Source organism: Mauremys mutica, unplaced genomic scaffold, assembly GCF_020497125.1.
Source record: "Mauremys mutica isolate MM-2020 ecotype Southern unplaced genomic scaffold, ASM2049712v1 001096F_np12_obj, whole genome shotgun sequence".
NCBI lineage: Eukaryota > Metazoa > Chordata > Testudines > Geoemydidae > Mauremys > Mauremys mutica.
The window spans coordinates 16,517-85,344 of NW_025423115.1; the positions used below are offsets into that span (position 1 = coordinate 16,517).

A 68,828-nucleotide genomic window follows, 5' to 3' on the forward strand; every position below is an offset into this window, starting at 1 on the left:
AGACTAGATGATCATAATGGTCCCTTCTGACCTTAAGTCTATGAATCGATGAATCTATTCCCAAATTTGGAAAATTGTGCAGCTCAGAATGTGAATAGTGACCCCATCTCCTTCCTGCACCTGCTCTACATTGCTCCACAGCAGCTTCTCCACCTGCAGTCACCCCAGCACTGCAGTGCAGCTGCCCAGGGTTCAGCAGGAGCCCCTGGCAAGGACCGTGGGTGCAGCTAACAGCCCGGTGTGCCTGGCAGTGAGGCAGCTGTAAAAAAGCAACACCCCCCCCCAGAAGTACAAAGACTGAATTCCCCAACTTTAACATCATGACCCTGTGTAGAAAGCCACACGTGTCAGTTGTATTTTCACAGGGAGATGCAAAAATCAAGTGACACCAATTTTTAAGTTGAGTAAATAAAGTTGAGGCGATAGTTATTAACCTCCCAAAAATATACTAAAGATCCCTCAACATAACACCTGAAGGTGAAATATGAACAGAGACAAACCTTGTCAGCAAAGGCTCATTTCCCAAACTATCCTCAAAATGTTACTAATTCCCACCCCTCCTCCGCAGGAGCTCTGTGCAGTGTAACTGTTCTGCAGGCAGCTTCCCATTTAATGCTGTTGTGGGACATTCCCAGGCCTGGAAATGTACCAACGACAGAATTTGAAGAACAAACCTGGCTCCCCGCACCAGGCGGGATTTGAGTGTTTTGTCTTTGTCACTTAGTCTTTGTCAATAGTACAGACGCCATGGGCAGGACTCCAGGCTCTGCTTGAGGGATCCTGGCACAGGGCTGAGGGAGGAGAAAGGATGGTAGATTCTCACCTGCCCTCTGGAGAGGAGGTAATAATTGAAGGGGGCATTTCCCACTCCTCCCCTCCTCAGTGTCCCGGGGCTGGAATTCTACATTCCACAGGGCCAAATGAGGGGGTGATGCCATGTGGTTAATGAAAACCAGTGCTCCAGGTGAGATTTGAACTCACAACCTCAGCATAGCTTCTCTTAGCACTGCCCTATAAGTACTGTGCACTAACCAATTGTACCACTGGAGCACCTGCTGGATAGTATTTTCTGAAACCCCCCTAGGCTGATAAAGCCAAGGCGTGACCCCCAAAACATTCTCAGTGGGGCTGGGAGCAGGTAGCGACAAGTGTTGTACTTGGTGGGGTGGATTCTTCTTAAGGGTCCCAGGCCCCATTTCACCCTTTTGTTCTTCCCTGTGTAATAACCGAGCTGGTTAAGACTCAATGGAGAGTCTTGCTGCAGCCCAACAGATCTGAAATCACTGATAACCAGCTCTAAGCATTAGTCCTGCTTTGGGACAGTGTCTCTCCTGCAAGAAACTGCCAAGTCTGCGCTAGCAGTGAGGCTCCCTCACTAACAGCTGAAATCAGGGAGAGCTGTGTGAAGTGCAGGCCCCCCAGGGGTGCCTGAACAGGGGGGAACAACACCCCAGGGCTTTTAAAAATGGGAGGGCTCTGCCTTGCCACTTTCTAATGACCATAAGGGCGAGTGAGGGTGGGGAGGGGACGGAGAGCAGTGAGCGGGAGGAGGGGTCTTGGGGGATGAGGCAGCGTAGGAGCCTCTTGTGGGAAATATCTCCTGCCCCACTGCCAAAAGGAGCCCCTTGAGTGGGAACGGTCAGAGGCCCCACTCGGGGGCTGGCCCTGCTTTCCTACCTGCTTTTCAACTGCTGCAAAAACATCCCGAGCAGAGAAGCAACAGGCCAAAATACTTTTAAGCAGCTGCCAAAGTAGCTCAGTTGGGAGAGTGTTAGACTGAAGATCTAAAGGTCCCTGGCTTAACCTCAGCCTTTGGCAGCTTGTTCTCTGGAAGCACAGCGGTGCCTGCACCCAAGGTGAGCAGGGCTGGCCTAGGGCAAAGCAATTTTGGGGGCCCTTTCCATTAAAAAAGTTGCAATACTGTATTCTCATGGGGCCCCTGAGAGATGAGAGCTGTCTTTCCGAACATGGTGGCCCTCAGGAATGGTGCCAGAGGGCTGCTGGGAAGTGGCAGGCAGGCATTGGGGATGAAAACTCCTCTGCGCAGTTGAGCAAGGGCAGTGCCCTGGAAGGGGCACCTGTGAAAGTGGCCATGTGGAAGGTGGCAGGGATTTGGGGGCCCAGGAGGAGGTGCTTGCTGTTCAGTGCCTTGGAGCAGCTGGACTTGGCCATGGTGGGTGTTCAGGAAATGCACATTAACAACTCTAGGGTAGCTCAATAGGCAGAGGTTGATTGGAGGAAGGGCCTCCTGGCCAGGGAAGAATGATGGGGCTGGAGTCTTGTTCTTCACATTCACGGTGCGAGTACAGAAGGTGGTGGAGCTCCGACCAGGGAGGGCATTACTGGTGGGCTTTGTGCTCTGTGGCACTGGTTACTGCTATATTAGTGTGTATGGTCCCCAGTTAAGGCATGAGAGGGAAGATCAAAGACTCCCTTCCTCTGGACTGCATGATGTTTGTTGTTGGGGGGGTTAATTGTGTCAGCCGGCCTGAGGACCGCTGGTTCCGTTTTCCCAACCATCAGAGGAAACATTTTTACAATGAGCATTACCTGGTGCACGTCTGTAGTGAGGTCGGCTTAGAGGAGCTCACTCCAGCCACAGAGGGGGTTCACCTTTCTGCGGGGACAGACCAGGACTCGCATTGACCGGATTTATGCTCAGCTTTTGTGTCTTTAGCATGTTGCTTCTCAGATTCTTTCTTGGCCTGACTTCTTACACTTTGACACTTAACAGGCCAGAGTTTATGCACCTTCCTATTATCCTCACTAGGATCTGATTTCCAAATTATGAGGAATGACTTTTTGCCTCTAACAGCCTCCATTACTCGGCCATTTACCCAGAGTGGCTTTCTGCTGGTCGTCCTATTGTCGATTCTGATTTAGGGCAAACGTTTCATCTGAGCCTCTAATTGCAGTGTTTTTAAATGGTCTGCATGCTGCTTGCAGGCACCTAACACTTGTGACAGCAGCTCCTTTTAATTCCCACCTAACCATCTGTACTTATGCCGATAGGTCGACTTTAGGTCTTTAACTTTGAGCGGTAGCTGAGAAGATGGTAAATTGGGCAGAAACCCATTCGACAAACCTCTTCATTTCCTTTTTATTTCCTGACTTCTTCATTCATCCCCTTTTCCTTATTTCCTGGCTGAGGCGGCGGCCTGCCAGGGAGCTCCCCGGCACCTCTGGCTGCCTGGGCTGAAGGCAAGAGACAGGCCTGGGCGTGGCGAGGGCCTCCTGTCCCGGCCTGAGGCTGCACTGCTTCCTGGTCCCCTTTTCCCACCCACACCGGCAGGCGACTGCTGCGGGAGAACACGAGGGAGGCTCTTGGGATGCTAGGCAGCGCTGTGTGGCTGTCAGGGGAAAGAGCCTTCTTCTCTAAAGATGGCTGGCAGAAAGGTGGTGCTCAGCTCTGTAAGTGACCTGCCCAGTAGCCTCGCTGCCAGGGGATGCAGACATTTCTGTAAGGTGCAGAAAGAGGGTGTTTGGCTTCCAAGTTAATATGAGAAATATGCATTTAGGAGATGGAATTTCCCTTCTTTCACAGGGCCCCAGTGGCCTAATGGACAAGGCAATGGCTTTCTAAGTCAGAGATTGTGGGTTCAAGTCCCGTCTGGGGTGAAAAACTCCCTCTACATTGCAAGGAAACCTTGGCCTTATTTTCACCAAGGAAGCTGGGAGATGTTTGAACACAAAATACTGGATCTTGGGAAAAATCCCCCAGAAATGGCATCTTGACAAATGCTTTCTAAACCCATCAGTAGCAAACAGTTAATACTAGTGTTTGTCTGAGACTAGGAAGGGGAGTGTTTACTCTGACACCTCAGTGAGTGAAACAGACGGAAAGAGCAAGGCCGTCCTGAAAGAGAATGGATCTGTCTGGAGACAAAGCAGCCCCTGAGAATGAGCAACAGTGTGAAAAGAAGAGGTTGAAATGTGTGTTAGATGTTAGTTAGTGTTAGAGGGTTTATCCCTTCACCCTCCCATTACTGTGTCCTTCTCGCGTACACACAGAGCAGCAATACCCAAAGTCCGAAGGTGCAAACAATTAGATGTTTATTGGATTGAACTTCCAGCAAGCAATGATTCCAGTTTCCTTCCTCGGTGTCCCCATCCCAGCCCTGACACCACAGAGCCTTGCCTGTGGCCCTGTTCCCATTCTCCCCCTTAGCAAAACATAGGACATATGGTGACACATTTCCTGATCGGGCCAGGCATCAAGGTGGAAGGTGTTGATATTCCATTTGTCTCACTGCCCCGTGCGTAGTACAGTGCCCTGCACCTTCTCTCGTACGGGGCTGCCACACCTGTTCCAATTAGTGTTCCTGACTTCCCACTATAGTTGGGTCCAGGTTGTCTAGTACAGGGGGGAGGGGCTTACTCCATTACTTCTTGGTTATTTCCATAGGCAATGTAACACAAGTATACTTAGCAATACACCAGCTGCTGTAATAATCCACAGCAACACCGAGAGACCTGAGCACTGCAGCATGGTCCAACATCCTGGCCACCACCGAAACACCTCCTCTCCTCCTTCGACGGGGTCAAGCTCTTAACGTGTCCAGTTGCTGGCAGTTGCAATACGCTGCCGCTGCAGGTTTTCGTGCTTTTGTCCATATCATTAGTCCATTGAATGTCCACAAGGAAATGGGTTATTGTCCAAACCAACTTAACCACGTGGTGTGGAATCAGGCTGTATGCGCTGGTTCGATTATTCACAGCAGTAAGATTCACAGATCTATCTGTGTGCCAAAGCCCAGAGAGCACTGTGTAGTGTGGAATTTGGTTAGGGGCTGGTGTAATTGTGCCCCCAGTAATATGTACATTTCCAGCAAAACACCTCGTACACAGTACACCCAATTGTCCACCCCTTGCCACGGGCCATTGGGTGTGCTCCTCTGCGGCCATCAGGGAGGGGCACATTCAAACATCTTCTCTGGATTTACACCATTTTACACACCCATCCATTGATTCCCAGCGAGCAAATCCCCTTCTCATTATTCCCATACAGCTTGTGAGGCCCACCTTAGCTGCCGATTCACTTCCAGATACCACGGTAGCTATTACACAGGTGCTGGCCTCCTAGTCGAGCATTTTGAATTTCCATACACATCTTCCCCCAGGTCAGCCTTTTGAAGCCATCCTCACCCATGTCATGAGGTTTTCTGTTCATTGAAACACAACAATGCTAACAACAAGACAAACACCACAGACAAACAACACAAAACATAGATTCATGGTATTCTGGGTTAGTCTTTTGCTGGCACCAGCTTGTTTGTAGAGTGTCTTAGAAACAAAAGAAACAATTTCCACACACACACCCCCGGTGGGGACAGATAAGTGCTTAATAATAATAATACCACTTCCTTTTACAAATTTCCTTGCTGATTGCAGGAAAAACAGAAGAATTACCTCCAGGCTGTCCTTATTTAGTTCTATAGTCAGATAGTGAATTACCCCACTCGCTGGTCATTTATGAAATTCATGAGGTGGTGTGCCTCAGTTTCCCCTCTTGTACAACAGACCCAATTTGCAATAGTTTCTCTGCTGTACCAAGCTTTAAGTTTATCCTCAGGTAATAGCTGAGAGACAGCTTTAGATTTAGCTTTAGCACTGTACATACACACACACACTCCTTAGGGTTAACCTGTCCCCCTTATTTTCAGGCTTGACTTGTTTTTTCACCTCCCTTTCCTGGAGGGCCACAGTCTGAGTCTTCCAGTAGCTTGTTTGCTGACCAGATGTATTTATTATTTGCAACTCCTTTGTGCTGCCACTGATGGCCAGTTCTCTCCTTCCCCCATCAGCTAGGTCATTTGCATTCACCCCGGCTTTCGGGGTTGCTTTTGGATCCAAAGCCATCAGCAGCTCAGAGACACAATCAACTTCCACCGGAGTTCTGATTACTTTCCACTTTCATCTTCTGCTTCATAACACACAGATCTGAAAAAAAACCCACAACCTATTGTGGCTCCCTTTGGAGCCCTAATAGGGTTTGAATTAAGTACCATGTTTTGTTTGCATTTCTTTTACCCCTTCTTCAATATACACTGCACACGTCCTGGGAAAACGCACATTCCTTCCATAGTTTAATCTTCATAACATTATGTTACAAACCATAAGTCTCACTTTAGGTTTTTAAAACCTTACACAATTACACACAACATTTTGTTTTGTCTAACATCCCTTGCACTGCAATAATTTTTTTTTACACAACTGTACCCCGATTACACGTCCATTTTGTACAACCAGAGACAGCCAGGGGCAGGCAAGTTAAGTGCCAATAGAAACCGAAGACATTCCTTTAGTGATTTTGCTTACATTACCCAGGAGTCAAATCATTTTGATGAGATTATCTCTCCGCCTGCTGCCTGCAGCCGTCCCCTATAGACCATTTCTGTGGGCAAAGGGCCCATTTCCCCTCAGAATGTCTATAAATGCTTCTTGGGACAAAACACAGTGGTGGTAGCAGCCACTTTACCTGACCCTCTTGTATAATTTAATTACTAAGCTTCCATCCAACATGAGTGCACAGAGCTGCACATACAGTTACATTTATATAACTGGGTTTTATTATTAAACCAAAAACTGCCCTTCTTGTAACACCACAACTGTTGCCTTTTGCTATTTCCACAACTCAAAAATGTTTACTTTCCTCCAAACTCTGTATTATTAATTTTTGCAAAACCCTGGGTGGCTGCACTGCAGTGCTGGGGTGACTCTGCAGGGGGAGAAGCTGCTGTGGAGCAATGTAGAGCAGGTGCAGGAAGGAGCCGGGGTCACTATTCACATTGTGAACTGCACAATTTTCCAAATTTGGGAATGTCCGAGAACAATTCTAAGGGGAAGGTGAATGCAGAGCAGTGACACTGGAGGTGCCCAGACCTCCAATGGGGGTGGTGTGGCAATTAATAATGGGAAGGTCATTTGCGAAATTAGTCATCACTGACAAGATTTGTCTCTTCTTATTTCATGTTATGGTGTTATTTAGCGGAATCAGGACATATTTTTACTATGTTAATTAAATTCTTAATTTTATTTAACTGAGCCAAAAACTTAGTGTCACTTATTTTTTCTCTGTCCTAGCAAGAACTAAATGAATTTTGTGACTTTCTGGAAAGTGCAGCGAGATTAAATGTGGGAAATTCAGTCTCTGTGTTTGTGAGCTGATGTTTTCCTCTCACAGGTCAGTGCCTGCATTGAAATACCAAGAGGGATCTAAGGGCTGGTGTATGCTGGGCACAGGGGTGTTTGCAGAAGGGGCGGGGCCTCAGGTGGAAGGGGCGGGGCAGGGTGTTAGGCTCCCCCAGCTGGTGGTTCACGCCCTGCCCATGGTGTTGCAATGACAGAGGCTGCCCAGGCTGCACTTGTAGCGAGGTTCCCCCACTAGGTGGCAGCGCAGAGGCTGCAGGAGACAGGCAGGTGACAGCAGAGGAAGTGGCGACCAGGGGCGGCTCTAGTAATCCGGCCGCCCCAAGCAGGGCGGCATGCCGCAGGGGGTGCGCTGCCGGGTGCCGGTCCCGCGGCTCTGGGGGGACGTGCCTGCAGAGGGTGCGCTGGTCCCGCGGCTCCAGTGGAGCTTCCGCAGGCAAGCCTGCCGGAGGTCCGCCGGACCCTCCTGCCACCCTCCTCGGAAAATGCCGCCCCACGGTCCTCTTTTTGTTACTTTTTCTCTGCAGGATTTTCCCTTTCCTCAGAAGGCCCTTTTTGGGGGGGGGGGTTTGAAGGGGCAACTTCCTGACAGCCCCTCTGTCCTTGCAGCCTGGAGGAATAAAGGCCTCTGGGCATAGAGCATGTTCCTTCCCTGCACACACACACACACACATACAAACACATAGAATATCCCTAAGGAATTAGAATCACCTGCTGCCTTCCCCTGTCCTGCTGGATCCCCAAATGAAGATGCTCTTCAGCCCAAACCCATGTCCCCTCTTTTCCCAGTGCCCCTCAGACCCAACCCTCAGTCCCTCCTATGCTCACTGCTCCTCACTGCCAATCAGAGCCTGCTCCTCTTCACCCTTCTCCTCTGTCCCAACCCACAGCCCCCTCCTATTCCCAGTGCCCCTCAATCCCAACCCACAGGCCCCTTCTCCTCACGCTGCCCCTCAATCCCAGCCCACAGCCCCCTCCTATTCCCAGTGCCCCTCAATCCCAACCCACAGGTCCTCCCTCCTCATGCTGCTCCTCAATCCCAACCCACAGCTCCCTCCTTCCCTCCAGCAGCAGGTGCTTCAGGCCCCCTCAGGAACATTTTCTTGCAAGGTTTCGTGTATGAGTCTGCATGTGCATTTTACAGTATGTTGGAAATAGGTTGGGTTGCTTGCCGAAATGATCACTTTTGTCTGGTGTTGGATTCCCAGTCTCCATGTTACAGGGGCAGGAGAAATAAAGGGTTGTTATCCTTGTTGTGTGAATCGAGGGCAGCACTACTGTGCTTGGCAGACCCCGATTGAGGGACTCACCCTCAATTCAATAGCACTTGCTAGGCAGGGGACAGAGGTTCCAAAGTCAAATGGGCTGGGGTTTGGGTTTCAACACTAAAATTTAGCAAAAAGAACAGGAGTACTTGTGGCACCTTAAAGACTAACAAATTTATTTTAGCATAAGCTTTCGTGAGCTACAGCTCACTTCTTTGGATGCATAGAATGGAACATACAGACAGGAGATATTTATACATACAGAGAACATGAAAAGGTGGAAGTATGCATACCAACAGGAAAAGTCTAATCAATTGAGATGAGCTATCATCAGCAGGAGGAAAAAAAACTTTTTGAAGTGATAATAAGATGGCCCATAGAAGGTGTGAGGAGAACTTAACATAGGGAAATAGATTCAATTAGTGTAATGACCCAACCATTCCCAGTCTCTGTTTAGGCCAGTGTTAATTGTTTCTAATTTGCATATTAATTCAAGTTCAGCAGTTTCTCTTTGGAGTCTGTTTTTGAAGTTTTTTTGTTGCAAAACCGCCACCTTTAAGTCTGTCACTGAGTGGTTAGAGAGGTTGAAGTGTTCTCCCACTGGTTTTTGAATGTTATGATTCCTGATGTCAGATTTGTGTCCATTTATTCTTTTGTGTAGAGACTGTCCGGTTTGGCCAATGTACATGGCAGAGGGGCATTGCTGGCACATGATGGCATATATCACGTTGGTAGATGTGCAGGTGTACGAGCCCCTGATGGCGTGGCTGATGTGATTAGGTCCTATGAGAAACACCCACTGAAGGTCACCAGCATGCAGGGCGGCTGCTGATGCTCTGTGGCCAACATCACAAGATGGTAGGAAAGCAGGGCCAGCCCCATGGTGGGGCCTCTGACTGGTCCCACTCACGGTGCTCACTTTGGCAGTGGGGCAGGAGATTTAACCCCAAGAGGCTTTTCCGAGCTGGCGAGAAGCAGAGAAACACCCAGGCTCTGAAGACGCTATGTAGCAAGTACCCTCCAGCACAGGGACAGGCGCACATGCTAGCCCGGGCAGCCGCCCATTTTCTTTGGCAAGTCAGGAAGGGCAAAGGCGAGACTGGAAGCACCTGGGGCTTATGCCCCAGCCTTTGTGATGCCCAACCCCCAACTCCTTCCCAGGGCTCTAGCTAAAGCCAGAGCATTGGCCTGAGCGGCCAAGAAGAGGCTCCAGCCCTGAAGGGAGCAGGACGTTCAGCACAACAGTGAAACTGCAGAAACACAACCACCAAGGGACTCGAAACCTCAGTCTTCCGATCCACACTCAGACACCTTATCCATTAGGCCACATGGTAACATGAGAAAAACCCCTCCAAGCCCTTCTTTGGAAAAGATGGACATTGTGTATCTCAGGTCATCTGCTGAGGGGGGCTGAGACTCTCTGGGCACAAGAAGTCAAGTTCCCAGTGAGATGTGAGACTTAATTCTCTGGAGCCAGGTGCAGGGTTTTGGCAGGGAGGCTCAGGCATGGGGAATTGGGGTGCAGCGGATGGACCGGCTGTCTAGGTGTGGAGATTTAGTCGCACTGAGGCACAGGAGGGAGGAGGAGGAGGAATCCTGCTGACAGGCAGTGGCTGTGTAGAAAAAGAGGAGGGGTTCTGGGGACTTTTTTTGCCTCTCATTTGCCGGCCTGCTCGCTCATGTGCTGAACAGTGAAGATGTTCTCAAGAAGCCCAGGTAGCTCAGTTGGTAGAGCATCAGGCTCTTAATCTGAGGGTCCAGGGTTCAAGCCCCTGTCTGGGCGCTCAGCTTTTAAGTTGCCTTGTGTGCCAGGAGCCAAATGATTCCTGGTGCTGTCCACCAGCCACATGCGGATTCCCAGAAGCTGTGGCCATTTCCTGGAAAGGTTCCTTTCCTCAGGAAGCAGGAGAGAGGCCACATCCACAGGAGCAGGCCTAGGACACACAGTCTCTGGCTGGCAGGAAGCGCTGTGGGGCCAGGTGCTGAGAAAGCCCAGAGGGGGAGCAGCAGAGATGAGGGGAAGAGAGACAGAGAAGCAATGAGGACAGAGCACAAGTGTACAGGGGGTTCAGGTCCGGCTATTGTGGGGAACTTTCCTGGTTTATACACAACCCTGGTGCAAGTGGCTGGCGGAAGGATCTGAGTCCCCACCCCCTTACCCAGAGGCTGCCTGATCCGAAGGATGCTCTTTCTACTCTCCTGTGTGGCAGAGACCTCGTGACCCCAACAAGGCTGGGCCCAGGAATCCTGGGGGGTTTGATGACCCCCAATCTTGTCATGATCACTTGAACGGGGGCTACAGCAGGGGTCTCAAACTCAAATGACCCCGAGGGCCGCATGAGGACTAGTGCATTGGCCCGAGGGCCGCATCACTGACACGCCCCCTTGCTGCCCCTGGCCCCACCCCCAATCCACCCCTTCCATGAGGCCCCGCCCCTGCCCTGTCTCTTCTCCACCTCCTCCCCTAAGCGCGCGCAGTTTTAATAAATATATACACTCAGTAATGCACCTCACTCAAAGGACAAAACACGCACTTAGATTTACTGCCTAAGGCTCTGGGAGGGAGTTTGGGTGGGGGAGGGGGTCTGGATGCAGGCTCTGTGCTCGATGCAGGCTCCAGGCTGCGGCAGGGGGTGGGGGTGCAGGCTTTGGGACGGAGTTTGGGGATAGGAGGGAGTGCAGGGGTGAGGGCTGTGGGGCTGAGGGCGAGGGGTACATGATGCAGGAGGGGGCTCAGGGCTAGGGAAGAGGGTTGGGCTGTGGGGTGAGGGCTGTGGATGAGGGGTTCATGATGCGAGGGGGCTCAGGGCTAGGGAAGAGGGTTGGGCTGTGGGGTGAGGGCTGTGGATGAGGGGTTCATGATGCGAGGGGGCTCAGGGCTAGGGAAGAGGGTTGGGCTGTGGGGTGAGGGCTGTGGATGAGGGGTTCATGATGTGAGGGGGCTCAGGGCTAGGGAAGAGGGTTGGGCTGTGGGTGAGGGCTGTGGATGAGGGGTTCATGATGTGGGGGCGCTCAGGGCTGGGGCAGAGGATTAGGGTGCGGGGGGATGAGGGGTTCATGATGTGGGGGCGCTCAGGGCTGGGGCAGAGGATTAGGGTGTGGGGGGATGAGGGCTCTGGCTGGGGCTGAGGATTAGGGTGCGGGGGGATGAGGGCTCTGGCTGGGGCTGAGGATTAGGGTGCGGGGGGATGAGGGGTTCATGATGTGGGGGCGCTCAGGGCTGGGGCAGAGGATTAGGGTGGGGGCGGGATGAGGGCTCTGGCTGGGGCTGAGGATTAGGGTGCAGGGGGATGAGGGGTTCATGATGTGGGGGGGCTCAGGGCTGGGGCTGAGGATTAGGGTGCGGGGGGAATGAGGGCTCTGGCTGGGGCTGAGGGTTTGGGGTTGGAGAGGCTCAGGGTAAGGGAAGCCTGCCTTGCCAGTACTGGCGGAGGGCAGGCACTAGGACCCTGCACCCTAATCCTCAGCCCCAGCCAGAGCCCTCATCCCCCCACACCCTAATCCTCTGCCCCAGCCCTGAGCGCTTCCCTTCCCCCCCCCCAGCCCGGCCCCGGCGGGTCCCGCTTCCCTTCCCCCTTACCCGAGCGCGTCTCCGGCGGTCCCGCTCAGAGCCGCGTGGTGAGGGGGCGGGGCTGGGAGGTCCACGCCGAGCGCAGCGCTCAGCCCAGAGCTCCCAGCCCCGCCCCCTCCCCACGCGGCTCGGAGCGGGCGGGGCTCAGGCGCTCGGACGGAGACTCGGCGCTCTATGCGCCGAGGCTCCAGGAGAGGGGCGGAGGCGGGAGCCTCCGCTTTTCTCTTGGGGGGCCCTGCGGAGCTCCCCTGGGGAGCTCCGCGGGCCGCAGGGAAGAGCTCCGCGGGCCGCATGCGGCCCGCGGGCCGCATGTTTGAGACCCCTGGGCTACAGTGTCTCCACACTGGGCACTTCCCTGACCCACTCCTCATTGCATGTGATACAAGCAAACACCATTTATTACCCAGCAATCAATGTAAAACACAAGGAAAGATGGGAAAGGAAAACACGTCACCCTGTTCTGTGGCGCAGGGAGATCACAACCAGCGTCTCTGGAGGGTCAGGGCAGGTCACAGTCTCTCCCTCACATGTCCCAGGCTCCTTCCCAGGCCCTGGCTGTGCTGCAGGGACACCACGGGCTGGACACTTGCTCTGGCAGTGGCCACATGCTCTAGGTGACAGGCCCCTTGTTCCCAGTGTCAGCCCCCATGTAGGGGATATGATCCCCCCACCCCCAAAAGTCTGGCCTGCAAGATCTCTTGACGGGTGGCATCTCCTTCTGCTGGGCCTTCTGCCCAGGGTCCCTCCCACGCTACTCACTGCACCCACCTCCAGCCCCAGTGCTGCTGCGGCTCTGCCTCCAGCTCCCTGGGCTGCTCCTCTGGCTCTGCTTGCTGCAGCTCTTCTCCCAGCACAGACCTGCTCCCTGGGCAGCTTCTATGGCTCGTGCTGCTGCGGCTCGGCTCCCAGCACAGATCTGCTCTGGTTCTCCCCGGCTGGTGCAGCTCTGCTCCCCGGCTCTTCTCGGGCTCCTGCTCTCTCCTTAGCTCTGCCCCACTCTGGCCCAGGCAGTTCCAGCTCCCACGGAGGATGGGACCCCCTGGCCTGGTGACTCCCTCATTACACTGCCTGGCCTGTCAGTGTGGCTAACTTGGAGCTTTGGCCTCTCCCCATTGCCCCTGGGGGCTGTCAGTCTCAGGGTCCTGATTTCCCATTGGCCCTTCCCCCTTCTATTGGTGCTGGGAACTAGCCAACCAAAACCCACACTAAGTTTTAGTAAGGGGCCAACAGTCCCTTACTCAAGCTGGCCCGTGAGGGTCACCGATGCACAGAGACAGCAGCATGAGCTGGTCCCATGGTGTAATGTTCCATGGGCATCCTACTAGATTGCCAGCTGCCTTTCAACTGCAGTGTGGAGACTGTTTGTGTGTGCGGAGAGACAGTGTGTGTGTTAGGGAAGTGTGTGTGTGTTTAGGTAGGTAGGAGCGGCTCATTATCCTCCCTCTTTCAAGGAGGGAGAAGCTAAGGCTGAGAAAGGAGAATTGACTTGTCTTAGATCACACAGCCAGTCAGTGGCAGAGTTGGGAATAGGACCCAAGAGCCCTGATTTTCAAACTAACCATCAGATCTTGAATTTCAGACACTGAATGACCTGAATAAAGTGCTCTCAGATGAGCTCCAGACCAACAACAGTGCACAGTAATTATTCAGCAAGTATTTTAGGAGAACTGCAATGTTAGAGAGAATCATGAACTGCTCAGAGACAATTAATGCAGAGAAGCAGCAAAATTTATCAAACATATGACTGGTTATGACTTATTTCCTTGGTCTTAAAAGAGAACAACAAGGGCCCGAGTCTCCTCCCTGTCAATAACCCCCTGCTCAGCAAGGGCTGGCTCCAGACCCCAGCGCGCCAAGCGCGCACTTGGGGTAGCATTTTGCCGGCAGGGCGGCAGGCGGCTCCGGTGGACCTTTCACAGTCATGCCTGCGGGAGGTCCACCGGAGCCCCGGGACCGGCGACTGGCAGCACGCCCCCCTGCGGCGCGCCGGCCTGCTTGGGGCGGTCAAAATCCTAGAGCCGTCCCTGTGCTCAGCCAATCAGGGTAGAGACTGAGGACGGGAGGCTGAGGGTTCTCACCAGAGAGCCCAAAGGATGGCCCAGGTCACCGGTGGGGCTCACTGCCCGAGCACTATTTCAGCCCCACATTTTTGGGTGGACCTCCCAGAGTGGGAGCTGCAGAGCACTCCCCCGCAACACACACACACACACACACACCGCTCCTGCTGTTGGGAGGGGAACAGGAGAAAGGACAAAAGAAGCAAGAGACAAAGAGAAAGGAGGAAGGGATGGATGGAGGAAAAGGTGAAACAAAAAGGACAAACCCTAATGTCCCCAGTGATTGTAAGGGACAAAATCCCAGGTGCGGAATAAAATTCGGCCTCCTTAAGACCGTGTTTTCCATGCCTAGAATTCAACTGTCACCAGATGGATCAGACTGAACAGGTTTCAAACCTCAAGGAGGCTCTTACCTTCTAAACAGGGATGGCTGTTTTCTAGTAAAATCAGGAAAAGGGAGGGAGAAAATTCGAAAGAGGTTCTTCCTGGCGCTCACGTCCGTGAACCCGAATACTCTCTCAGTCCTCAAAGAGAGACCTGGAGAAGGAGACTTGCTGAAGCAAAGCCACAGGGGTCTCTGAGGTTTCCCTGGCCCCTCGCCGCTGTCCTGCCTGGCTGATGTCAGCATCTCTCTGTGAGGTCACCACCTCCCCACCACCTTTGACCAATAGTCTGAGGTCCTGCAAAAGGCCTTTGTGATGTCACTGCCACACCCCTCCCTTGCTGTGCTAATGTCCTGCCCCTGGCCAGGCACTTTGGAGGTTTGAGCTACTCCCTGTGGATCACCCCACTCAAGGAGCGTTTGTTCTAGGCAGCAAGCCGGTAGTTTTGGATCATCGGCACATTTTGTCAGCTCACTGTTTAGCAGGTCGTTTATTGAATATGTTGACTTGTCCTGGTCCCAATACAGACACCACTAATTACCTGTTTCCATCCTGAAAACTGACCATTTATTCCTACACTTTGTTTCCTATCTTTTAACGAGTTATTGATCCACGTGAGGACCTTCCAGAGGTGAAAGTAAGCCGGTATGTTCCGGTATGGGGTACCGGCAAGAGCCGGTACGCTGTGCCAGCCCCGCCCGGCTTCCCCAGGCTGGTGATTTAAAGGGCTCAGGGCTCCCTGCAGCGGCCAGAGCCCCGGGCCCTTTAAATCACCTCCCGAGCCCCCCTGCCGGAGCCCCGGGGAGCAAATCACTGCCGTGGATGCTGCTCTCTCCCGCTCTGCCAACACAGAGCAGGGGCAGCAGAAGCTTCCTTACAGTGGGGGGGGGCACCATTGTCCGAACTGTGGCACCCCCATGACACCCCTTCCCTAAGGACCCCCACTCATAGCACCTCTCCCCCCGAGGCCACACCCACAGACACCTCTTCCCCAAGACTGCACCCTCCCCCCCGTCCATCATTTGTCCTAACAGCCAGTAAAGAGCGGGGGGGGCATTGCCCTCTAATCCCCCTGTTCCAGCACCCCTGACACAGAGCTAAGCAGGCAGCAGTGTGTGTGTGCGTGTCAGAGAGTGCTGTGCTGAGCTGAGCCAGTGAGAGAAGGGGGCTGATGTCGGGGCTGTCCCCTGCCTCAGGACTGGTTGCTTCCAGCAGCTGTCTGAACTTAGAGACAGTGTGCGACACACTCACTCTTCCGCAACGCACACACTGTCTGTCCCCCCCACACACACAGGCTCTCTACCCCACCACACACACTGCAGTTGGAAAGCAGCTGGCAATCTAGTAGGATGCCCATGGACCAATGGGATAGAAACCTGCATCATGTGATGCTGTACCAGCCCGTGAGGCATTGCAAACCCTTCCCAAAGCACCCTGCAGCCAGTTGCACAGTGGGATAGCTACCCACAGTGCACTGCTCTCTGTGGTGATCCAAGAGATGCTAGCATGGATGTGCTTTGGTGACACAGGGTGGACATGCAACAGCTGTTCAATTAAAACACTTTAACTTAAGCCGCATTATTCTTTCATGTAGACATAACTGAAGAGTGAGACAAGACCCAGCTCCATTGAAACTAAAGAGCTACAACTTCCTGCGTAGTTGGCAGGATTTGAACCTGCGCAGGGAGACCCCAATGGATTTCTAGTCCATCGTCTTAACCACTCAGCCACAACTACTTGCTTGGTATGTGGCTTTCACTGCACTCTAGTTCTGTTCTCACTGAGTGATCAATTCCAGTTGTTTCCTCAGACCAGCTTCCACAACACAACACACACACTGCTGTGCCCTTGTGTAAGTGTGTCCATGGCTGAACTGCAAGAATTCCTGCTCCTTTCCCTTCTGGCTGGAGCACGAGGAGAGTGTGTTTGTGGTTAATGATGTTGCTGTAGATTTTTGTCCATTTCCTGCCTCGATCAGTCCCTTTCCCGTCATATCCCCAGTACATCAGTGACTGCGATAGCAGGGGGCAGGTTTTCTCTGGGGCACTGAGCTTTGCCAGGGGGTTGATGGCTCCTTTCTTTCCTCACCCTGGAGTAAACTCGCTTTTTATTCCATCCTTGATGTTTCAAGGAATAACAAGAGATGATCAAAGAAAGAGGTGGACAGGGTAGGTCTCAAGGGAGGGGCAGAGAGGTGTGGGCGATGGATAGGATAGGTCTCAGGGGAGGGGCAGAGGGGGGGGCAGCAGGCAGACCTTGGGGTTGGGGTAGGGGTGGAGAGGCGCGAGGAGGCCTTGGGGGAGGAGAGGAGCCAGCGACCAGCAGGCCTCAGCCAAAGAGCAGGGGTGGGAAGTGGACAAATGGGAGTGAGGGCGGAGCACAGGGGGGGCCTCGGAGGGAGGAGAATGAGGGAAGGGGGTGGAGTGGGGGGGCAGCACCACGGTCTGGGCAGGGGCCGCCCACAGGATTCAGGGGGCCTGGGGCAAAACAATTTCAGGGGCCCCTTCCATAAAAAAAAGTTGCAATACTATAGAATCCTGTATTCTCCTGGGGGCCCTGCAGGGCCTGGGGCAAATTGACCCCCCCTGCCCTCCCTCTGGGCGGCCCTGCCCTCAGCCTCTCCCTGTAAGTCCCCTGCCCCCTAGACTCTCTCCAATTTGTTTCTGTAGTGGGAGGGTGGGGGGAAAACTGGACGCAATGCTCCAGATGTGGCCTCAGCAGTGCTGACTAGAGGGGAATAATCACTTCCCTCGATCTGCTGGCAACGCTCCTACCAATCCAGCCCAGTATGACCAGTTACCCATATTGAATGCAGACACAGCAATATCTGATACATTGGTTCCTGTCCATTCAGGAGGTTATTTCCCACCTATTCATAAATAATGAAGCTGCTCTAAGCAGAGGGGAGAGAGCTGTCCCGTCCGTGCAGTTAACCCATCTCCCCGAGAGGTGGTAGCTATGTCAGTGGGGGAAGCTATGTTGGTGGGTGTGCAAGCTGTGGTGTCTACATGTGTATATAAAGTTTAATCAAACCCCATTTTTTAAACCCCTGTGGTCTGGGAATAGGAAAGGAGCTCTCTGAGGCAGAGCCCGTCCTTCAAAATCCTTAAGATCACAGACTGGCCTATGTAAATGTCATGGGGGTATAGCTCAGTGGTAGAGTGTTTGACTGCAGATCAAGTGGTCCTCGGTTCAAATCCAAGTGCCCCCTTACAAGCCTGTTTCTTCAATAAAAATAATTCCATTTCTAGTATGCTCAGGAGCTCTGCTATATAGGGATTCCTGAAATGAATGGACACACTTACTGTTTTCCTGTGCAAATGCATAAACACCTAGCAAACGTCCCCCAGCAGAAATCACTTTCAATCCTCTAAGTGTCTTGGTTTATTTTCATCAATGAAACAAAGACACATGAAGACACATTTGCAGGTCCTTGGCCTCCATGGGCTACAATGTGCAGAAGAACAAGAACCACATCCACTTGGGAGGCATGGACTAGTCCGTATTACCTTTGGTAAGTAAGTTGCCATTGGGACTGAAAACTCTACTGGGGGTGGACAGGAGCCTGTTACAAAACTAAAATAACCAAGATTTACAAACTCCCTGTTACACATTCAATCCTCTGTTTGTGCACACGGCATCAACTGGGGCTCTAATAAATGGCAGCCTTCCTTTAACACAGATCGTTGTTCCTTGCAATTTTCAGATACATTCGAATGGCAGCTGTTTAGAGGTCATGTGCTGCTAGTTCATGAGCAGCAGCAGAGTCTCTGTACGTTTACCAACCGTAGAGCTGGGTGTGTCTGCATCCAAGTAACTGCAGAGTCAGTGTAGTCCCAGACAGTTAATGGCACAGTCTCACTTTCTGATCTCATTGATCATTTGGGTAGAAACAGCAACGGTTTGGTGGGTTTTGGTTTTTTTCCCCTTCGTTTTCTCCTAAGGAATGTGTGATCTTGAGCATGTTAGTTTAAGTTCCCTGTGGGTCAGGAAAATTCCATCTCTTTGAAATAGCTAGGAAGTGACCTGTTTGTATAACCTAGAATAAAGGAGCTTTTGTAAAGCAGTTTTGCCTTTAAATATACTGGGATAAAAATAGTAAACAGTAAATTCCACAGCCAGACACCAGGCCAGGATCAATTGATGGGGCCAGGATCAATTAATTACAGAAGAAACAAACTCTTGGGAAGTAAATGTAATTTGTCCCCAAACCTTTCCTTGTTCTCATATGCTATCAGGGATTCTCTTCTAGAGGGCAGAGTTAAGGTTATCTGGGCATATACCATCACTCTGTATTCCCTGTTTTTCCAGAGTTTGAGTTTTACTGAAGTTGATGTTCTGGAAGGTAAGAGATATTCACAGTCAAAGTTAACTCTCTGTTAACAAAGGTTTTGTTATTGGCAAATAATGAGACTAATCCCTCACTGCGGTAATTCCACTGACTTCAGTGTACTCTTTCCTCATTTCTAGTTCCAAAAAAATAAGCAAATTAAAACAATATTGAGAACTAAAATGCTGTGAGAAAATGGAAATTTTAGTAGCTCAGATTTCAGTTTCTTCTGTGTCTTGTGCGTGTGTAAATGGCACAACATGTTAATTTATAAGCACATCTTTCTTAACTTCTTTAAATATTCTGTAGTACATTAACTATATCCAGTGTGTTGTTCAATGCAGTGAGGTTTTCATGCATTGACCAAAACATATTTTTCATGTTATGTAAATGAACACAACTCATTGAACACAAAATTGTGTATTTCATGCTGTGAACTGTGTTGGTAGCTCAGATTAATAGGTTTGTTTTTTCTCTCTCTCTCTCCATGAAAAAAGGAAGAAACCGTGAAAATACCCATGGGAGAGAGGGGGTTTCTGAGAGCTGGAGTAGATATGGAGATATTTATGAAAGGGGGAGAGGCCAAAGTAGGGCCATAGCTGGAGCAAAGGGGGAGGTTTTTTGTGCAGTTTCATTTCAGCCAGCCTCACATCCTGTAGTCCCTACTTCCCCACCCCCTCAACAAAGCCACCTGTGACTCCTGAGACAGCCCCACTGCAAAAACTGCAGAGCCCCCAGCACTCCCTCTCCTAGCTGGATCCCCTGGCAACCAGAGCTCTCCGCAGAACTGCCGTGGTTGCTCCCCTGGGTCTCTGGTCAAGGACGGCTACTGGCTTCTCCTGAGAATGCAGCTGAGAAATGATTCACCCTTCTCTAGATTCTCGCCTGTGGGCTGTGAGAAGCAAGATGGGGCCTGTATGATAAAGTCCATGCAACATTCCCCTCACATCCCAGCCCTGGTATGTCACCAGTAGCTGCTGTCCCTGGGTAGCAGCCAAGGATGTTTCCCACCATTCAGGAGACCCCAGCCTGGGACTAAAGTCAGCCCAGCCCAGCCCCCACACCTTAAAGTGAATAAGGAAAAGTTATTTACTTGTTCCCATAATATAGGAACTAGGGAACACCAAATGAAAGTAATAGGCAGCAGGTTTAAAACAAATAAAAGGAGGTTCTTCACACAGTGCACAGTCAACCTGTGGAACTCCTTGCCTGAGGAGGTTGTGAAGGCTAGGACTATAACAGGGTTTAAAAGAGAACTAGATAAATTCATGGAGGTTAAGTCCATTAATGGCTATTAGGCAGGCCGTGTAAGGAATGGTGTCCCTAGCCTCTGTTTGTCAGAGGGTGGAGATGGATGGCAGGAGAGAGATCACTTGATCATTACCTGTTAGGTTCACTCCCTCTGGGGCACCTGGCATTGGCCACTGTTGGCAGACAGGATACTGGGCTGGATGGACCTTTGGTCTGAGCCAGTACGGCCATTGTTATGAAGGGAGGGAGAAAGCACTGCAACAGAGTTTCTGTAGTATATTGGTTATCATGTTTGCCTACCACATAAAAGGTCCCTGGCTCAAAACCAGACAGAAATAGGAGGGCTTACTATTTCTGCCTGTCCAGCAAGGCGCTCCTACTGCTGCCACTGGTCCGTCCCTGTGATAACCCCAACTCCTGCATGGCAGAGGGTGGTGAAATGAGCTGAGAAAAAACCTTGGCATCAGCAGGGGAAAGCTAGAGGATCTGGGCCACTCACCTTTTGAAGGCTTGTGGCTTGGTCTCCTCTGCCCTGGGAGGTTGGCCTATGGCGGCCGGCTCTTCCTGCTGCCTCCTCTGTGTGACTTGCCAAAGGAGGAAGTGAGGCAGCAATGGGGCAAAAGAGGAAAGTCGAGCTGAGGAAGGCAGGGCAGAAGCTAAGCGCCTCAGTGCGGCTAAGTGGGGTTAGTAGAGCACCACCAGTCGTTCTGCAAAGCCTGGGGAGGTGCGGTTGGCTGCTGGGAGGCAGAATCCTGTGCCTGCCTCTTGGCTTCCCAGGGATGGCTACTTGCAGCCCAGGAGAAGAAGGATGGTTCTGGGTGAAAGGAAGACAAGCAAAGCTCTGGGAGGAAATTTGGGTGCGGGGTGCTGGCTCTGCGCTGGGGGGGGGGTTGGGGTGCAGGAGGGGTGGCGCTTACCCCGGCCAGTGCAGCTCCCAAAGTGACTGGTACACACAACCCTGCGGAAGCAGGTCCTAGGTGGGTGGGGCCAGGGGGTCTCCATGTGCCGCTGCCTGCAGGCACCGCCCCCAGAGCTCCCATTGGCTGCAGTTCCTGGCCAATGTGGGCTGCGGAGTTGGTACTCGGGGCAGGGGCAGTGAATGGAGACACTCCCCCGCCACAGGGGATGCTGGGACATGCCGGCCACTTCTGGGAGAGGCACGGAGGGATGGAGGCAGAGTGGGCAGGGAGCCACCTCAGTGCTGCTGGCACATCTCTGCACACCCATGGGGCGAGGGAGCAGAGGGCCCCATGTGCTGCCTGGGGTAGGGGCAGTGCACAGAGCTGCCTCCCCTCCCGGGTCTATTACAGGAGTGGGTGGGTGGGGTCTTTTGGCCTGCAAGGTGCAGCAGGTCGGACTAGATGATCACACTGGTCCCTTCTGACCTTAAAGGCTCTGAGTCTAAAAGGGAGAGGGAAGTAAAGAATTTTTTTAAAAAATATAAACCTCTGTATAACCTGCTGAGACACTCTCAATTCTCTCCCCACCCCAAGTAAATTCTGCTTCTTTCATCGAGATCCCTGGGACACCCCCTCACACTGTGTTGTTGAGGGGTTGGGCAAACTCTCAGCACCTGAAGTCTCTGCCACTCACCTAGTGCCCCATAGATCAGCCATAGCCCTGGTTCTGCTCCTCTCTCTAGCATGTGAAAGGAGCTGAGTCAGCGACTCCATGGGAGCTACGGGGCTGCAGAACCAACAGAGAGAAAAAAAGGTGCTCAGTGCCCACTGGCAGCCAGCTCCCCCCCACCCACTACAGGCCTTGCTGACAAGCTCCTCACACTTGCCAGTGATCAGCTGTTCAGTGGGGTGCAGGAGGCACTGGGAGGGGAGGGGGAGGAGCAGGGAGAGTGGGAGAGGGAAAGGAATGGGGCAGGAAGGTGCAGGGCGGGAAGGGGTGGGGGCTTGGGGGAAGGGGTGGGGGCAGGGCCTGGGGAGGAAAGGGGGGATTTGTCCCCTACTCCGGATCCCTCTAGGGCCGGCCCTGAAGGGAAGCACCGACTATCACATTGACAATACAACTGACCAGCATTGCGGGGGAGGCTGACGGAGATCCACACTCACCAGGTCTCTTCTCTCCCCCACGGTGAGCCAGACACTGCTCTCTCCTGGCTCTCACTCTAGCAGCTGGACGCCAAGGAGCCATTTCCCCACAGGAAGTGCATCGAGTGCCCCTGTGGTGCTGGGGGGGCTGGTGCTGCTGCTGCCTGTGGGGCTGGCAGTGGGGCCGATGTCTGCACAGACTCTCAGCTGCCAGGCTGGAGGGGGCACTTGGGACCTTACCAGACTGGCTCAGTGAAGACGGGGGGTTGACAGAGCAATACAGACGCTCTCCAGAGCACGGAGCAGCAGCCGCCCATGCAGCCAGGCAATGAGCATTTCCCACAGCCTGGAGCCGAGGGGGAGGCGGCAGCTGCTGTTCCAGCTCCTCGGGGACAGGCCCTGTCAGCCAACAGCCACTTCTTACTCCCCACAGCTAAGGGCGCCGGGTTCCTCCGGTGGGGGTGTGGAGCAGCCGTTCATTTTCCTGTTCACACTCCTCTGCGGTGTGAAAATCGGGGAGGGAAGGCAGAAGCCCCATGTCCCTCCCGACATGACGCCCAGTGGGGGAAGCCAGGACAACAGGGTGGGGTGGCAAGTGGTGGCCAGACTCTCACCGCCAGGGTCTAGTCTAGCTCAGGGTCCAGCTCAACCTCCTCCCCGCACCACTGGCCCCCAGTCCCCTTCCACCACCAGGTCAACCCAGGCACTAGGGCAGGAACGGGGTGAGGCAGCAAGTCAAGCTGATCAAGGCAGGGAAAAGCGAGTCTTGTCTTCATGGGCCGCTCCCAATGACGTCCTTTTTGTGTGCAACTGCTGCAAAAACCTCCTGGGCAGAAAGGCAACAGGCCAAAATGCTCACATGCAGGTGCCAAAGTAGCTCAGTTGGGAGAGCGTTAGACTGAAGATCTAAAGGTCCTTGGTTCAATCCCAGGCTTTAACAGGTCTTTTCATCCCTCTTTGTGCAGGGGCAGTTTGTTCTCTGGGAGCACAGTGGTGTCTGCACCGAAGATGAGCAGGGCTGCCATAGAGGATTTAGTGGGTCTGGAACAAAGCAATTTTGGGGGCCCCTTCCATTAAAAAAAAGTTGCAATGCTGTAGTCTCATGGGGCCCCTGTGGGGCCTGGGACAAATTGCCCCACTTGCCTCCCCTGTGGGTGGCACTGAAGGTGAGTCTCTGATCTTGGGCTCTGCAGTAGGAAAACATAGAATGGGCTTCTGCCCCTAGTTGGCCCACCTGACCTTTACCAAGGAGAGATGGGATCTGTCTTTCCCAACATGGCAGGAAGAGAGCGAGGCAGGGTGACCCTCAGGAATGGTGCCAGAGGGCTGCTGGGCAGTGACAGGCAGGGACTGGGGGTGAAAACTCCTCTGTGCAGCTGAGCGAGGGCAGTACCAGGGAAGGGGCATCTGTAAAAGTGGCCCTGTGGAAGGTGGCAGGGATTTGGGGGCCCAGGAGGAGGCGCTTGATGTTCAGTGCCTTGGAGCAGCTGGACTTGGACATGGTGGGTGTTCAGGAAATGCACATTCATGACTTTAGGGTAGATCAATGGGCAGAGGGTGATTGGAGGAAGGGCCTCCTGGCCAGGGAAGAATGATGGGGTTGGAGTCTTGTTCTTCATATTTGCGGTGCGACTACAGAAGGGGCTGAAGCTCCGACCAGGGAGGGCATTACTGGTGGGCTTTGTGCTCTGTGGCACTGGTTACTGCTATATTAGTGTGTATGGTCCCCAGTTAAGGCATGCGAGGGAAGATCAAAGGCTCCCTTCCTCTGGACTGCATGATGTTTGTTGTTGGGGGGGATTTTAATTGTGTCAGCCGGCCTGAGGACCGCTGGTCCCGTTTTCCCAACCGTCAGAGGAAACATTTTTACAATGAGCACTACCTGGCGCAGGTCTGTAGCGAGGTCGGCTTAGAGGAGCTCACTCCAGCCACAGAGGGGTTCACCTTTCTGCAGGGACAGACCAGGACTCGCATTGACCGGATTTATGTTTAGCTTTTGTGTCTTTAGCATGTTGCTTCTCAGATTCTTTCTTGGCCTGACTTGTTACACTTTGACACTTAACAGGCCAGAGTTTGTGCACCTTCCTATTATCCTCACTAGGATCTGATTTCCAAATTTTGAGGAATGACTTTTTGCCTCTAACAGCCTCCATTACTCGGCCGTTTACCTAGAGTGGCATTCTGCTGGTCCTCCTATTGTCGTTTCTGATTTAGGGCAAACGTTTCATCTGAGCCTCTAATTGCGGTGTTTTTAAACGGTCTGCATGCTGCTTGCAGACACCTAACACTAGTGACAGCAGCTCCTTTTAATTCCCATCTAACCATCTGTACTTATGCCGATAGGTCGACTTTAGGTCTTTAACTTTGAGCGGTAGCTGAGATGATGGTAAATCGGGCAGAAACCCGTTCGACAAACCTCTTCATTTCCTTGTTATTTCCTGACTTCTTCATTCATCCCCTTTTCCTTATTTCCTGGCTGAGGTGGCGGCCTGCCAGGGAGCTCCCCGGCACCTCTGGCTGCCTGGGCTGAAGGCAAGAGGCAGGCCTGGGCGTGGCGAGGGCCTCCTGTCCCGGAATGAGGCTGCAGTGCTTCCTGGTCCCCTTTTTCCACCCACACCGGCAGGCGGCTGCTGCAGGAGAACACGAGGGAGGCTCTCGGGATGCTAGGCAGCGCTGTGTGGCTGTCAGGGGAAAGAGCCTTCTTCTCTAAAGATGGCTGGCAGAAAGGTGGTGCTCAGCTCTGTAAGCGACCTGCCCAGTAGCCTCGCTGCCAGGGGATTCAGACATTTCTGTAAGGTGCAGAAAGAGGGTATTTGGCTTCCAAGTTAATATGAGAAATATGCATTTAGGAAATGGAATTTCCATTCTTTCATCAGTGGCCTAATGGATAAGGCAATGGCTTTCTAAGTCAGAGATTGTGGGTTCGAATCCCGTCTGGGATGAAAAACTGCCTTCTTCCTGTATATTGCAAGGAAACCTTGACCTTATTTTCAGCAAGGAAGCTGGGAGATGTTCGAACACAAAATACTGGATCTTGGGAAAAATCCCCCAGAAATGGCAGCTTGACAAATGCTTTCTAAACCCCTCAGTAGCAAACAGTTAATACTAGTGTTTGTCTGAGACAAGAGGGAAGGGGAGTGTTTACTCCCACACCTCGGTGAGGGAAAGAGCAAGGCCGTCCTGAAAGAGAATGGATCTGTCTGGAGACAAAGCAGTCCGTGAGAATGAGCAACGGTGTGAAAAGAAGAGGTTCAAATGTGTTAGAGGGTTTATCCCTTCACCCTCCCATTAGCGGGTCCTTCTTGCGTACACACAGAGCAGCAATACCCAAAGTCCGAAGGTGCAAACAATTAGATGTTTATTGGATTGAACTTCCAGCAAACAATGATTCCAGTTTTCTTCCTCAGTGTCCCCATCCCAGCCCTGACGCCACAGAGCCTTGCCTGTGTCCCTGTTTCCATTCTCCCTCTTAGCAAAACATAGGACATGTGGTGACACATTTCCTGATAGGGCCAGGCATCAAGGTGGAAGGTGTTGATATTCCATTTGTCCCACTGCCCCGTGTGTAGTACAGTGCCCCTCTCGTACGGGCGTGCCACACCTGTTCCAATTAGCGTTCCAGGCTTCCCACTATAGTGGGCCTGAGAAGGTTGGGTCCAGGTTGTCTAGTACAGGGGGGAGGGGCTTACTCCATTACTTCTAGGTTATTTCCATAGGCAACGTAACACAAGTATACTTAGCAATACACCAGCCGCTGTAATAATCCACAGCAACACCGAGAGACCTGAGCACTGCAGCATGGTCCAACATCCTGGCCACCACCGAAACACCTCCTCTCCTCCTTCGACGGGGTCAAGCTCTTAACGTGCCCAGTTGCTGGCAGTTGCACACGCTGCCGCTGCAGGTTTTCATGCTTTTGTCCATAGCATAAGTCCATTGAATGTCCACAGAGAAATGGGTTATTGTCCAAACCAACTTAACCACATGGTGTGGAATCAGGCTGTATGCGCTGGTTTGATTATTCACAGCAGTAAGAGTCACAGATCTATCTGTGCGCCAAAGCCCAGAGAGCAGTGTGTAGTGTGGAATTTGGTTAGGGGCTGGTGTAATTGTGCCCCCAGTAATATGTACATTTCCAGCAAAACACCTCATACACAGTACACCCAATTGTCCACCCCTTGCCACGGGCCATTGGGTGTGCTCCTCCATGGCCATCAGGGAGGGGCACAGTCAGACATCTTCTCTGGATTTACACCATTTTACACACCCCTCCATTGATTCCCAGCGAGCAAATCCCCTTCTCATTATTCCCATAGGGCTTGTGGGGCCCACCTTAGCTGCCAATTCCCTTCCAGATAGCACCGTAGCTATTACACAGGTGCTGGCCTCCTAGTCGAGCATTTTGAATTTCCATACACATCTTCCCCCAGGTCAGCCTTTTGAAGCCATCCCCACCCATGTCATGAGGTTTTCTGTTCACTGAAACACAACAATGCTAACAACAAGGCAAACACCACAGACAAACAACACAAAACATACATCCATGGTATTATGGGTTAGTCTTTTGCTGGCACCAGCTTGCTTGTAGAGTGTCTGAAAAACAAAAGAAACAATTTCCACACATGCCCCCGGTGGGGACAGATTAGTGCTTAATAATAATAATACCACTTCCTTTTACAAATTTCCTTGCTAATTGCAGGAAAATTGCCCATTTCCCCTCAGAATGTCTGTAAATGCTTCTTGGGACAAAACACAGTGGTGGTAGCAGCCACTTTACCTGACCCTCTTGTATAATTTAATTACTAAGCTTCCATCCAACGTGAGTGCACAGAGCTGCACATACAGTTACATTTATATAACTGGGTTTTATTATTAAACCAACAACTGCCCTTCTTGTAACACCACAACTGTTGCCTTTTACTATTTCCACAACTCAAAAATGTTTACTTTCCTCCAAACTCTGTATTATTAATTTTTGCAAAACCCTGGGTGGCTGCACTGCAGTGCTGGGGTGACTCTGCAGGGGGAGAAGCTGCTGTGGAGCAATGTAGAGCAGGTGCAGGAAGGAGCCGGGGTCACTATTCACATTCTGAACTGCACAATTTTCCAAATTTGGGAATGTCTGAGAACAATTCTAGGGGGAAAGTGAACGCAGAGCAGTGACACTGGAGGTGCCCAGACCTCCAATGGGGGCGGTGTGGAAATTAATAATGGGAAGATCATTTGCGAAATTAGTCGTCACTGACAAGATTTGTCTCTTCTTATTTCATGTTATGGTGTTATTTAGCGGAATCAGGACATATTTTTACTATATTAATTAAATACTTAATTTTATTTAACTGAGCCAAAAACTTAGTGTCACTTATTTTTTCTCTGTTCTAGCAAGAACTAAATGAATTTTGTGACTTTCTGGAAAGTGCAGAGAGATTAAATGTGGGGAATTCAGTCTCTGTGTTTGGAGCTGATGTTTTCCTCTCACAGGTCAGTGCCTGCATTGAAATACCAAGAGGGATCTAAGGGCTGGTGTACGCTGGCCACAGGGGTGTTTGCAGAAGGGGCGGGGCCTCAGGTGGAAGGGGCGGGGCAGGGCATTAGTCTCCCCCAGCTGGCGGTTCACGCCCTGCCCATGGTGTTGCAATGACTGAGGCTGCCCAGGCTGCACTTGTAGCGAGGTTCCCCCACTAGGTGGCCGCGCAGAGGCTGCAGGAGACAGGCAGGTGGCAGCAGGGGAAATGGCGACACAGGAGCTCTCAGCAGCAGGGTGACGGACAATGCCGTGGAGCAGCAGCGATGCAGAGTGAAGAGGGCAAACCGAGAGCCAGTTGAAGGAGTGTCGGCAGCAGAAGCTGAAGTATCACTCGCTGCCTCCCCCACCCCTGGGGCTTTGCTGCCCAAGGGGAGTGGGGGTTGGGGGAAGAAGAGCGGAGGGGTCTGTTAAAGGAACATTGGATTGGCCTGTCACACCGCAAGGTGAGAAAACTGAGGCACAGCACTGCCCAGTGTACTCTGGGGTGGGGGGGTTGCTGATGAGCATAGATTTGAATGTGGTTGTGGGGTTTTCCCAAACTCAGGCTTGATTCTCTTTCTCTTTTAATAGAAGTTCTCATTGGCTCTCTGCCCAGGCAGAGCTGGGGAGTGGGGGCGTGTTGCCTTTTCCCCAGGCAGCAGGTGACACCTGCTGGCGAGTGAGGGTCGGTTTGGGTGACCCCCACTCAGGGCAGGTTCAGGGCAGGTCTCTGCCCTTTACTCAGCCCAGGGGGAGTTTTTTGCACTAACATCCCAAGTGTGCAAGTCCGTCCCCGCAGAGCTGCCCCATGGGGTGACCTTGAAGCAATTGTGGAAAACGGGACGGGGGTGGGGGGTAATAGGCTCCTATATAAGAAAAAGTCCAGCCAAACCGGCCTGTCCCTTTAAACACGGGACATCTGGTCACCCTGGAGCAGCTCCGCACTCCTGCTCGCCGGTTGGTGCGTTTGTGACCCGGGGGCTGAAGCCGACGCGAGAAAGGGAAGGGAGCGAGCTCGGAGCTCTCCGGCGCCACCTGCTGGGAGCAGAGGGCAATGACTGAGCGACGTCCTGGCTAATTTAAATATCACCTGGTTCTCTGCCGGGTGGCTCCACTGGAGAGCTGGGGCGTGGCCTGAGCATGGCAGCACCTCATTTGCATATATTAAAAGCAGCAGTTTGGGGCCATTGGGGTAAAATAGGAGTAAGTTTTGGGGTTGGGCCCCACATGTTTAGTGCAGGCTGTGGCGAGCCGGGCTGAGCAGAGCCTGCCCCGACGGGGTGTGTGTGTGGTCACCCTAAGCTGGGAGCGTGTGGCCAGACATGGGGAAGGGGCAGGGGAGATTGGCTGAAGGTGCAGTTCTTGCTACCTAATTAAGAACGGAGAGGGAGTATTGAGATGCTTAGAGGGTTACTGGTGGGACTGACATGAGCCCTCCTCCTGTGCTGGTTGCTGCTGGGGGGAGTTTAGGGTGATGGGGCGGGGCTGTCTGGGTGCTTGGGACATGGGTGGTGCCTTGGCCTGCCTAGTGTTTTCTGACAGCTGATCTCCCATTGGCCCTAGCCCGGGGCGGGTCTCTGAAAGCTGATCTCCCATTGGCCCGCGTGCGGGGCGGGTCTCTGAAAGCTGGTCTCCCATTGGGCCCTCCCCAACTGACGTTTCTGACAGGCTCAGCTCCCATTGGTGACGTTGTCTGACAGCGATGCGGGGCGGAGCCGCCAGGGCCTTGTGCGCTCAGAGCTCAGCGCCGCCCGCGAGAAGCCGCAGCACCGGGCGGGGGGGTCACAGGGCGCGAGGCGCTTCCGCGCGCGGCTGTTTCCTGCCGGTCGCGGGGTGACGGGTCCTGCCCGGGGCGGCCGCGGGGTCCCGATGGCAGCTGGGGGCTCTGGCGTCCGCCCGCCCGCGGCGGCTGGGAGCTGCGGGGCCACCTGCAATGGCCGGGGGCTGCGGCTCCTCCTCACCCCCACCCCCGGTGACTGGGAGCTCCGGGCTCCGCCTGCGGTGTCTGAGCGCCGGGGGCTCCTCTCCTGCCCGGGGCGGCCGGGAGCTCCCGGGGCTGCGGCGCTGCAGGGTCTGTGAGCAATGACGTGGGGCTGCGGGGCCCTCCCGCCATCAAGGCCTGTTGGGAAACTCTGGGTCCCTCCGCAGCGGCTGGGAGCTCTGGGGTCCGCTCGTAGGAGCTGCAGGGTCCATAGGCAGTGGGGTGGGGGTGGGGGGGCTCCCCGGCCACCCATGGCTGCTGGGAGCCCCAGGGTCTGCCTGCGGGAGCTGTGGGGAGATGAGGGGTTTGGGGTGGAGGAGGGGGCTCCAGGCTGCAGGGTGGGGCCGAGGGATTCAGAGTGCAGGAGGGGGCTGTGGGTTGAGACAGGGGGTTGGGGTCCAGGACGGGGTGATGGCTCTGGGGTGGGGGCAGGGATGAGGGGTTCCAGGTGTGGGAGGAAGCTCTGGGCTGGGGCAGGAGGTTGAAGTGCAGGGGGGTGAGGGCTCTGGGGTGCAAGAGGGGGCTCTGGGTTTGGGGGGGTTCAGGGCTGGGGCAGGGGGTTGGGGTGCAGACTTACCTCGGGTGGCTCCTGGTCAGCGGTGCAGCAGGGGGGACCTACTGGCCACTTCCAGGGCACAGCAATGGATTGCATATAGGATATCCCCAGTCTCTTTGTTATTGGGGCAGGAGTAATCCAGTGTATTTTCCTGTTGATTTTGGATCAAGGACAGAGTAACTGTACCTGGCATTTGAGGCCTGAGAGCGTCACCCTCTCCTGAAAAGTACTCACCATTAAGGGGTATGGGTTCCTAACGTCCGCTTGTGGTGGGAGGTAGAAATGGATGTTTGTTGGTGTCTTGCAGGTGGTGCTGATGTCCTTTCTGCTGTCCCTGGTGTGGAAAGACAGAGGCGGTTTTGAATCTCTTAAAATTGTTGTTAGTGCTGTAGTTGCTTACCCTAAGCTTATGCTGTTAGATCTCTTTCACGGTGTATATTTTTGGTCCTGAGAGGTAAAAGGTGTGTTGTTATGGAGTGAGGTAGCAAACGTCAGTTGCAGAGGTGGTGCACGTGCCCCCCCTGGCCCCAGAGTCCAGAATTTGCATAAACCCACCCACTGTCCTGTGACTAACAATCTCGCTCTGAAAATCTCGCTCTGCTAACTCTTCCAGCAAAACAGGCCAAAGAAAGTGTATGCGAGCGCTGTACCACAGCCCCGTTGCTCTTTTCGGTTCCTTCCCACAGAACTTTCGCTCCATACCAGTCCAGTTCCTTGCTGTTGCTTGTCTAACCACTGCATGCATGTGCTATACCGTACCCTGAGCTGATTCCCGGCTTTTGTGCTCAATACAGCCTTGCCCCTCCGTGTCTCTGTGGCGCAATGGGTCAACGCATTCAGCTGTTAACCGAAAGGATGGTAGTTCAAGCCCACCCAGGGACGACGCTAAGCCTGTGCTGCTTCCTTGCTTCCCCGAGGCCTGTGGGGGTGCCTCAAAGGTCCCATTTTGCTGCCTCTTGGCCTCAGTGCTTTCAGCTGGTGGTCCAAAGAGCGGGCTGGATGCCATTCAGAAACCCATCTGCCAGCAGCCGTGCCGGAGGCTCAGGCTTAATCCTCAAAGCCGAGCACAAAAACTTTCAGCCGGGAACATTTCGCTCCCTTCCCGCCTCCGCCCAAGCGGCAAGGGAGAAGCGGAGGAGACACGCCGGCTCAAAGACGCCTCCCTCCCACTTCCCTGTACGCTGTGCAAAGCTCTTGGCCTGCCTCATGCCTCATCAGGAAAGCACGGCCATGCGGCCCAAGCCTGAGTCACGTCCGCAGCCTGGCCCGCCCCGCCCCGGCTGACGGCCGCGCAGAGCCACGCGAGTCAAGGGCAGGTCGAGTCGGGAGCCTCGGCTCTTTCCCCTGACAGCCACACACACAGCACTGCCTAGCGCCCCCAGAGCCTCCCTCGTGTTCTCCCGCAGCAGCCACCTGCCGGGGTGGTGGGAAAAGGGGACCAGGAAGCACTGCAGCCTCATTCCAGGACAGGAGGCCCTCGCCACGCCCAGGCCTGCCTCTTGCCTTCAGCCCAGGCAGCCAGAGGTGCAGGGGAGCTCCCTGGCAGGCCGCTTCGCCTCAGCCACCTCTTGCCTCATGGCCTAGGCTCTTGGTGCTCTGCTGGTCACTGGCTCGCTTGAAGGCCCAGAGGGAAAAGAAACAAGCGCACGCCTAGCAGAGGATGGTTTCGATCCATCGACCTCTGGGTTATGGGCCCAGCACGCTCCCGCTGCGCCACTCTGCTGGTTCTTCACACCCTCCCCCTGCCACCTAGCTGCCACTATCCGGATTAGTGTCTTACGCGCTCTCGTGCTGGCAGGCAGATGCGCAGGCTGCTAGGCAGCTGCCCTGGTCACAGGATTTTACAGCTTCTACAGGGTAAAAGGGATCTATTTGGGGTTTGGACCCCATTGGGAGCTGGGTAGCTGAGTGCCGGAGACGGGAGCACTTCTTAAACAGTTTTCAGTTAAGCTTTCAAGCTTGTGGGGGACGAGGTTCAGCCTTGGATCCGTGTCTGCAGCAGGCAAGCGCGTCTGGCTCAATCGCCCCCCCGCCCCGCTGTATTAGCAGACTAAAACCCGGAGCAAACGCACACACCTTGCAAAGGAACAGGAGCCGGGATCTCGAACAAAAGTCAACATTTTATTAAGATGACGTTCAAAGAAAAAAAAAGCGTACAGTACAGAGTTTCGGCATAGAAGTTTCTGGTGCTCAGGGAACAACGTACAGCTTACCCAAGGGGTGCAAAGTTCGGTTTAAGATCGGCTGGCATAAGGAATACATAATCTGCAATAGCCCTGACTGGGGGGTAAAAGGTTAACGTACAGATACTGAGTTAGGAGGGTATGTTGTCCATATGAGGGCTACGTTCGGGTGTGGAGTATAACGAGCGGTTACGACGCTGAGGATGGATTGACCCGCGTTTGGTGAGGTTTAACGTTCGGTGTTTTGGAATCTTTGCCACAATGTAGTTGAAGCAGGGTCAGTATGAAGTCTGCCCTGCCATCTGTTGGTGATGTGTTGTCAAGGCCTTTTGGGGCTGATGTCATTTGCATAGTTACACCCACCCCGGATTGCATGATGGGAGTGCTTGTCCAAACGGTCATTTCAGCTGCTGCGATATCCCCAGTCTCTTTGTTATTGGGGCAGGAGTAATCCAGTGTATTTTCCTGTTGATTTTGGATCAAGGACAGAGTAACTGTACCTGGCATTTGAGGCCTGAGAGCGTCACCCTCTCCTGAAAAGTACTCACCATTAAGGGGTATGGGTTCCTAACGTCCGCTTGTGGTGGGAGGTAGAAATGGATGTTTGTTGGTGTCTTGCAGGTGGTGCTGATGTCCTTTCTGCTGTCCCTGGTGTGGAAAGACAGAGGCGGTTTTGAATCTCTTAAAATTGTTGTTAGTGCTGTAGTTGCTTACCCTAAGCTTATGCTGTTAGATCTCTTTCACGGTGTATATTTTTGGTCCTGAGAGGTAAAAGGTGTGTTGTTATGGAGTGAGGTAGCAAACGTCAGTTGCAGAGGTGGTGCACGTGCCCCCCCTGGCCCCAGAGTCCAGAATTTGCATAAACCCACCCACTGTCCTGTGACTAACAATCTCGCTCTTCTCGCTCTGCTAACTCTTCCAGCAAAACAGCCAAAGAAAGTGTATGCGAGCGCTGTACCACAGCCCCGTTGCTCTTTTCGGTTCCTTCCCACAGAACTTTCGCTCCATACCAGTCCAGTTCCTTGCTGTTGCTTGTCTAACCACTGCATGCATGTGCTATACCGTACCCTGAGCTGATTCCCGGCTTTTGTGCTCAATACAGCCTTGCCCCTCCGTGTCTCTGTGGCGCAATGGGTCAGCGCGTTCGGCTGTTAACCGAAAGGATGGTGGTTCGAGCCCACCCAGGGACGACGCTAAGCCTGTGCTGCTTCCTTGCTTCCCCGAGGCCTGTGGGGGTGCCTCAAAGGTCCCATTTTGCTGCCTCTTGGCCTCAGTGCTTTCAGCTGGTGGTCCAAAGAGCGGGCTGGATGCCATTCAGAAACCCATCTGCCAGCAGCCGTGCCGGAGGCTCAGGCTTAATCCTCAAGGCCGAGCACAAAAACTTTCAGCCGGGAACATTTCGCTCCCTTCCCGCCTCCGCCCAAGCGGCAAGGGAGAAGCGGAGGAGACACGCCGGCTCAAAGACGCCTCCCTCCCACTTCCCTGTACGCTGTGCAAAGCTCTTGGCCTGCCTCATGCCTCATCAGGAAAGCACGGCCATGCGGCCCAAGCCTGAGTCACGTCCGCAGCCTGGCCCGCCCCGCCCCGGCTGACGGCGCGCAGAGCCACGCGAGTCAATGGCAGGTCGAGTCGGGAGCCTCGGCTCTTTCCCCTGACAGCCACACACACAGCACTGCCTAGCGCCCCCAGAGCCTCCCTCGTGTTCTCCCGCAGCAGCCACCTGCCGGGGTGGTGGGAAAAGGGGACCAGGAAGCACTGCAGCCTCATTCCAGGACAGGAGGCCCTCGCCACGCCCAGGCCTGCCTCTTGCCTTCAGCCCAGGCAGCCAGAGGTGCCCGGGAGCTCCCTGGCAGGCCGCTTCGCCTCAGCCACCTCTTGCCTCATGGCCTAGGCTCTTGGTGCTCTGCTGGTCACTGGCTCGCTTGAAGGCCCAGAGGGAAAAGAAACAAGCGCACGCCTAGCAGAGGATGGTTTCGATCCATCGACCTCTGGGTTATGGGCCCAGCACGCTCCCGCTGCGCCACTCTGCTGGTTCTTCACACCCTCCCCCTGCCACCTAGCTGCCACTATCCGGATTAGTGTCTTACGCGCTCTCGTGCTGGCAGGCAGATGCGCAGGCTGCTAGGCAGCTGCCCTGGTCACAGGATTTTACAGCTTCTACAGGGTCAAAAGGGATCTATTTGGGGTTTGGACCCCATTGGGAGCTGGGTAGCTGAGTGCCGGAGACGGGAGCACTTCTTAAACAGTTTTCAGTTAAGCTTTCAAGCTTGTGGGGGACGAGGTTCAGCCTTGGATCCGTGTCTGCAGCAGGCAAGCGCGTCTGGCTCAATCGCCCCCCCGCCCCGCTGTATTAGCAGACTAAAACCCGGAGCAAACGCACACACCTTGCAAAGGAACAGGAGCCGGGATCTCGAACAAAAGTCAACATTTTATTAAGATGACGTTCAAAGAAAAATAAACGTACAGTACAGAGTTTCGGCATAGAAGTTTCTGGTGCTCAGGGAACAACGTACAGCTTACCCAAGGGGTGCAAAGTTCGGTTTAAGATCGGCTGGCATAAGGAATACATAATCTGCAATAGCCCTGACTGGGGGGTAAAAGGTTAACGTACAGATACTGAGTTAGGAGGGTATGTTGTCCATATGAGGGCTACGTTCGGGTGTGGAGTATAACGAGCGGTTACGACGCTGAGGATGGATTGACCCGCGTTTGGTGAGGTTTAACGTTCGGTGTTTTGGAATCTTTGCCACAATGTAGTTGAAGCAGGGTCAGTATGAAGTCTGCCCTGCCATCTGTTGGTGATGTGTTGTCAAGGCCTTTTGGGGCTGATGTCATTTGCATAGTTACACCCACCCCGGATTGCATGATGGGAGTGCTTGTCCAAACGGTCATTTCAGCTGCTGCGATATCCCCAGTCTCTTTGTTATTGGGGCAGGAGTAATCCAGTGTATTTTCCTGTTGATTTTGGATCAAGGACAGAGTAACTGTACCTGGCATTTGAGGCCTGAGAGCGTCACCCTCTCCTGAAAAGTACTCACCATTAAGGGGTATGGGTTCCTAACGTCCGCTTGTGGTGGGAGGTAGAAATGGATGTTTGTTGGTGTCTTGCAGGTGGTGCTGATGTCCTTTCTGCTGTCCCTGGTGTGGAAAGACAGAGGCGGTTTTGAATCTCTTAAAATTGTTGTTAGTGCTGTAGTTGCTTACCCTAAGCTTATGCTGTTAGATCTCTTTCACGGTGTATATTTTTGGTCCTGAGAGGTAAAAGGTGTGTTGTTATGGAGTGAGGTAGCAAACGTCAGTTGCAGAGGTGGTGCACGTGCCCCCCCTGGCCCCAGAGTCCAGAATTTGCATAAACCCACCCACTGTCCTGTGACTAACAATCTCGCTCTTCTCGCTCTGCTAACTCTTCCAGCAAAACAGGCCAAAGAAAGTGTATGCGAGCGCTGTACCACAGCCCCGTTGCTCTTTTCGGTTCCTTCCCACAGAACTTTCGCTCCATACCAGTCCAGTTCCTTGCTGTTGCTTGTCTAACCACTGCATGCATGTGCTATACCGTACCCTGAGCTGATTCCCGGCTTTTGTGCTCAATACAGCCTTGCCCCTCCGTGTCTCTGTGGCGCAATGGGTCAGCGCGTTCGGCTGTTAACCGAAAGGATGGTGGTTCGAGCCCACCCAGGGACGACGCTAAGCCTGTGCTGCTTCCTTGCTTCCCCGAGGCCTGTGGGGGTGCCTCAAAGGTCCCATTTTGCTGCCTCTTGGCCTCAGTGCTTTCAGCTGGTGGTCCAAAGAGCGGGCTGGATGCCATTCAGAAACCCATCTGCCAGCAGCCGTGCCGGAGGCTCAGGCTTAATCCTCAAGGCCGAGCACAAAAACTTTCAGCCGGGAACATTTCGCTCCCTTCCCGCCTCCGCCCAAGCGGCAAGGGAGAAGCGGAGGAGACACGCCGGCTCAAAGACGCCTCCCTCCCACTTCCCTGTACGCTGTGCAAAGCTCTTGGCCTGCCTCATGCCTCATCAGGAAAGCACGGCCATGCGGCCCAAGCCTGAGTCACGTCCGCAGCCTGGCCCGCCCCGCCCCGGCTGACGGCGCGCAGAGCCACGCGAGTCAATGGCAGGTCGAGTCGGGAGCCTCGGCTCTTTCCCCTGACAGCCACACACACAGCACTGCCTAGCGCCCCCAGAGCCTCCCTCGTGTTCTCCCGCAGCAGCCACCTGCCGGGGTGGTGGGAAAAGGGGACCAGGAAGCACTGCAGCCTCATTCCAGGACAGGAGGCCCTCGCCACGCCCAGGCCTGCCTCTTGCCTTCAGCCCAGGCAGCCAGAGGTGCCCGGGAGCTCCCTGGCAGGCCGCTTCGCCTCAGCCACCTCTTGCCTCATGGCCTAGGCTCTTGGTGCTCTGCTGGTCACTGGCTCGCTTGAAGGCCCAGAGGGAAAAGAAACAAGCGCACGCCTAGCAGAGGATGGTTTCGATCCATCGACCTCTGGGTTATGGGCCCAGCACGCTCCCGCTGCGCCACTCTGCTGGTTCTTCACACCCTCCCCCTGCCACCTAGCTGCCACTATCCGGATTAGTGTCTTACGCGCTCTCGTGCTGGCAGGCAGATGCGCAGGCTGCTAGGCAGCTGCCCTGGTCACAGGATTTTACAGCTTCTACAGGGTAAAAGGGATCTATTTGGGGTTTGGACCCCATTGGGAGCTGGGTAGCTGAGTGCCGGAGACGGGAGCACTTCTTAAACAGTTTTCAGTTAAGCTTTCAAGCTTGTGGGGGACGAGGTTCAGCCTTGGATCCGTGTCTGCAGCAGGCAAGCGCGTCTGGCTCAATCGCCCCCCCGCCCCGCTGTATTAGCAGACTAAAACCCGGAGCAAACGCACACACCTTGCAAAGGAACAGGAGCCGGGATCTCGAACAAAAGTCAACATTTTATTAAGATGACGTTCAAAGAAAAAAAAAGCGTACAGTACAGAGTTTCGGCATAGAAGTTTCTGGTGCTCAGGGAACAACGTACAGCTTACCCAAGGGGTGCAAAGTTCGGTTTAAGATCGGCTGGCATAAGGAATACATAATCTGCAATAGCCCTGACTGGGGGGTAAAAGGTTAACGTACAGATACTGAGTTAGGAGGGTATGTTGTCCATATGAGGGCTACGTTCGGGTGTGGAGTATAACGAGCGGTTACGACGCTGAGGATGGATTGACCCGCGTTTGGTGAGGTTTAACGTTCGGTGTTTTGGAATCTTTGCCACAATGTAGTTGAAGCAGGGTCAGTATGAAGTCTGCCCTGCCATCTGTTGGTGATGTGTTGTCAAGGCCTTTTGGGGCTGATGTCATTTGCATAGTTACACCCACCCCGGATTGCATGATGGGAGTGCTTGTCCAAACGGTCATTTCAGCTGCTGCGATATCCCCAGTCTCTTTGTTATTGGGGCAGGAGTAATCCAGTGTATTTTCCTGTTGATTTTGGATCAAGGACAGAGTAACTGTACCTGGCATTTGAGGCCTGAGAGCGTCACCCTCTCCTGAAAAGTACTCACCATTAAGGGGTATGGGTTCCTAACGTCCGCTTGTGGTGGGAGGTAGAAATGGATGTTTGTTGGTGTCTTGCAGGTGGTGCTGATGTCCTTTCTGCTGTCCCTGGTGTGGAAAGACAGAGGCGGTTTTGAATCTCTTAAAATTGTTGTTAGTGCTGTAGTTGCTTACCCTAAGCTTATGCTGTTAGATCTCTTTCACGGTGTATATTTTTGGTCCTGAGAGGTAAAAGGTGTGTTGTTATGGAGTGAGGTAGCAAACGTCAGTTGCAGAGGTGGTGCACGTGCCCCCCCTGGCCCCAGAGTCCAGAATTTGCATAAACCCACCCACTGTCCTGTGACTAACAATCTCGCTCTCTCGCTCTGCTAACTCTTCCAGCAAAACAGGCCAAAGAAAGTGTATGCGAGCGCTGTACCACAGCCCCGTTGCTCTTTTCGGTTCCTTCCCACAGAACTTTCGCTCCATACCAGTCCAGTTCCTTGCTGTTGCTTGTCTAACCACTGCATGCATGTGCTATACCGTACCCTGAGCTGATTCCCGGCTTTTGTGCTCAATACAGCCTTGCCCCTCCGTGTCTCTGTGGCGCAATGGGTCAGCGCGTTCGGCTGTTAACCGAAAGGATGGTGGTTCGAGCCCACCCAGGGACGACGCTAAGCCTGTGCTGCTTCCTTGCTTCCCCGAGGCCTGTGGGGGTGCCTCAAAGGTCCCATTTTGCTGCCTCTTGGCCTCAGTGCTTTCAGCTGGTGGTCCAAAGAGCGGGCTGGATGCCATTCAGAAACCCATCTGCCAGCAGCCGTGCCGGAGGCTCAGGCTTAATCCTCAAGGCCGAGCACAAAAACTTTCAGCCGGGAACATTTCGCTCCCTTCCCGCCTCCGCCCAAGCGGCAAGGGAGAAGCGGAGGAGACACGCCGGCTCAAAGACGCCTCCCTCCCACTTCCCTGTACGCTGTGCAAAGCTCTTGGCCTGCCTCATGCCTCATCAGGAAAGCACGGCCATGCGGCCCAAGCCTGAGTCACGTCCGCAGCCTGGCCCGCCCTGGCTGACGGCGCGCAGAGCCACGCGAGTCAATGGCAGGTCGAGTCGGGAGCCTCGGCTCTTTCCCCTGACAGCCACACACACAGCACTGCCTAGCGCCCCCAGAGCCTCCCTCGTGTTCTCCCGCAGCAGCCACCTGCCGGGGTGGTGGGAAAAGGGGACCAGGAAGCACTGCAGCCTCATTCCAGGACAGGAGGCCCTCGCCACGCCCAGGCCTGCCTCTTGCCTTCAGCCCAGGCAGCCAGAGGTGCCCGGGAGCTCCCTGGCAGGCCGCTTCGCCTCAGCCACCTCTTGCCTCATGGCCTAGGCTCTTGGTGCTCTGCTGGTCACTGGCTCGCTTGAAGGCCCAGAGGGAAAAGAAACAAGCGCACGCCTAGCAGAGGATGGTTTCGATCCATCGACCTCTGGGTTATGGGCCCAGCACGCTCCCGCTGCGCCACTCTGCTGGTTCTTCACACCCTCCCCCTGCCACCTAGCTGCCACTATCCGGATTAGTGTCTTACGCGCTCTCGTGCTGGCAGGCAGATGCGCAGGCTGCTAGGCAGCTGCCCTGGTCACAGGATTTTACAGCTTCTACAGGGTAAAAGGGATCTATTTGGGGTTTGGACCCCATTGGGAGCTGGGTAGCTGAGTGCCGGAGACGGGAGCACTTCTTAAACAGTTTTCAGTTAAGCTTTCAAGCTTGTGGGGGACGAGGTTCAGCCTTGGATCCGTGTCTGCAGCAGGCAAGCGCGTCTGGCTCAATCGCCCCCCGCTGTATTAGCAGACTAAAACCCGGAGCAAACGCACACACCTTGCAAAGGAACAGGAGCCGGGATCTCGAACAAAAGTCAACATTTTATTAAGATGACGTTCAAAGAAAAAAAAAGCGTACAGTACAGAGTTTCGGCATAGAAGTTTCTGGTGCTCAGGGAACAACGTACAGCTTACCCAAGGGGTGCAAAGTTCGGTTTAAGATCGGCTGGCATAAGGAATACATAATCTGCAATAGCCCTGACTGGGGGGTAAAAGGTTAACGTACAGATACTGAGTTAGGAGGGTATGTTGTCCATATGAGGGCTACGTTCGGGTGTGGAGTATAACGAGCGGTTACGACGCTGAGGATGGATTGACCCGCGTTTGGTGAGGTTTAACGTTCGGTGTTTTGGAATCTTTGCCACAATGTAGTTGAAGCAGGGTCAGTATGAAGTCTGCCCTGCCATCTGTTGGTGATGTGTTGTCAAGGCCTTTTGGGGCTGATGTCATTTGCATAGTTACACCCACCCCGGATTGCATGATGGGAGTGCTTGTCCAAACGGTCATTTCAGCTGCTGCGATATCCCCAGTCTCTTTGTTATTGGGGCAGGAGTAATCCAGTGTATTTTCCTGTTGATTTTGGATCAAGGACAGAGTAACTGTACCTGGCATTTGAGGCCTGAGAGCGTCACCCTCTCCTGAAAAGTACTCACCATTAAGGGGTATGGGTTCCTAACGTCCGCTTGTGGTGGGAGGTAGAAATGGATGTTTGTTGGTGTCTTGCAGGTGGTGCTGATGTCCTTTCTGCTGTCCCTGGTGTGGAAAGACAGAGGCGGTTTTGAATCTCTTAAAATTGTTGTTAGTGCTGTAGTTGCTTACCCTAAGCTTATGCTGTTAGATCTCTTTCACGGTGTATATTTTTGGTCCTGAGAGGTAAAAGGTGTGTTGTTATGGAGTGAGGTAGCAAACGTCAGTTGCAGAGGTGGTGCACGTGCCCCCCCTGGCCCCAGAGTCCAGAATTTGCATAAACCCACCCACTGTCCTGTGACTAACAATCTCGCTCTGCTAACTCTTCCAGCAAAACTTTTCTACCAGGTTCTCATTCAACAGTATATTTCTATCAACTTTAACTTTTAACTACCATCAATGACAACCTGTTTAAGTATAACTAAAAGTCCTACTTCTGCATTTAAGATTTTCAGTGTTTGCTATAACACATTATTTAAAATGGAATAATAATTAATTCTATTTTTAAACTAAAGAGAGAAGAAAATCATAAAATGTGTGTTTAGAGATTGCTAAAGAATCTCATGGTGCAAAACACACATATTGATTTTCAATCTCTTTTATCTTGCTATTGTTTGGAACCCATGTGCCTTTTCTAAAGATTTTTATGTTGGTTTGGGTGAGTTCTGAAATTAAGAACTGCTAAGTACCGTTCTACTGTTCTTGATTCATGTCACCAGGATTACTACACTTAATTACTCTTGCCCTAATAAGAAAGAGTTTGGAGATCCCACAGCCACCAAAATCACCATTTGGACAATTACCCCCATCATGCAATGCGGGGTGGGTGTGACCATGCACATCAGCAACTAAATGCCTTTGCATCACATCATCAACAGATGGCAGGATAGAGTTCATTCTGACCCTGCTTACACCCTCCCCGGAGCCAAGAATTGGTGGTCCTGATAAATCACACTCCCTGTTATACCAACTCATTGGTATTGAATGCTGAAGTTATGGCTAGCAAAAGTAGTCACCCATCTCTGCCCTGTAGCATCCAGCTTAGCCCTTGTTAACACAGAAGTCAGTGGATTGTTCTCTGTCCATAGCTGAAACTGAGCACCGGACAAGTAGTTTGGAAATTTCTCAGTCATGGCCCATTTCAAGGCCAAGAACTGCAGCTGGTGGATGGGATAGCGAGTTTCGCTATCAGACAGTCCTCAGCTGGCAAAGGCCACAGATTTACATTTACCTTCCACTTCCTGGTAGGAGAGTGTTCCCAGACCCTCCAAACTGGCATCAGCATGCAGGATAAACCGTTCGTTTGGGTCAGCAAGGACTAGGACTGGCACATGAATCAGGCAAATAATGATTTCCCGTAAAGCCCTGTCACATCTCTCATCCCACCATGTCCCCAATGGAGAGGAGAGGAGCCCCTCCCCTGTCCCAGGCCAGGCACACCAGATCTGTGTGGGGAGATGTCCCTGATCCAGCCCAGGTGTGTTGGAGCTGCTGGGGAGAGAAGATTCTCTCTCAGCCCCAGCACACCAGAGTTGATGTTGCAGTGGGGAAAAGGTATTTCTCATCTGGTTTTTAGATGCTCTGATGAGAGGGAGCAGGAGGAAGATTTTTCTTCTCCTTGCATTTCAAACTCTTCACCCCCCCCCAACCACTTTCTACTCTAGCCTGATCTGTCTCTCATGTCTCCAGGGCCCTCCTTAGCCATAGGCAGCTGCCTAGGGCACCACTAGGTCTGGGGGCACGGCTCTGGTGGAAGCCCGGACAGATGGGAAGCAGTGGAGCATGTAAGAGCAGGGCTGCTGGGTCCTAGAGAGAGCCAAATGCAGCACAGTCTGAGGGAGGGGATTGGCTGCTGGGGTCTCTGGGAAGGGGTTGGTGAAGGAGCTCACCTGTGAGTGTGACTCTTTCCCCCTGGCTGAAGTGAGGTGAGGCAGGCTCTGCGGCTCTGGAACCAGTATCCTTTGTTGTCCCCCATAACATCCATTCTTCTCCTGCCCTGCCCCATGGAGCACCCCCTCCTTTCTCCCTCCTCCCCAGGAGCATCCCTCTCTCTCTCCTCCCTCCCCTCCGTCAGGGCTGGGTTGGGTGAGGTGCTGGGGGGTAGGTGGGGGGAGGAGGCTGGCTGCCTGCTGAGGAATGACAGTGAAAGTAACTCACTTCCTGGGCAGTGAGCCAGGATTGGAATGTCACACAGGGCTGGGCTGGGGTTAGCCAGATGTGTGAAAAATCAGGACAGGGGGTTGAGGTAGGGTGAGCAGATATCCCTATTTTATAGGGCCAGGCCCAATTTTGGGGTCTTTTTCTTATATAGGCTCCTTTTACCCCCCACCCCCACCCCCTGTCCTGATTTTTCACACTTGCTGTCTGGTCACTCTAGGTGGGGGTAATTGGTGCCTATATAAGACAAAGCCCCAAATATCGGGACTGGCCCTATAAAATCAGGACATCTGGATCTGGTCACCCTAGCTGGGGAGCGCCTCTCCCCTGGGCTGGCAGCTGCCAGCGATCCATCTCATCCCAGGGGAGCTGCACAGGGCAGGATGAGCTGCTGTGGCTCCATGGGTGACCTGTCCCTGAGATCAGATGCTGTGCTAACTTCACCATGGTCCGTAAGGCTGGTGGTGGTGCCCATTGGCGTGTGATTGGACCTGAGGGTTTGCTGCTGCTGTTGCCACTCTGCACCCCAAGAGGTGGATTTTGGGGTCTACTGCAGCTGTTGGACCAGCAGGCTGGGGGGTGAGCCAAGCATGAAAGCAGTACTGTGTTGCCCTTGAGATTGTCATTTAACAACTTTGTTTGCCAAAAATTCTTGCTAACAATCCTGAATCCAATTTCAATATTTTTTTTAAATCAATATCTTAGCCAAAAACAGAAAATTAAGTTGTTGACAATTATTAGTGACAGGTTTGGTTTGAGGCAGGGAGTGGGCCAGTTTTCATCAGAGAAACAAAAAATGTCGACTGACTTTCCTATAGCCTGTTACTCCTGATAAGAGCCCTCCAACAACTGTAATACGCTCATCTCCTTACTAGTGTATAGAGCAGGGGTCGGCAACCTACGGCACACATCCCAAAGGTGGCAGATGAGCTGATTTTTGGTGGTACGCAGTAGCAGGCTGAGCGGCTCAGCCCATCACTGCTCTGGGGTTCCGGCTGCTGCCCTATTGCCAGCTGGGATACTGGCCGCCGGCCCCACTCAGCACCTGCTGCTGGCCTGGGGACCCCCAAGGAACCCCAGGCTGGCAGCGGGCTGAGCAGGCCGTCTGAACCACTCAACCTGCTGTCAGCCTGGGGTTCCATTCATTCAGCCGGCAGCGGGCTGAGTGGGCTGGTGGCGGGCTGAGCAGGGCCGGTGGGGGGTTGAGTGGCTCAGTCTGCTGCCAGTCTGGGGTGCCGGCAGCACTCAGCCTGCTGCTACTCCGGGGTTCCGGCTGCCGGCCCCTTGCCAGTCAGGAGCCCAGCCGCCGGCCCCTGTCTGCCTCCTGCCAGCCTGGGTGAGCAGAATCCCAGGCTGGTAGTGGGCTGAGGGGGGTTGGCGGCCGGGATCCTGGCTGGCAGGAGTTGGTGGTCAGAACCCCAGACCAGCAGCGGGCTGAGCAGGGCCTGGGATCCTTGTCTAGGGTTCCAGCCACCAGTCCCGCTCAGCCCGCTGCCGGTCTGGGGTTCCATTTACTCAGCTGGCAGCGGGCTGAGCAGGACCGGTGTCCGGGACCCCAGATAATAATAGTTTATATAATATAGACATAGAGAGAGACCGTCTACAAACGTTAAAGTGTATTACTGGCACGAGAAACCTTAAATTACAGTGAACTTGGCACACCACTTCTGAAAGGTTGCTGACCCCTGGTATAGACTGACCATATGTTGTACTAAGATTCTCCTGCTTTTTTTTTTCCTGTGAGTCAGTATAGCTTTTGCCAGCCCAGAAGTTGGGCAGCCAAAGTTTTTCGTTTTCACAATGTTTTCTACAACTTTCATAAAGTAAATACATAGTTAATATAAGTTAAAAAGGCCAGGGACAGTTCCTTGTGAAGAATCTGTACAGCAGATCATGCTAGAGCTGTGAAAATGTCAGTTTTTGATGGAACTTTAGAGGCAGTGATTTATCATGTATTTTATCATGTGAATGTGCTGCTATTGCTAATGTCTTTCCAAACAAAATAAGGCACAATAGGACTTCTGTAACATTTCTGTGCTACCTTAATCTAGATGAGATGATTCTGTGCTGACTTCATTTTGGTCACTTTGTGCTTTACCTAGCAGTAAAACTAGGGTTATATTTTCCCACTGTTTGGAAACCCAGCTTATTAAACTGATTTTGCAGCCAAAAAAGCCAGAAAGATTGCTTTTAATTAAAAACAAATCTTTGTTTCAATACCTCTTCATATAAATTTCCAATAACATTTTGACAAATTAAAAAAATTATATTATTTGCATCATTCTGTCAAATCAGAATTTTTTCTATAGTGCTACTTCTTTAGTGCTAGTGCATCAGCATTACAGTGTGCTTAATTAAGTTAAACTGGTTTTAATAACATGAATGTGGCAAGTTTTCCAATACTGTATGCTTATATTTGTGTTGCTAAGAGCAGATCAGGCACAGGGGCACCAGTTTAATAATCTCGCCTAGGGCACCATAAATCCTAAGGATGGCCCTGCATGCCTCAATTCTCTTTTTCCTGGCCTTGTTCCAGAGCCCTCACAGCCCAATTCTCTGCCCTAACGTTGAGCCCTCTACTGCACCCTGAACCTCTCATTCCAACCCCACCGCAAAGCCTGCACCCCCTAGCCAGTGCTCTCATCCCCCTGCACTCCAACTCTCTGTCCCATGCAATCTGATTTAGGGTGTACTAATAATATTAATTTGGAAAATATGATGAAAATTTAATTTATTAGCTTAGATTTAATTTAATTTAATTGAGTTATAAAGTTACAGTTGCATTACTGCTATTCAAAAGATACATGTGGCATTATATGCAACAAAGTTTTGGTTAATGTACTCACACCCTTCCTTGATAACCTGGTGGTAAGAGACACAAGACCAGCTTTGCAGTTCAGGTTTCTCAATTCTTGAGTGAAAGATGCAGTGCTTTGAAAAAGCTAGTCTTACTTAGGGTTCACTTGACTATGTTAAACTTAAAATCAAAACCTAATAAACAAAGAATAAAAACTTAGGGAAACCAAGCTTAGCCTAGTTCCCTTGAAACTTAAAGTTTAAGAACAAGTATAGCCTACTGATAGTAGATAGAGAGAGAGTGGAGGAAGTAAGTCAGAATGATAGAGCGACGTGCTCGAGCGAGGTGGGTTACCTCTTTTATAGGGCACAAGCGCCGGAAATCCTTCCTCCTATGCCCAAATTTCATTCCTTACCAACAAAACATTAGGGTATGCTTACTTCATAGGCTAGTATGTTTGTGCGTGTTGATGACATGTACATATGCACATAAGTTCCCTTGTGGTGTACCTGTTAATTCTGTGGGTACAACACTGAAAAACCCCTTATGCCATTCTCCATTGTCGATTGGTCTAGGTAAAGGTCTTAGACAGGCGTGGGTACTTCTCTATTTGAGTAACAAGATAAAGGTCAATTTTCCTTTCTGAGTAAAAGGTCACAATATAGATATGCTCACTTTGCCTTAGCTTAACATACAGGATATGGCCTGTAGGTCCTCGTAAGTCATGTGCCCCAGCCCCCTAATCATTTTTATTGCCCTCTGTTGGACTCTCTCCAGTTTGTCCACATCCCTTCTCATGTGGGTCCCAACCCCAAAAGTACTCACATTTCACCCCAATGGCTCCAAAATGTACATAGGGTGCTGCCATGGTCAAGTCACTCTTGAGCCTGCTGGCAGAGAACAAGGTGAAAATTAGCCAGGACGTCGCTCAGGCAATTCCCTCTGCTCCCAGCAGGTGGTTTCGGAAAGCTCCAAGATGGCTCACTTCCCTTTCTTTCATCAGCTTCAGGCCCCAGGGTTACAAATGCACAAACCAGTTGGGAGTCTCCTCTGGGCTCAGGGTGGGGCTGCTCTGAGGGGATGGACTTGCACACTTGGGATATTAGTACAAAGATACAATTTCAGTTTCTCATAGAGAAATCTGAGGGCAATTTATATTTGGTTAAAAATCTTATTTAGTGAAAGGAAAGCTGCAGTGACAGCCTGGTTACTGAGATGCAAAACACTTTCCTCCTGGGAGAAACAAGAAGTTAGAATTAGAAATTTACATAGTTTGTTCCAGTGTTGGCACAGGTTTAATTTTGCTTCTGTGTAGGTTTGTTTCAGGATGTGACTGTTTTGGTTTATTGGGTTGTTTTGTTTTTTTTAATTGAAATGAAGCTTTTAATTGACATTTGCTGGATTCGAATGGCTGACCTGCAACACCAGTTTTGACATAGTTCTGCATATTTTATACAGATTTGGCCAGTATTCAAGGATGTGATTCATTTATGGGAGGTTTTAGTGGTCAGGCTTATTTATTTTATGTTATTTTCTCATCCTGCTGTAGCACACCTTTTTGATAAAATGTTGAAATTATTAATTTATGGCATTTGTTAGTTTTTATGTTTAAAAACAACGTTTTTCTTAATTTTTGGATTTTAAATTAAGCATTGTTTTTTGTTTCAATTTTTCATTTAGGTTTTTGTTGTTGATGGGATCTTTAAGAACTTTGGATTTAAATAATATTTTTATCTCAAGGTTCCAAAGACTCAGACAAGGTTTTCATCTTGAGGCCAAAAGACCAAAAACATCAAGACACTTGATCATGTCCTTGGAAAGACCAAGAGACTACTCACACTTGATCTGAGCTCATAGTATTAAAATTTGGACAGATTTAGATTATTAAAGTAAACCCTGTTTACTATTTTATTTTAATAAAGGTTGTATTGCTCCCATAAAGGGTGGAGCCAGGTTATGAGGGACACAGCCCCCCAATTTTTTTGTCTATCCCAGCTCAGTCCCCCACCAAACGAGAAGAGTCTGATGCCACCCCTGCTGGTCACTGGGTGTCACTGCTGCTCCATGGGAAACATGCTCTGTGCATTACCCAGATTGGTGGGAAACACACTCTGTGCCTTACCGTGACCTGTCCCTGGGTGTCACTGCTGAATCAAGGGAAACACCTTCTGTGCATTACTCTGAATCACCACGAGGTGTCACTGCTGCGCCAAGGGAGACATAAGAACGGCCAGACTGGGTCAGATGCAAAGTCCATCTAGCCCCGTATCCTCCTGTCTTCTGCCAGCGGCCAGTGCCAGGTGCCCCAGAGGGAATGAACAGAGCAGGGAATCAGCAAGTGATCCATCCCCTGCCGCCCATCCCCAGCTTCTGGCAAACAGAGGCTACAGGCACCATCCCTGCCCACCCTGGCTAATAGCCACTGATGGACCTGTCCTCTGTTCATTTATCTAGTTCTTTTTTTGTACCCTGTTATAGTCTTGGCCTTCACAACATCCTCTGGCAAGGAGTTCCACAGGTTAACTATGCAACTGCCCTGAGTTCCCCCCCCCCGGGTTGTATATGGAAAAGAGGATGAGGATGAGGAGAGCCATGATGTGTCTGTCACTGGCTGGTGCCTCAGTTTCCTGTAGGCAGCAGTGTTGCAGGCTCCTTTGGTCAGTTCCCATGCACCTGTGTCGGGGGAAGGGGGAGTAGAGGCTCATGCCCCCCCAGCCCCACACCCCTCCCCCAGCAGCTGGGGAATCCAGGCCAAATGTAACCCTGGTAGCTGGGCCGGGATTAGCCTGGGCCGGGGTAGGGCTGGGGAGGAATTGCGGGGGAGACAGATGCACCCGCTGTGAGGGGAGATCCTCCCATTCCCTGCCAACCCCCCTCACTCCTTGCAGCACAGCACCCCCTAGCACTTCTTACTCTGTCGTGGGGGTGTCTGCTGCCTGCTTCTCCCTTAGCATCAGCTCTCCCCACCCCGGGGCCCTGGTGTCGCCCGTCCTGTGCAAACAGGCAGGCCCCGGTGTGCCCCATGGCGCTGCCCTGCAATTGGGGGGGGCAGCTGTTGGATGGAGCCATATTGAAATATGGGGGTGGGCAAGGCTGGGGACCAGGACTCCTGGGTTCTCCCCTCAAATGTGGGAGGGGAATGGGGGTTAGGGGGTAGAGTGGGGGAGGGGCAGGGCTGGGATCCAGGGCTCCTGCTTTTTCTGGTTTTCTCCACCTCCTGCAGCTGCCTCGGTCCTTTCAGTGCATTTCCTGTTCCAAATTCATTTGCTGACTTGTGCAACCCACCCCAGAGGTGGCTGCATCTCAGTGTTGGGTGAGGCACCCTTGGCTGCATCACCTCCTAACCGCGTCTCTCTCCCCCTGCAGGTGACCCTGCAGCACTCGGCAAACATCCGCAAGATCGTGGGGCGCTTTGAGCATTGGGCAGGCAGGGGCCAGGTGCCCAGCCCCCCCCCGAGAATGGGACCCAGCCCCCCCTACTTTTTACAGGGATTAAAGAGGGGCAAAGGGGGGCAAATCAGAGGAGGGGGGTGGCCAGGGTCTGAGCAGGGGGTGGAAATTGACTGGTCGGGGGTCAAGCAGCTGGAGGCAGAGTTAGGAGAGGGGCTGAAGGGCAAAGTCAGGGAGGGGGGAAGGAGCCGGAGTTCAGCCCAGGGGGAGGCGCTGCCAGAGGGTTAAACCCCGGCACAGGCAGGGGCAGAGGGGTAACAGTTACCCCGGGGGGCTGAGACTCCAGTGTTTGCAAAAACAGGGTGGGGGGAGCAGAGGGGCTTTTCTATTTCCCCTCCCACAGGCAGCACCTCTCAGCATGGGCTTCCCAGGGCTGGGCTCTTAAAGGCACAGGCATCCCACTGCCTAGACACTGCAGCTCCTCTCTGATGTGACCTACTGAGGTGCTGCAGTAGGAGACTCAATTCAGTGAAACCGGCATTCCCTATACGCCCCCCAGCCAGGGGGCTGTGCACCCCTCCCCCGAATTTCCCCAACACCCCCCAGTGGTCAGGTAGTTACATGCAGCGCTGCCAATGTTGTCACTGTTTGCAAATCTGAATGGAAATTGAAACATTAACACACACTTTAAAAGCAGATCCAACATATGAAAAATACTTGTACCTGAGAAAGTAAAATAGGTTTGAAAAGTCTGGACAAAGCCGGGTTTCCTCACCCAGCTGTTGTGTTTGCTGACAATGTCGGTGCATTGGCTTCGGCAATGTTGGCCAACCTCAGAATTTCAAATGATGATTTGGAAGCAAGGTGTGAATGAGCTCTGCCCTGACAGCTAGTGACGAGCCAGGGTTGGGGGAGGCTTTGGGACCAGACTGTATTTACATGAACTCACCTACTCTGCCGAGGTGTCCAGCAGACAGAGCTGGGCCGCCTCTGCTCTAGGTGCCCAGAGGAGGAGGGAAGGTGTGTGGGGCTCCAGCCTGGGACTTTTCCTCCCTCCTGCCCAGCCCCGACTATCAATCCCGGCCCGGACCCTCCTTCCTTCAAGCGCCATGTGGACCAGAGGAAAAGTGTGGCAGGAAGCACCAGGGCCAAACTTGTGGGCATCAGGTGAAGCAGTGAGAATCCCAACCACCAGGGTAGCAAGGTCTAGAGCCCCGACCCATTGTGGCCACCCCAGCCAGAGACCTGGCTCTAGGAGGTGTGAGTCACCCAGCAGGAAGGAAGTTGAGCACTGGGAGCTCCAGGGCTTTACCACAAGCCAACACAAGGTCCCACTGAGATTTGAACTCAGCTTGCAGGATTCAGAGTCCTGAGTCCTGCCCGTTACACCATGGGACCAGCTCATGCTGCCTTCTCTGCACATTGGTGACCCTCACGGGGCTGGCTTGTGTAAGGGACTGTTGGCCCTTTACTAAAACTTAGTGTGTGTGTGTGGGGGGTGGGTTGGTTGGCTAGTTCCCAGCACCAATAGAAGGGGGAAGGGCCAATGGGAAATCAGGCCCTTGAGACTGACAGTCCCCAGGGGCAATGGGGAGAGGCCAAAGCTCCAAGTTAGCCGCACTGACAGGCCAGGCAGTGTAATGAGGGAGTCACCAGGCCAGGGGGTCCCATCCTCCGTGGGAGCTGGAACTGCCTGGGCCAGAGTGGGGCGGAGCTAAGGAGAGAGCAGGAGTCGGAGAAGAGCCGGGGAGCAGAGCTGCGCAGGTGTAGTGCCAGAAACTGCTCCCTGTAGGACTTTGCTACCTGCAGCAGTTACTGAGACCTGAGGTTGTTCTTTTTTACTGACTTGTCCTAATTGGCTCAAACTTGACAGTGGTTTCTCTAGCAAAGGCCAGTCCCTGACCCCTTGGTCCAGACGTCCTCATTCACAGCAGGCTGGGGTGACCAGATGTCAAAGATGAAATATCGGGACGCGGGGGGTGGAGGAAAAAAAAAAGCCGGAGGCTCCCCCCCCCCCCCCAGGCGGCAGTGGCACAGTCAGGTCTCCACCCAACTCTCGGCTCCGACCCCCGATACACCCCCTACTCCCCCATCCCCTCGCTCCTGGGCCCAGCCTGGGCTCCGAGCTCTGCAGCCGAGCCGCGCTCCAGGTCCCTCCTGCAGCTCCCGGGCAAGGGGCGAACCAGGCAGCCGGGCCCGGGCCCTCCCGGCAGGAGCGTGTCTGCCCCACGTGTGTCTCCGCCTCCCATCCACGTGGGTCCTGCACACTCCACACTGCCCCCAGCCCCACTGCGCTGCCCCGCAGGCTCCAGGGCTGGAGCAGCCTCTGTGCTGCGCTCCCGGCCATGGCCATGGCCCGTGTGCAGACCTGGGAGGGAGGAGGAATGTCGCCTGCTTGGGGAAGAGGCAGGGCCAGGGCGAGGATTTGGGGAGGGATCCAGTGGGGCAGTGAGGGGTGGGGCTGGGGGCAGGGCCAGGGCGGGGATTTGGGGAGGGATCCAATGGGGGAAGGAGGGGGCGGAGTCGGGGGGGGTGAGTGTCCCTCCAGGCTCTGCCTCTGTGCCGGGGCAGAGGGCAAAATTGTTTGTTTGTCCAGTGTCCCGACCAAACATCAGTCGGGATGCGGGACAAACAAGCAAATATCGGGACAGTCCCGATAAAATCGGGACGTCTGGTCACCCTATGTCAGGCTTCAAGTTGAGAATCATTTCCCCTTCCCGCTCTGTGGGAGGGGAGACTTTTAAACGCGCTCTCTGTGCGACTGCACATGGCTAAGCAAAGAGAACAACCCCCAATCCCCCCTGTGCTTTGGGAGCCAGGTTTGCGGTGGGAATTCTGTAGTTCAGATGACTTCATGCCTGGGCATTGGGATTCTTTACCAGTTTCTCTGGCATTGGGGCAGTTTTTCACTCACAGCTGTGATGGCCGAGTGGTTAAGGCATTGGAGTTGAAATCCAATAGGGTTCCCCTGCGCAGGTTCAAATCCTGCTCACAGCGAGGCCTGTGTTTTAGCCAGTCCCTCACCTGGGCAATACCTCTGTACAACCCCCTGAGACACTCTCAATTCTCTCCCCACCCCAAGTAAATCCTGTTCTGCTCCTTTCATAGAGATCCCTGGGACACCACCTCACACTGTGTCCCTGAGGGGTCAGGCAAACTCTCAGCACCTGAAGCCTCTGCCACTCACCTGGTGCTCCATAGATCAGCCATAGCCCTGGTTCTGCTCCTCTCTCCAGAGTGAGAAAGGAGCCAAGTCAGCGACTCCATGGGAGCTACGGGGCTGCAGAACCAACAGAAAAAAAAAGGTGCTTAGCACCCACTGGCAGCCAGCTCCCCCCCCCCCCACTACAGGCCTTGGTGACAAGCTCCTCCTCTTCCCCTTCAGTGCCTCCCACCTGCCAGTGATCAGCTGTTCAGTGGGGTGCAGGAGGGGCTGGCGGGGGATGGGGAGGAGCAGGGGGAGGAAGAGGTGGGGGAGGGAGAGGAATGGGGCAGGAAGGTGCAGGGTGGGAAGAGATGGGACAGGGGTGAGGGCTTGGGGGAAGGGGTGGAGTGGGGGCAGGGCCTGGGGAGGAAAGGGGGGGAGTTGTTCCAGGACGGACCTGAAGGGAAGCACCGACTATCACAGTGACAATACAACTGACCAGCCTTGCGGGGGAGGCTGAGGGAGATCCGCACTCACCAGGTCTCTTCTCTCCCCCACGGTGAGCCAGACACTGCTCTCTCCTGGCTCTCACTCTAGCAGCTGGACGCCAAGGAGCCATTTCCCCACAGGAAGTGCATTGAGTGCCCCTGTGGTGCTCGGGGGCTGGCGCTGCTGCTGCCTGTGGGGCTGGCAGGGGGGCTGATGTCTGCACAGACTCTCAGCTGCCAGGCCGGAGGGGGCACTTGGGACCTTACCAGACTGGCTCAGTGAAGACGGGGGGTTGACAGAGCAATACAGACGCTCTCCAGAGCACGGAGCAGCATCCGCCCATGCAGCCAGGAAATGAGCATTTCCCACAGCCTGGAGCCGAGGGGGAGGCGGCAGCTGCTGTTCCAGCTTCTCGGGGACAGGCCCTGTCAGCCAACAGCCACTTCTTACTCCCCACAGCTAAGAGCGTCGGGTTCCTCCGGTGGGGGTGTGGAGCAGCCATTCGTTTTCCTGTCCTTTTTGTGTGCAACTGCTGACAAAAACATCCCAGACAGAGAAGCAACAGGCCAAAATATTTCTATGCAGCTGCTAAAGTAGCTCAGTTGGGTGAGTGTTAGACTGAAGATCTAAAGGTCCCTGGTTCAATCCCAGGCTTTGGCAGGCCCTTTCATCCCTCTCCGTGCAGGGCTGGCTTGTTCTCTGGGAGCACAGCAGTTCCTGCACCCAAGGTGAGTCCCTGAGCTTGGGCACTGCAGTAGGAAAACAGAATGTGCTTCTGCCCCTAGTTAGCCCACCTGACCTTTAACGATGAGAGTTGTCTTACCCAACATGGCAGGGAGAGAGCAAGGCAGGGTGACCCACAGGAATGGTGCCAGAGGGCTGCTGGGCAGTGAAAGGCAGGGACTGGGGATGGAAGCTCCTCTGTGCAGCTGAGCAAGGGCAGTACCAGGGAAGAGGCATCTGTAAAAGTGACCCAGAAACACCTCTCCTCCTCTGGGCACCTAGAGCAGAGGCGGCTGGTGCTGACAGCTCCAAGGGAAGGCTTAAAAGCTACAGAGCATCCGAGGGCAGGGCCAGAGGAAGGCAGGACCATGCCTATGCATGGACAGCAGACGGCCACAAAGACTCCCTGCCATGCCAACCCCCCACTGAAGCCGTGCTTAATCCACTTGCTGATCAGGAGGAAAATCTATGTGTGAGGGAAGCTCACTTGGCTTGGAAGGAGCGAGGGAAAAGAGTGAGTGAAAAAAATAACCAGGGAGTGAAAAGAACATGAAAGGCAGAGAAAGAAATAAAGGGAGAGAAAAAAACATTAGAAAAAGAAGGAAAGAAAGGAAGAGGGTGAAAGGTAGAGGGGAAAAAAGAAAGCAAGAACATACAAGCTAGAGAAGGAAAGGAATGAAAAAGGGAAAAAGAACGAATGAACCACAAGCGCTAGTTGAAGCTGGAATGGGACAGTCAGAGAAAGGAAAGACTGACCTGTTAAGTAAGGTTGCACCCCAGATTCTCCATGTTGGGGGAACAGGCCTCCCATTTCCGTCCTGGCCCTGCTTGGGGGGACCATCCACAGGTGCCTATTGGCACCCTCATGCTGCGAGGAGGGGACAAGCCCCCCCCATACCCTCCCCTCGGGACATGGGCTCTCCCCAATCATGACTCCCTTCCTGCACGCTCCTGGGAATGGGGGAAGGTGGGGAGAAGGCGTGTGCTGAGCAGCACCGTGGGTGTCTCTCTCTGGGGCGAAGGAAGAGGATATTTTTGTACCAGAAGGAAAGAGCAGGGGGTGGGGGCGTTTGTGGAGCCGGGGCGCACACCAGAGACAGGAACTGAACACAGCCCAGCATGAACCCAGTGCCAGTTGGAGCCGAGACGCCCACACCTGGAGGACCATCTCCAGAACCTACCTTGATGGTGCCGCTCCCACACTGAGCTCCCCACCTAGACCTCCCTGGACGAGGTGAGGTGGTGCATTGGCAAAGGGGGCGGTTTGAGCAGGGTTGTGTGTGTCTGTGTGTGTGTGTGTGTGTGTAATTTTGGGAAGTGAAGTCACAAACTGCTGGGGCTGGTTTCCTATTGGTGTGACCGATTTTTGCAAAGCTTCCCCCCCCCCACATCTTCTTTTGGCACTAGGGCTTTCTGCGCTGCCGTTGACAAGGCAGAATCAAGGCCCCCGTTGTGCCAGGGGCTGCACAGACACAGAGACAGTCCCTGCCCCAGCTGATATCAGGCCCTGTTGGGCCAGGCACCGCCCAGACACAGCAAGATACAGGCCATGCCCCAGAGAGTTTACAGGCTCCATACCCAAAAAGTGGGAGGAGAAACTGAGGCCCAGGGTCAAACAGCAGCACTGAGAATAAAACCCAGGAGTCCTGGCTCCTCCTGTTCTAACCACTAGACCCCACTCTGCTCCCAGAGTTGGGGACAGAACCCAGGAGTCCTGGCTCCCCAAAGGGGCGGGAGTGGGATCTAGTGGTTAGAGGAAAGGAAGATGGGTGTCAGGACTCTTAGGTTCCAGTCCCAGCACTGGGGTTAGAGTGGAGTCTTGTACCTTTGCACAGGTGGGGCTGGGAGCCAGGACTCCTGGGTTCTTCCCATCCCCCCCGGAAACACCTTGCACAGCAGGAGTGGGCTGGGTAGGAAGTGATGATGGGGTGAAAACTTCCAAGAAATGCAAATCCTGGAAGGAGCCTGTGCCAGGAACCGGGTGGTGCAGAAACCATGGCCCCCATCCCATCTCTAACCCCCCCTTGGCTGGCACTGGATCATGTCCCCAGTGCACCCTCAATCCACCCCCTGTGAGCCCTGGGGGGCAGGGAATAGCCCTGGTGCTGGGCCCCCCATCCAGCTGAAGTATTCAGTGTCGCAGTGACCCAAGGTGTGTGCACAGAGTGGGGATGGATTGAGTGTGTGTGGGTGGATGGATGAATGGATTGATTTTTGCATGTGTTTGTGTACGTGTGGTTTTCTGTAAGGGTTTTGTGTATGGGGGGGTGTTATTACAGCTGTGGGGGTTGTGTTTGTGGCTGTGCAAGTGTGTGTGTTCATGTGGCTGGATTTGTGCATGAGTTTGCATCTGTTAGCAGTTGTGTTGATGTTGGCTGGATTTGTGCATGTGTTTGTGTATATTAGCAAGTGTGTGTGTGTGTGTGTGTGTGGCTGGATTCATGCATGTGTTTGTGTATGTTTGCAATTGTGTGTGTGTGTGTGTGTGTGCATGCTCTGCTGCCCTCTTTCGGCGCAACAACCGTTTCTCTGTATGTCACAACCCCCATACCGTCGATCCCGGTGGTGATTTCCCCAACTTACAAGGGCTGGCTGCCCTGACCCTTCTCCCCTCTGCGGAGTGTGGTGGGGCTGCAGCTCACCCCCTGTGGGGCAGGAGTGCCAAGGTGCAGGGCACTGGGCTCTGATGCACCTGGAGAGCAGCTCTGGTGAGGCCAGCAGGGCATGTGGTGTCCGTTCTGCGTTGCCTGGTGCTGGGCCATTGCACAATCCCCAGCCACGCCGCACAGCGCACCCCGAGAGGGGGCAGGGGGCCAAGCAGACGATCCAGCACGAGGGGGAGAGGATGTGTGGTTGGGGGAGGAAAAGCCTTGGGCTGCACTGGGGGAGTGCAGAGCAGGGGTGACACCCCAGAAACCTGCAGCAAAGTGATGGACAGGTGGGGTGGGTGGATAGAAGAGGCTGCGAGCCTAAAATCTAAAAGGGGAGTGTGGAGTCTAGTGGTCAGAGCGGGGCAGGGGGGTTGGTGGTCAGAATTCCTGGGTTCTATCTCCAGCCCTGGGAGGGGAGTGGGAGCCAGTGGTTAGGGTGTGTCTCGGGGGGGAGCCAGGACTCCTGGGTTCTCTCCCTGGCTCTGACTCTCTCTTGTGCAATCCCTCAGCAGTAACCCAACTCACCAGCGTGTGGGAGCGACGGGCTGGGGCCGGGTTGTGACACAGCCCAGAGTCCTGTGCTGCCCCTTTGTTACCCAACCCGGGGCAGGGTGGGGGATGGCCTGGGAGACCCGCTAAGAAAGGCGCTTCTGGTGGGTTTGTGTGTGGGTCACGCTGCCCCCGGCTGGATAGACCCCTCTAGGTCAGAACCAGTCTCAGCCCGGGTCAGACCCTGGGAGCCCAGCCCCCTCTGTCGCCATGGCCATGTCTATTGGTCTCCTGGAAAGGTCCATTCTCATGGGTAGCAGTCCAGTGGCAGTGAGTTCCACAGGCCTCGGCACAGGCTGTGTGGGGCAGGAGGTCCTTGTGTTGGGAGCAGTGGGAGTGAACTGTGTGCGGTTGTGTCTCTGAGCACAATTGTGAATATTCTGGGGGGTGTGTGTGATTGTGAGTGTGGCTGGGGGTGTGATTGTTTCTCTTTTTGGGGGTTGGGCTAGCATGCCCCTCTGGGTGTGTTGTGTGTGTGTTCTTGGGATTGTGTGAGTCCCTTTGTGCATCAATGTGTGTGTGTTTGTGTGTGTGTGTGTGTGTGTGTGTCACTTGCTGCAGGATACAAAATCCTGCAAAGCAACCACACACACAGAGCGGGGCTCAGCCCCACCAGCAGGGGGCAGCAGGGACACACACGTCTCTCCTGGGCCAGCTTGGACAATTTCCCATCACGACCCGCCACAGTGCTGGTGCCCCCACACGGGGGTGGGCAGTGACTGGGCAGGGGGGGCTGATGTGCTGGATTCAGAAGGAAGCACTTTGGGAACATCAGTCAAGGCCCTTAGCAGAGCTGGGACACAGAACCAGTGACCCCTGCACCACCCTGGGAGGGGAGTGGGGTCTAGTGGTCAGAGCAGGAGGGGGCTGGGCACCAGGACCCCTGGGTTCTATCCCTGGCTCTGGGAGTGGAGGGGGTCTAGAGCAGGGGGACTGGGAGCCAGGACTCCTGGGTTCCATAGGGGAGATTGTTTGTTTCCTAGGCTCCCCTCCCTAGAGATCCCAGCCCAGCCCCCTAGTGGAGAGTGAGTGGCAGCGGGGGAAGTTGCTCTCCCACTTCACAAACATGATTCAATTTCCCCCCCCCCCCACCTTCCATGGGCTGTGACATTACAGAGCCACCCCCTCCCCAAGGCTGAAAGTAGAAGCCCCACCCTACCAGAGAAGGGTGGGGTCTATACGGAGCTCAGTGGCAATCACTGCCCCGAAGTGACTCCGGTGCAGGCACCCACAGCACGAACTCCCCACACCGGATTCTGGCCACACGCAGAGAATTCTCTCCGCCGGGCTCCTTCCGTTCCTCTCGCTGCTCTGCGTCCTGCCGCCAGACACTGCTCATCTGCATAGCCCCGCCCATGGACACGTGACACCTTCTGTCATTTTGGTCTCGAGTGAATGAGTCGCCTGCAGAGAGTGAACACGTCACCGCACGTCACAGCCCCAGCGCACGTCATAGCCGCTGGGCGGGGATTGTCTGTGAGCCCCACCCTGGGGGCGGGGCTTCAGGGAGAGACCCAGCCCCATAGACAGACTGGGGTAGGGAGCTATTGGGGGAAGGGATGAGGGGAGAAGGGGGGAGGGGGAGACCCAGCCCCATAGACCTGTAGGAGCAGGGGATATTGGGGTCAAGAGGGGAGAAGGGGGGTTGGCAGAGACCCAGCCTGGGGTGCAGGAGAAATGGGGTGGGGTGGAGGGAGACATGTGGGGTGTGGGGAGGTGAAATGTTGGTCCAGGGAATCTGAGTCACTCCCAGGACACGCTGTGCAGGGGGGAGCACAGGGGCAGAGAGAGCGCCCCAGCCCCACAGAGCCCCAAAGGGATATTGGGTGCAGGGGAGGGGATGGAGGGAGGAGAGACCCAGCCCCATAGACCCCGAGAGGCAGGAAATGAGGGGAGAAGGGGGGAGGGAGGGATCCAGCCCTATAGACCTGTAGGGGCAGGGAGATATTGGGGGCAGGAGGGGAGAAGGGGGTTGGCAGAGACCCAGCCCGGGGTGCAGGGGAAAGGGGGTGGTTTGGAGGGAACTGGGGAGGAGAAGAGACACAGGGCAGGACACATGTTGGGACAGGGAAACTGACTCACTCCGAATACATGCAGAGCAGGGCAGGGCGGAGGCAGATCATGCTGGGCCCAGGGTAATTTCGGGGGGTTCTGATTCCCCACTCAGCCGGGGGGCTCCCCTCTGGGCTGAGGAGCCCTGGGGTGGGGCGGGTGCAGGGGCTGGGTGTGTGTGTCAGGCTGGGGGAGCTGCCTGGGCAGAGGGGCTGGAACCAGGGGCGGCTCCAGGCACCAGCCCACCCAGCGCGTGGTTGGGGGGCAAGCTGCAGGGGGGGGCTCTGCTGGTCACCGCGAGGGCAGCAGGCACCCCAATCCCTCCCCCACTCTACCCCCCCCCCCACTCCCCTCCCAGAGCTGAGGGGAGAACCCAAGAGTCCTGGTTCCCAGCCCTGCCCCTCCCCCACTCTACCCCCCCCCCCAGCCCCACTTCCCTCCCAGAGCTGGGGGGAGAACCCAGGAGTCCTGGCCCTCCGTATTTCCATATGGCTCCATCCAACAGCTCCCCGAGACGAGGCCAAGGGAGAAGCAGGCGGGGGGGTGGGGGGTGGGCCGGGGCGTTCCCGTCAGGAGCGGGAGGGGGGCGGGGGCGGGGCCGGGGCTCTCTGGGGGCAGGGCGGGATGAGGAGTTGCGTTGGGGGGGAGGTGTCAGATTGACCCAGGGACCCGCCCTCACCTGGGCTGGAGAGGACGGAGGCGCCCCGGGGCAGGCTGGGAGTTGTAGTTCCTGGCTCGTCTCAGAGCGGAAGTGACGGACAATTTGCTCAGACAACGCGCCCTCCCGGTGCACTCTGGGAAGCGTAGTTCTCTCTCTCTCTCTCTCACACACGGCCTCTATTGGAGGAGGGGCCGTAACTCGTCACTTCGCCGCGCCCCTCCCCGCTCCCTGATTGGCGGAGAGAGCGCGGGACAGAGACTCGGTGCGTGGGGGGAGGCCCCGGTTCCCTCGCCCGGAGGCTTCGCTGCCCCCCGCCCCCCCGGGCGCGCGCTGCGGCCGTTGGGATTCGAATCCCGCGTGGGATCCGGGCTGGGGGGGGCACAGGGCAGAGGCAGCGCGGAGCGAAAGGGCTTCACCCCCCCCCAGCTGGGCCTGGGGGGCAGCAGCAGGGGGGGGGGGTGGCTGAGCTGCCTGGGAGCAGCCCCACAAGCGGCAGCCTGGGGCCGCGGGGCCCCTACAGCCCCCCCAACCAGCCCCCGCAGTGTCCCCCCCCGCTGTGACCCTCCCGCCAGCCCCACCCCCAGCGTCCCCTCCCACACCCTGTCCGCTCTGCCCAGCCTTTCCCTTCGCCCCCCTGTCCTCATCGCCCCGCCCCCGACCTCCTCCTCCCCCTCATCGCCCCGCCCCTAATTGATTCCAGCCCATTTCTCCATTGCTGGGCCCCACTTTCCCATCCCGTGTGCGCAGGGACCGAGGGGCGGCCCCAGCCTGTGAGTTGTCGGCAGTTCAGGGGCTGCAGCCGCTTCACCCACACGGTCACTGTCTGAACTTCAGAGCAGCCCGGGATCTACCGTGGCCCTTCCCTGCGGCCCCGCCCCTCCCTGCTCACCCAGGAGCGGCGCCAGGGTTTTTGGAGCCCTAGGCACACGACTGGCTCTAGCCGTTTCACCGCCCCAAGCACGGCGGCTCGCCGGTCCCGCGGCTCTGGTGGACCTGCTGCAGGCACGTCTGCGGGAGGTCCACCGGTGCCGCCTGCTGCCCCCCCGAAATCCTGGTGGAAGCGCCGGCCCTGCGCTCACCCCATCCCCCTTCCTCTGTCGCTCCCCCCAACCCTCACTCACTTTCCCCAGGCTCTGGGCTGGATTAACATGGGGGCAAATAAAATCAGGCCATGTCCCTGTGGGGAGGGGGTTTCACTTGTTGATAAAGGGCGGGGGGAGCCCTCAGTCTCTGTCTGATTGTGTATGTCTCTCCTCAGGATATTGGGGTTGAGCTTCCTGGGTCAGACGCTGCTGATTCAGAAAAGGATTAGACATTTTTATGGACAATATCATCCAAACTTCGCTGGTATACAAAATGTAGAAGGGATATAAATCCTCATGCTTCAGGATATAAGCCTACCACTAACTGATGGGGGTCAGGAAGAAACTTCTCCTATGGGCAGGTTAATCCATAATTGTTTGGTATAGGGTTTATCAGACTTTCCTTTGACGCAGCTGGGCCTGTGACTTGCCCTGAAAAATAGATCATTGGTGGGCCTTTATATTATGGGTCTGATCATTTTTTGTTTTACAGTAGTGTTTAGCTGTCCCAACCAAAATTCAGGGTCCTATTACAAAAACATAGTAAGAGATTGTCCCGTGCCTCAAATACAATCTGAACAAATAGACAAGATAGGCAAACAGTAGGATAAAGAAGTATTATCCTCCATTTATAGATGGGGAACTGAGGCAGAGATGAAGGACCAGCTTTTCAAAGGTATTTAGGTGCTTAAGATGCAAACAGATGCTTAAAGGTGCTTTTGAAAATCCCACCAGCAGGTTAGGTGCATAACACCCACCGATTTCAATAGGAATTAGGTGCCAAACCTAACTTAAGCACTACTGGTCTATCTCTCATTCCAATTTTCACCAAAACCAATATGGTTCTGCTCACTGATGCCTAGAATATTCCTGGAATTTTGGAATTGATTGGATGTGGTGTTCACAAGTTCATGTTACAAACAGACAAATGCCATCAGGTAGAGTGAAGAACTCACTCAGTAAACAAGTTTTCAAATGTTTTCCTCACACAGATCACTTCTTCAGATAAAGAATATTTCTTCTCCCAACCCGCCCTGCCTCACACCTACAGTACCCCGCAGCAACAAGGGAGCTCAGTGACATGAAAAGGTAATTTTAGGACAGGAGAAAAGATAATTTTAGGACAGGAGTAAGGACAGAGCCAAGTGGTTTAAAAGTGATGGGTGCAGTCAGTCGTTACATGATGATGGACACATTCTGTGACATCACACTCCATTGCCAAGGAAACAATTGTGACATCTCATGCAGAGGAGTGTAAACAAGAAGCGGGCAGCATTATCTCCTGCAAATATAAACAACTTGTTTGTCTGAGTGATTGGCTGAATAAAATATTATATTATGCCTATAACATCGCAGGGTATAGATGGTCAAAACACCTGGCTTTGCTGCCCCGATACCGGATGGGCCGCCCCTTTGAACTGGTCCCTCCAAGCACCTGCTTGCTACACTGGTGCCTGGAGCCAGCCCTGCTCCCGTGACAAGCAGGGGCTGGTGCAGGGCGTGGCAGGACAGGGAGATGACATCTCCCCTAATGGCGGGGCCTTTTCACAGCAAGGGCAGCACCTCCCCGCAGTAGCACAGACCCCACCTACTCCTCCTACTTTCTCCTGACACCAGCACCACCCTTCCCAGCACCGCCTCATGGCAGCATCTGCTTCCAGACTCGCACCAGAAACGGGAAGTCTGGGCTGGACCTGGCAGGGGCTGTCAGGAAATGGAAGCAGGAGACATGACTACTCCCATGGTGCAGGGGGGGCCACCCTGGCTGGTGGGAGATGGAGGCAGTGGACACTACCACTCCCATGGTGCCGTAGGGTTTTCAGGTGGGGTGCCCCCCCCACCAGGGTTGGGCACCCCCCCCCCACCAGGGTTGGGCTCCAGGGGAGGTTTGGCATCTTAAGGGACTGGGGGGGCGTTGCTTGGAGGAGGTTTGAGGACCAACAGCGAAGGGGAAGTTGGACACTGGCCAGAATACCAGGAGACAAGGCAGGTGAGGTGATACCTGTTACTGGACCAGCTTTGGAGCCACACAGGGTCTTCTTCATGCAGGGGAAAGGTGCTCAGAGCATCACAGTTCAATAGAAGGTGGAACGCTCTGCCCCGAACACCAGACATTCCCCTACTTCCTGGAATGGGGGGGGGGCCTGTCCCCATTGTCCTGTAAACAGCCCCACCATGTAACCCAGAGGTGGCTGCATCTTAGCACCAAGACACCAGTGGTCACTGCTCCAGAGGAGATGGTACATACAGGCCATTGCTCTACGTGGTCACCAGACTGTGCACTGTCTTAGCTGGCCCCACACATTACTGCCCCAAGAGGTGAGGTACACACAGGCTACTACTCAAACTGGGCACCTGGGGTCACTGCAGCAATGGTTGGGGGGGATACATGCAGGGCACTGCCACACATGGCCACCAGGGGGCACTGCTGCAATGGTGGGGGGGGTGATAAACAGGCCACTGCCTGAAGTGGCCACTACCACAATGGTGTGGGGAGAGGGGGAGGGAGATACCAATAGGGCACTGCCACACCAGGGCACCACGGGGAGGTCACTGCTCCAATTAGTAGAGATACACATCGGGTAGTGCCCCAGCTGGGGGCCCTACCGCAGAGAGAGAGGGGGCTGGGGAGAGAAGAGGAAATCAAAGGCCACTGCCTCACTTAGCCACCAGGGGTCACTACCTAAATAGGGGACACACACACACAGGGCACTGCCCCACCTGACCAGCAGGGGTCACTGCCCCAATTGGGGGATATACAGAGGGTATTGCCCCACGGAGATGCCAGGGATCAGTGCCTGCCATACCTGGCACAGGGGTAGAGGGGATAGGGTGACCAGATGCCCCGATTTTATAGGGACAGTCCCGATATTCGGGGCTTTTTCTTATGTAGATGCCTATTACCCTCCCCCCCGTCCCGATTCTTCACACTTTCTATCTGGTCACCCTGGGTGGGGGGAAGGAGGGGGCTACACACAGGGCACTGCCCCACTTGGCCACCAGTGCACATCCCTAGTGGGGGAGTGACGCACACCAGGAGCAGGGCTCACTGCCACAAAGGGGTTGGAAGATACCCAGGGCACTGCCTGACACGGCCACCCAGGCACCCTGCCACCTTGGGGGAGGTGAAGAACACACCTCAGGCACTGATTCCTCTGGCTACCAGTGGTCACTGGCCCAATGCAGGGGTTGGGGGGAGTAAATACACACAGGGGACTGCCCCACCTGGGCAACACGAGTCACCAAGATGAGAGTGGGATACGCAGAGGGCACTGCCCCAATGGCTGATATACATACAGGGCCCTGCCTCACCTACCCACCAGCGCTCACAGGCGCAATGGCAGTGGTGGGGTCACATAGGCAACTGCCCTCAGTGGCCACCAGGGGGCGCTGCAGCAATGCTGGGGGGGGATACATGCCAGGCATTGCTGCCCCTCGCCACCAGGAGTCACTGCTCCTACAAGAAGGCACCTACAGGACACTCCCGTGCCTGGCCAGCAGGGGTCACTATCACTGGGGAGGGGCTATGGGGAAGCAGAGAAAGAGCAACTAACTGCAGTGGGAAAAATCGTCATCTACCAGGGAGAAAGAATGGACTCCGCTAGGACATCGCACCAACTCCGGCCAGGCTGGATACCAGCAATTCGGGGCTGGGGCAGCTCCAGCTAGAGGCTGGGTGGAGGCAGGTGACCCCGGTCTCTGTGCTAAGCAGGCTGCTTTGGCAGTGAGGAGGGACAGGGAACCCCCCGGCCAGGGTCTTGCTGCCCAAGGAGGGGGAGATCTGTGGCAGGCTTTGGAGTAGCTGGTTCAGCAGCCGTGAGCCGCACGCTTGTCCCTGCCTGAGCTCTCCAGGAGCACATAACACACAGGTGTGACGTTATGAGTGTGATATAATATCTCATTGAAAGGTGACAGGGCCAGAAAGAGTTAATTAACTCATAGACTGACCTGACCCATGGGTGAACCTTGAGGGCTGGTTAGGAAGATATGTAAATGACTAGAGCTTTGAAATGCAAGTCTGCATTGTTAGAGGTAGAAGGAGAGATGTTTGCTCAGGTCTTGTGATGTCAGCAAACAAGTCTTGTCTATTGCTATAGTTTTAATTCAAAGATCAAAAAAGAAATATTAACATTTATAATGATACTTGAGTAAAATAGTATTATTGTCTATGTGTCTCTTTGAAGGTTGTGCTAACCTGTATCTGTTTAATGGATAATTTACTCTGTGCTAATTGCCAGGAGATTTGGGAGAAGGAGTTAAGCCTATTGTTTTCTCAGGCCGAAAGGCTGCTGGAAATGTATAAAAAGCCTGGGACACGATCCTTCTTCATCTCAGATCTGCTTTGGGTTTCAAGAGGGGGAAACCTTAAGCCACAAGGATTGAGATTCCCAGTCATTGACTAGAGCCACCCTGAATATGAAAATTGGACTATAACCTATGGACTATTTCTAAAAGAACTTTTGGCAACTACAAGCTCATCTCTGCTGTGTATCTGAACCTCAAGAATTGAATTCAAGTCTGTCTGTGTATTGATCTTTTAACCAACACTCTCTCTCTTTTCTTTTTTAATAAATTTTAGCTTAGTTAATAAGAATTGGCTGTGGCGTGTATTTGGGGTAAGATCTAAGTTATAATTGAACCTGGGTATGTAGCTGATCCTTTGGGATTGGAAGAACCTTTTCTTTTATATGATGAAGTAAGATTCTCAGGAATCATCATCATATCTGACAGGTGTATCTGGACAGAGGCCTGAGGCTGGGCACTTTAAGGGAACTGCGTGGTTTGGACTTCTAAGTGACCGGTGAAGTACTGTAGAAGCTGTTTTGTGGTGGTTGGTAAATCTAAGTATTGGAATAACCACCAGCGTTTGGGGTTTGTCTGCCCCGTTTGGTTTGCAGTTCACCCTGATTGAGTGACCTCAGCTGGCTCCCACGGGCAGCACCGTCACAGTGGCGTAGTCGTGCAAGGATCCACAGAACCAGGTCAATTAAGCTTTGGGTCAGAATCCCACGCTATCCAAATTGGAATTTTGGTATTGAGAGTTTGGTTGGTTAAATATCAGTGACCATGCGCCAGAGAGCAACAGCAGAAGCAATGAATCTGCAAGCCCTGATGGAGAGGCTGCAGTTTGAACATGAGCAAAAACTGGCAGAAATTCGAATGAAAGAGAAGCAAGCCTTGGCCCAGCTGGAGGAAGAGGCTGCTGAAAGAAAGAAGGAGGCTGCTGAGAGAGAAGAAAAAGCTCGTAAGGGGCATCTGGAGCTGCTGGCTGCTGAGAAAAAACCTCGACAGAGGCAACAGGAGCTGGAACAGGAGACCCAGAAGATGCAACAAGAAACTGCCAGACTTCGGCTCCAAGTCAAAAAAGCAAGGGAAGAACAGCAGAAACTGTATCCTCTTGAAAATCCAGTTTATAACTATGTTAATATGTGGTATTACTCTGGGCAGTTTTCTGTGTTTAACCAGTTTTGTTATGGCCGGGGAGAGGGGGAGTCTAACCTGGTGAGTAATAGCTGTCTGTCTGTGCAAAAAAGCAGTGTGTCTGTAAATGAAGTTTCTGAATGTCTGTCTGATGTCTCAGAAGTAAATCTGGAGCTAGATCAGGAGCAGAAAGATCTCACTGGTGAGGAGAATATTTCTCAAAAGCAAATTAAAGTAGATGGTCAGGTGAAAACCCTAACTAAGGAAGGAAAGGGTAGATCTGTGATGGGTAATGGATTGGTGGCTAGTACAGCTTGTAAAAGTAAACCTGAAATGGATAACTGTGATTTGCTGGAAGTAGCTCTGTGTAGTGAAAAAAGCAGCAGCTTATCCGTTGGGATTGGCAATGTGCCTGGTAGGGAAAGTCCAGATAAGCCTAGGCAGCCTTGTGAGCTGATGGCTTTATCTGGTCAGCAGTGTGGAAAGGGAGGGATAGTGGAAGATGAGTGTCCCTATCCCTTACCTGTTTCCTGAGTGGAGAAATGTGACAGTGAAGGGAATGTGCCTATGTCTGTCAGGGGTATTGACTTGCCTATGGAGGAAGCTATCTCGGTCTCCAAGCAGTTGTCTGTGAACAGCCCTGTGTGCTGGGACAAGGGAAATGAGATCCCAAGCTGTGTGTCTGGGGAAGGAGAATGTGTCTCCGGCTCTTCTGTGTCTGTGGAGCAGACAGAAGGTGGCTTTCAGCCTGTGATGGTTGAGGGTGATTCAGTTGTCTCAGAGTTGGTTGTAAATACAGCTAAAGCCCAGGAAGGGAATGGTCCTAAGTTTGTGTCTGCTGGGGAGAATGGCACTGTAACTAGGTTGCATCCAGTTAGTGCCATAGCGAAATCCCAGAGACCAGACAATTCTGGTGCTTGTAGTTTGCCAGTTGCTAATGTGTGGTTGGAAAAGGGTGTAGCAACTCTGTCTGATCAGGGTGATACCCTAGCCAGGGCACCAGGAGAGCATGAAGGTGATTTAATTGTGTTACCTACTGACAGTTTGACAACTTGTAGCAAGAAGGAAAAGATTCCTGAACTTGTTCATGGCCAAGGGAAGGAGATTGCTTCTAACCTGTTATTGAGAAAGTCTATGGGCTTGGCTACACTTACAAATTTGCAGCGCTGCAGCAGGGTGTGAAAACACACCCTCTGCAGCGCTGCAAATTGCGGCGCTGCAAAGCGCCAGTGTAGTCAAAGCCCCAGCGCTGGGAGCGCGGCTCCCAGCGCTGTCCGTTATTCCCCACAGGGAGGTGGAGTACGGACAGCGCTGGGAGAGCGCTTTGACTACATTTAGCGCTTCAAAGCACTGCCGCGGCAGCGCTTTGAAGCGCTAAGTGTAGCCACAGCCTATGAGTTTGCCTGAAAGGGGATTGTGTAGGAATCTGCCTGATGGCCCAGAGGTGATTCTGAATGTAAGTGAGACCCAGAAAGAGTCTGTTGTTGCTCAGGAAAGTGTTCCTTTAGAGCAAGCCCTAAGTGAAGCAGGGAAGAGCAGAATTTCTGAAAGTAGTGAATTGCTGCTTAGAAAAGCTCATAGGGAAGGGAATCCTCATGGTAATTTGTGCAAGCAGTTTCCTGCAACTGAAGGGTGTAAAAGTGATTTAATCAAGAAAGTTTCAGTTCCTAACAGCCAGAAATTTTCTGTTGTAAATGGATCCACTGACTTTCCTTTTGAAAGGTCCAATGTGGGTAGCTTTGAAAAGGTCTCTGAAGTAAAAGCTGTTAAAAAAGTTGAGCAGCCCTACAATCAAGTGGCTGTGTTTGGCCCGCTTGTTGGGAAGACAATGGAGTTCGGACAGGACTGTTTCCAGGCTGATTCGGTAAGTAAGCAGTCTGTGCTTCAGGGTCTAAGGCTATGGCTACATTAGCGCTTCAAAGCGCTGCCGCGGCAGCGCTTTGAAGCGCTAAGTGTAGTCAAAGCGCCAGCGCTGGGAGAAACCTCTCCCAGCGCTGTCCATACTCCACCTCCCTGTGGGGAATAACGGACAGCGCTGGGAGCCGCGCTCCCAGCGCTGGGGCTTTGACTACACTGGCGCTTTGTAGCGCCGCAATTTGCAGCGCTGCAGAGGGTGTTTTTTCACACCCTGCTGCAGCGCTGCAAATTTGCAAGTGTAGCCATACCCTAAGAAGAGATTTGGTTATTGGTGTTTCAAAGCAGAACAGTTTTATGGCCGAATGCTTGAGGATGCAGGGAAGAGCAAGCAGACTCTCACCCTCAGACTCTTTGGATTTGTGTGGTATCTCTGTAAAACAGAGTCCAGCATTGGAATGGGTAGCAACTAAAAATCTAAAAGCTAGTGTCTGTGTTGATGCAAATTACTTGGCTGGCAGGGAGAAGAAAGGATGGCTAATAGCTGTTAGCAAAGAGAGCCCACCCCATCAGCCAGTAAATCCTGTTAAGCCAAAGAAATCAGGGTTTAATGCTGAAGGACAAGGAGGAAAGAGAGAACTTAAGTTTGCAAAGGCAAGCCACAGGTTAACCCTAAAAGGCCCAAACTCCAATGGTATTGAGCCAAAGGTGTGGCATGATGACAAAAATGATTGTAGGTGGACACTTGCAATGAATTTGTTGTTATTGCTAATGCTAAATTTTGTAACTAATGTGTTGCTATTGCCAAGAACTGTAACAATGTACCATGTGCCTAATCTTTTGAAAAATCCCTTGAACATGTTAAAAGGAATACATGAAAACACACTTTATGTTAAAGGGCCTTGCTATACTGATGTTTCACAGTTAATGCCTGTAAACAGTGTTGGAACTTTTCACAGGGTAAAATACATTCCAGACCTGATGTGCTGTATAAAAGGGGAAACTGAGGCACATGACCATATTGCTTTCATGGCTAAATGCCAAGATTCTTGTACTATGAACAACATCAATATCTACATTGGTTTAATGTTAATTTGGTTCAAAACATTGGCCAAAGCTGGTATGGATAAAGTAGCTGTTTTCTTTAGCTCTTGGCAAGATCACATAAAACATACAGGAACCATGCTGCAAAAGCTAACCAAGTTATACCTTGAGTTTGAAAAGAGATTCATTCATGTTATTGAACATGACTTTGATAAACCATTTCGGTTATACACTGGTACGGCCTCTAGCCCAACACTAGCTGTAGTGAAACAGACCCAAGGATGGGGGGCTCTTGGGATGCAGTCAGTGATGTTTTGTCATCCCTTCCTGCATCAATTTTGCGTTGGGGGTGTGACGTTATTGATATAAATTGAGACCATATAGAACATGGGTTGCAACCAAGGTCCAGCAGTGGCACCAAATCTTAGATAAAGGGGGTCATCTAAGGTGTCTAAGACCAGGTTATGGGTTGCTGGTTATAATTATGCTGTCTGTAT

At 53.4% G+C, this 68,828-nt stretch overlaps 16 non-coding genes across 16 annotated transcripts; 10 read left to right on the forward strand and 6 right to left on the reverse strand.

Annotated features, from left to right (window-relative positions):
• Positions 1-956: 956 nt before the first annotated feature.
• Positions 957-1,050, reverse strand: TRNAI-UAU. The gene is made up of 2 exons: positions 1,013-1,050; positions 957-992 (listed from the first exon to the last, which is right to left on the reverse strand). It is a non-coding gene; the product is annotated as a tRNA-Ile (tRNA).
• Positions 1,051-3,545: 2,495 nt separating this feature from the next.
• TRNAR-UCU lies at positions 3,546-3,618 on the forward strand. Its single transcript has one exon. It is a non-coding gene; the product is annotated as a tRNA-Arg (tRNA).
• A 6,506-nt stretch (positions 3,619-10,124) lies between these two features.
• Positions 10,125-10,197, forward strand: TRNAK-CUU. The gene has a single exon. It is a non-coding gene; the product is annotated as a tRNA-Lys (tRNA).
• A 5,883-nt stretch (positions 10,198-16,080) lies between these two features.
• TRNAS-AGA lies at positions 16,081-16,162 on the reverse strand. The gene has a single exon. It is a non-coding gene; the product is annotated as a tRNA-Ser (tRNA).
• A 1,402-nt stretch (positions 16,163-17,564) lies between these two features.
• On the forward strand, positions 17,565-17,636 carry TRNAC-GCA. The gene has a single exon. It is a non-coding gene; the product is annotated as a tRNA-Cys (tRNA).
• Positions 17,637-22,915: 5,279 nt separating this feature from the next.
• On the forward strand, positions 22,916-22,988 carry TRNAF-GAA. The gene has a single exon. It is a non-coding gene; the product is annotated as a tRNA-Phe (tRNA).
• A 7,911-nt stretch (positions 22,989-30,899) lies between these two features.
• On the forward strand, positions 30,900-30,973 carry TRNAN-GUU. Its single transcript has one exon. It is a non-coding gene; the product is annotated as a tRNA-Asn (tRNA).
• Positions 30,974-31,742: 769 nt separating this feature from the next.
• TRNAM-CAU lies at positions 31,743-31,814 on the reverse strand. The gene has a single exon. It is a non-coding gene; the product is annotated as a tRNA-Met (tRNA).
• Positions 31,815-33,390: 1,576 nt separating this feature from the next.
• TRNAN-GUU lies at positions 33,391-33,464 on the forward strand. Its single transcript has one exon. It is a non-coding gene; the product is annotated as a tRNA-Asn (tRNA).
• A 768-nt stretch (positions 33,465-34,232) lies between these two features.
• Positions 34,233-34,304, reverse strand: TRNAM-CAU. Its single transcript has one exon. It is a non-coding gene; the product is annotated as a tRNA-Met (tRNA).
• Positions 34,305-35,881: 1,577 nt separating this feature from the next.
• TRNAN-GUU lies at positions 35,882-35,955 on the forward strand. The gene has a single exon. It is a non-coding gene; the product is annotated as a tRNA-Asn (tRNA).
• A 768-nt stretch (positions 35,956-36,723) lies between these two features.
• Positions 36,724-36,795, reverse strand: TRNAM-CAU. Its single transcript has one exon. It is a non-coding gene; the product is annotated as a tRNA-Met (tRNA).
• Positions 36,796-38,371: 1,576 nt separating this feature from the next.
• TRNAN-GUU lies at positions 38,372-38,445 on the forward strand. The gene has a single exon. It is a non-coding gene; the product is annotated as a tRNA-Asn (tRNA).
• Positions 38,446-39,208: 763 nt separating this feature from the next.
• TRNAM-CAU lies at positions 39,209-39,280 on the reverse strand. The gene has a single exon. It is a non-coding gene; the product is annotated as a tRNA-Met (tRNA).
• A 12,295-nt stretch (positions 39,281-51,575) lies between these two features.
• Positions 51,576-51,657, forward strand: TRNAS-UGA. The gene has a single exon. It is a non-coding gene; the product is annotated as a tRNA-Ser (tRNA).
• Positions 51,658-52,881: 1,224 nt separating this feature from the next.
• On the forward strand, positions 52,882-52,954 carry TRNAF-GAA. Its single transcript has one exon. It is a non-coding gene; the product is annotated as a tRNA-Phe (tRNA).
• The last annotated feature ends 15,874 nt before the right edge of the window (positions 52,955-68,828 follow it).